Here is a 72,089-nt window from a genome sequence, read left to right on the forward strand (position 1 = left end):
GAATATATAATGCACAAATAGATTCCTTCTGTAAAACAGTTACAATGTTGTTGGTGTACAGCAGAAATCTTTACCCTTGCTGCCATGCAAGCCAGGTTACTTTCATTGCATATACTTATAAGTCTGCATTATTATACATGTATACGCTTCACGGCAGTGTATTAATGGCCGAGGAGTACACCTCTTTTGGAGTATAGAGGTGCTTTCCAAAGCTGGATAAAGAGACTTCATACATGTGTTAAATCTTAGGGTGATTCTTTTGAGGGAATGTGAATAAAATTTGAAAGAATAATGTGCTATTTTGGGTTATTCAAAAAGTCTCACTATTTCATGAATATCCCAGGCCTATGTCTTTTACAAATCTCTGCAGGATTTGAGCCCAGACTGTGAGTGAACTTTGTAATTGTCAGTCCTAAGATGTATGCATTATTTAGATTTGAGTCAAATGTCTACAGCAGAACGGCAAGATTATGGCAATTTATTGTGAGAATTTATGTTTAGTTTTGTTGGGACCCTTTGAAATTTTTCACGAGAATAAAGATTGACACTAGATGTGTTAGCACAACCACAGGCAATTGCATCGCTTGGGGTCGAATTTACTATATAAAGAGTACTTTTTTATATAGTAAATTCGACCCCAAGCGATGCAATTGCCTGTGGGCACAACATGAATGCCCGGGCCTGCCTGCAGTCAAGTCTAAAATAGGAAATTCATAGATTCATCAAGGCATTCAGATTGTATGTTACACACATGAACGACAATCCTTTATATGTTTTAACAGCAATAAAATAAATCTGGTGGTAACAGTAATTTTTTATGTTAAAAGAACACAACTCCATCAAAAATCAATGAACCGGAACAAAACTCAAACTTGATCTGTAAATCATTAATATACACCTGCCTACAAAAAAATCAATTCAATATCTCAAGGCGTTCAGAAAAGTCTGGGAAACTGGTCCTAACATTAATTTTTTATACTTTAAAGGGGCACAATTCCATCAAAAATCAAATTCAATATGTAACTCATCAATATACATCGGCATACAAAAAATCAGTTCAATATCTCAATTAAGGCGTTTAGGAATTTAATTAAGAGTCCGGAAAACTGGTCGTAACAGTAATTTTTTACGTTAAAGGAGCACAACTCCATTAAAAATCAATGAACTGAAACAAAACTCAAACTTGATCTGTTACTCATCCATATACACCTGCATACATGATTGATTGTATCATCTTTAACATCTCGAGAACTTTTCACTCATATGGAGACGTCACCAAGATCGGTGAAGGGCTTTAAATTTAGGTCTTTGCTCGGCGCTTATGCCCTAACAGAAAATAGGTACATTTCAGGTACAATGTGTGTAAACTTTGGGTACTTTACGGGTACACCTAAAAGTACCCGGAACGTACCCAAACGGTACCTGGAATGTACCTAAAGGGTGCCCGAAAGTCTACCCATTTTGGAACCGCACTTTAAAAATATTTCTAGCTGCAGGCGGGTACTTTTTCGGGTACATTGTTCTTTTCCCTGCAACTGTCTAAGTTACTATTTTTGGGGGTACCTTTTGGGTACCGCGGCCATTGAACAGTGAGGGTTCTAATGTGACACAGGATATCCGTTTTCAAGGTCATCTCTGAAGACCAGTGACATTCACACCTGATGCCGAGCAAACTGTCACTACCTGTTTTAATGACTTGGGTTCTGTCACGGCCAGGATTCGAATGCCGGCCTTCCACATGCAGGGCAAACACTCTTAACCTCAGCGGTCACCTCAATTCAATATCTCGGGGAGTTTAGAAAAAAGTCCAGAAAACTGGGTGTCGCGTAAGGACGAAGGGTAAAACTATATTGCCCCGACCACATTGTGACGGGGGACATAAAGAAATCTTTCGGAAAGCACAACAGCAGGGCCAAGGTGACTCGGGTGAGTGATGTGGCCATGGGCCTCATTTCAAATTACTGACATGACACATCCAGGTCTTGAGCAACATTTGTGTACAATATTAGGTAGATGTTCAGGAAAAGAATATTTTTTAAGATGGAATGCATTTCTATTTTGAGCTAGAGTCCCACGTACGTTGGCTAGCTACAGCTCTGGAAAATATTTGGACAGACCTGTTCCAATAAATTCTCAGAGCTACAGATCTGCAGTTACACGTGGGCCAGAACCACAAACCCAGGGGTCAGAAATTGCACAATTTTGGTAAAAGGCATCCATTGCTCAATATAACTATGCACCCAGATTAGGTGCTAGATGTTCTGGGTTGGAACATATATTAAAAAACTTTTTATTTTCAAAATGTGATCTCCTTTCTTAGGGTATATCCCCTCATCCATGGTTTACAACTTTTTGGTAGGTCTCGATGCTAAATATAACTGCACCTTATTTGGTTTTTTTAGATGGTCACAAGTACAGAAGATATCTTAACATTTAATAAGTTTTCCCTCCAATGATCCATATAGCCCCTGCCCTATGAGCCACAAAATAGTTTCCATGATCATTAAAATTATGCATCTTTGTTTCCAGGATGTTCAGGAATAGACATGATGCATTTTCACTGCATGATCCACCCTTGACCTTGAACCCCTAACCACGGGTCACAAGTTTCACATTTTTAGTAGAGGCTCTCGTGCAGAACCCCTACCCCAGGGATCATGAAATTTACAATTTTGGTAGAGGCCTTCCAGCTCTACATCACCATGCATTTAGTTTTTCTTACGTGTGTGTGGTTCTTGAGAAGATTTTTGAAAATTGGTCAATTTTGGGCAGTTTTTGCCCCACCCCTAGGGCCCCAGGTGTTCTGGAGTCCTGAAATTTACAATTTATGTCACCCTTGTCCCAATGATGCTTCATACCAAATTTGAAAAGAATTGGACTGTTAAAAAATGTTCAATTGTTAACGCACGACAGACGAAAACCAATTGCAATACGTCACCCCGAGTTTACTCAGGTGACCTAATAAAAGTTTTAAGCTTACATTTTTGTTCCCCTACTCTAAATGACCATCCATTCAAATTCTAAGTTAAAAATGCAATTTTGATGACCTACAAAATTCATTTTACAGTAAATTTTGCTTCAAATACCGAAATTTAAAGCATGTATCAGATCATAAATCATTATTAAGATGTTTAAAAATTTTGAACAGCAATTAAAGGGAGGCCAGTAAAAACGTTTGTAGGGTAGAATGAAAATCTCATGGTGTTCTTGAAAACCAGAAATTGCACATCTTTTTAATTTAACTTGCAGAAATGGTAGCATTTGCAGTAGATTTACGAAATTAAATACATGCAGCACATTGTTTGGATTTTATGTACTGTACATATGTATTGTATCCTTCTCAATCTGTATTAAATGATAGTAAAGGATTATAAAAGGTCAAAGTATTTCCTGTTTTCATGATCTAATAAATTTAAAGAGACATTCATAGTAACCCTTGAATGATTGTTCTCTAATGGTTCTCATGAAAGGCAATCAGAAATCCCCGTAGACAGAAGAAAAATCTTCAAAACATCTATTGTGAAATTACCAGTACATATAAAAGTTGATATATTTTGGAGTTCTTTCATTCAAAAGTCTGCAAGTGAAATAAGTGGAATTTTAAATAAAAAGCTAAAAAGACTGTCATTTTATTTCATCAATTTATTATGAGCACAATAGAAATTTACGTTACGCAAGTCTCCATTAATAATAAAAAAGCAAAATAAACTTGTACCATACTGAATGAGAAATGTACAATAATGTTATTTACAAGGATTTACGTGAGAAAAATGTTAAAAAATTTTACACATGCATACATATATTTATCTTTGAAATACACACTTGCACATAAAAGTATTTTACTTGTCTCACTTTAAACACCAAAGATCTGGTGACAATATTTGTTACACTAGCAAGAAATCTTGCACAGTGATTTGGTTTTAGAAAACATTCAATACAACCAATATTCAAACAATTGATCAGCTTATTCAGGACAAAACCTGTCCTCACATCTGAGCTATATACAAAATAATGATACCAACTAGAACATGTAAGTAACATTTTGGGGATGTTGTAAATGGATAAGAAACATACCACCTAAAACGTGGTTCGACTTAACTTTTGAAAGAAAACAAGGGGGGTTGGGTTCCAAGATTTCAACAGCATCAGAATTCTTAAATACTGAAGAACCAGTCATCTTGTGCACCAATCATATTTGTTTGTGCTGACTACTAAGGCACAAATACCCAATTCATTCTGTGAAAACAAAGACCAAGCCACAATAAATAGTATGAATTTACACCTTGTATAAAAATACCTCTAACTGCCATTTCTCTTACATCAGCAAGCACAATTCACCTACATTGGTTATATCCCCAATCAGCAAAAAGTTTTTTAAAACGCACAGCAATGCAACTACTGAATGTACAGCTTTGACCAATACAGAATGAATACAAAGAGAGAAAAAAAATATGTACAATCTCTTTCTGGAGGTTTTCTCCATATAGTATGTAAATAAACCCAGATATACGTGTTGGATAACCTGTTTTCGTTCTGCGTAATGCTTTTTTGCCTATGCCATTGTGAGCGACACACTAAAACACCCAGTTGTCTGCACGATTCCACACCCGTGTACGAGACTATACATCGTTACTAGAGAACAAGAGTACATCAAGAACGCCAGAAAAAAGACAATTTTTCGATTTTTTTGGTTTGATTTGGTGGGACAGCTGTCCTTCACCTAGTTGTTGTTCCAGTATCCTCCCACGCTGTAGGGCTTGGCTGCATTCCCCTTGGACTGGGACGTATTCTGTGGTTGGCTTCCTCTGGTTGTTCCAGGGCTAGTGTCCTATGAAATCAACATGAACAAAAAAATAAATCATTGATCATTTTATGTTTTCATCACCAAGATAAGCTATTTAATGCATTTAGATTTGGCATTTAAAATAACAGTGAATCCTTGAATTTTCTTGAAACAGAAGAGACCTTTGCTGAACATACAGTGGAACCCTGCTATTATGTTTCTCATTTTTTCATAAAATAACTTAAAACCGGGGATATCTGATAAAGGTTGCAAGTAAAATCCAATAAAAACATTACTTTGAAAACATGTTTTCTCCATAATAGAGAGGGAGGTTGAATATTTCTTTATTCTGTTTCCTTGTTTCAAAGACTTTGAAGCTCAAATTCATTGACAGCTTATTTCAAATGTCCAAATTTCTTTATGTCCTAATCATTATTTATCAGCAGGAAAACTCCTACTAATCACACAAGTTTACCAGAAATGCGACGTTCATTTAGAATGTCACCGAAGGGACTATAATTTATATTTTGTTTTATCTGTTACCCAAGCTGTTTGTTGAAGTAAATTTTACAGAGGTTTTGATATAAACACTATTCATGTATAATTGTTTATCAATAGCTTTGAAAAGAGGAACCCCACTAAATCTGTCAAGTGTCACTAATCTCCGAATAGACTAGGAAATGTACACTTTGACAGTTCTGGGCAGTCCAAGTGTGTGGATTGCTGATTATCTTAAACACCATTGACTGTGCTGGGGTTTAGTACGTTTTTCTCAGAATTTTTACATCATATCAAATCACGGCATCTTGGGACAAGGTAATAACCATGTCCATTTTATATAGGTTAGTTGAGATATTGTTTTGTGCTTTAAAATTCCAATGTAATACGCATTCCAGCTTAATAAACCATGAACGTAAAAACGAGGTTCCACTGTATCCCTAAACCATAACATGGAGACACACCTTTCATTCCGGGAATTATTCAGTTCCTCACATCACACAACACATCAAAATCCAATTTAATAAAATTACATCAACCACAAATATTCACCTGATGAAGTCCAGGGTGGAGAATCTGTGAGTGGGGCATCATAGGAACAAATGGTGCTGGAGTTCCATAAGGGTTTGCAGGGGCTCCCATGGGGCCAGCTTGTGTTCCAGCTGCTAGGGGCAGGCTGAATGGGGGAGGAGTACCAGCAGCGAAGCCTTGTTTGTCAAATGCCTGCAAAACAACAAGAATTCTCCTCATCATTCGGATCAACAAACACAGACAAACATCGCTCAGTGTGTAATTCCGTTAGTAAATTTTGTTAGAATCTGTTCACTAACATAAGAATCACAATACATGCTTATTACAAAGAGTTGCTCCCATTTTTAGTTTTAAAATCTTGCTCAAAGTTCATGTATGCAAAACCTTGGAATATTTACATAGCAAAAACAACTCAAAAAGACAAAAATTAGTTTCCAATCAGCTATCCACACTCATTATTTTCCCCATGACCACCAAATCAAAAACATGCTTTAGTGTCTTCACAGTATAAGGAAGGTATATATTTACATCATGCGTTCGTTGGTGTCTGGGAGGATAGGATTTTGTAACTCGATCACCCAAATTAAGCATCTGAAAAGCAAAACACTGTCTTTCATGCCCATTAGTTCATGATAACACCTATAACAATGTACAACTTGTAGTAATACAGCGTATTCTATCCGTATCACTCGCTCGTTATACAATGTCTATCCCCCTGACACAAAGATGTATTTTATCATTGCTTGAAACATTCATTTTCCTCATTTGAACTTTCATATCAGATTTACAATGTGTATTCATTCCTGTTGTAAGCATAGTTTTAACCTAGTTCCAAGCTATGATTGTTGAAGTGCCATGTCCTGGAGGACTGTAGATAGTGTGGACTGTCACATGGCTTTTCTGGGAATTAAAAAAAATCCCACTAAAACTGTGACTCGCTGAATAGTCTGGGATATTATAGGAATTTTAAAAATAATGAGATTTTTGGTACCAGTAACATATGTCATTCACAAGATCCAAGTTTCTTATGGATGATTTTCCATGTACCATCAAAGAATTGGAATATTAAATACTAGTAGTGTTATAGAGACAAACTCTTTCCTTACAATTAACATACAGGGTACATTATAATTAACATACAGGGTACATTACAATTAACATACAGGGTACATTACAATTAACATACAGGGTACTTTATAATTAACATACAGGGTAATATGTTTTCTATTACATGACTTCTATGCCATTATTTCGTCACATCATTAAATAAATATCTGTATCCTTAGGCATCATCATTGACTGCAAAGTGAAAACCAGCACCGATTGAAATCATTTGGTTGATTGATTGCATCTTGCTTAACGTCTCGTTCAAGAATTTTTCACTCATATGGAGACGTGACTACCAAGACCGGTGAAGGGTTTCAAATTTAGGCCTATGTTCGGCACTTATGGCCATTGAGCAGTGAGGGTTCTTTAGTGAGCCACACCTACTGTGACAAGGGACATCCGTTTTTAAGGTCATCTCCGAGGACCTGTGACACTCACACCTGATGCCAAGCGTTTGGCGATGGAACTGTCACTACCTGTTTTAACGACTTAGGTCTGTCGCGGCCGGAATTCGAACCCCGGCCTTCCGCATGCAAGGTGAACGCTCTAACCTCTCGGCCATGTTTGAACAATCGCACTCTGGTAAGTTGGGATATTTTGTTGAGATTAGACCTATATGTTTATTGCATCCAAGCTACAAGGGGTGTATTATCATGGACCTTGCTCCAGGTCACTAAAATCAGTTGATTGTCAACAACGCTGGGCATCCATTAATACAAACAATTCTTGTAGATAATAATGTTTGATGGAGTTAAATACTGCCAAATGACAGATTCCGTAATTTAGGGGGCTGCTAAGGTAGTTTAGACTGTATGCTAGGTATGTACCACAATTTTGAGGAGGCAAAAAAATTCAAAACATTTGTTAAATGCAATGTACCCAGCAACAATTCCTTTGACATCAAAGTACATGTATGACCTTGATCCGAGGTCACTAGCAGGTGAATTTTGTATGTCACCTTCACTAAAGGCATATGCATGACAAATGAAAATTCAGGTCTTTTCTAAAATTCAAAAGTTGAGCCAAAGTTAAAATTCTGGACTTGTGAAATCCAAGGTCAAAGGTACTTTTGACATCCAAGTTTTCTAGTTCTGGACTTATACAAGGTCAAAGTTCTGGATGTGAAGGAGAAATAAGACATAGTCAAAATGGCCGACTTCCTTTGGAACATGTATGAAATATTCGTATTTCCTATCAAATTTAATTACTTAGCTCATTCAGGGAACAAATCTGTCAACTACAGTCTACTAATCATTTGCTCAAGTCTAGCAGGGGTTTTAATTATTTTCCAGATTACTTTCTTCTAAAACTTGAATTTTTCAACTAAATAAAGTGAATTCTAAAGTTTTTAATTCCAAAACATTACTGAACACATCTTCCACTTTCCATCCCTATCAGGTTTCTCAGGTGTCTTATTCCTCCTTAGAGTTCTGGCCTTGTACAGCCCAAGATAAAAGTTCTGGCCTTGTACAGCCCAAGATAAAAGTTCTGGCCTTGTACAGCCCAATATGAAAGTTCTGGCCTTGTACAGCCTAAGATGAAAATTCTGGATACAATACTGGAATATCATTTACCACGGAGGATTGAATTCCAGCAAAGTTCATTTAAATTTGTTTTCTTGATTTAGTTAATGCTCTGTATAAAGTTTTGAAAGTAAAATTATCTCAAGATGTTATTTTTCTATACTCTGTACATACATGTATGTTTAACAGATACATCTAATATACATTGAATAATATGATTTCTGTATGCATATACCCACCACCTTTCTACAACTATACTACTACTGTGCTGTAAATTGCCTTCTGAAATAATGCTAACTTACTAGCAACACTAGTTTTTACCTTATTCCGTTTTAATTAATCAGAAGGTAATTTACATACCTAATAGCGACTGTGCTTTGTTTACTTGTGTATGAGATATGAACTATGTGCTTTGTTAACCTGTGCACGTTATTGGCTGTGTTTTGTTTACTTGTGCATTAGATAGACTGTACTTTGATTACAAATGTATGAGATATCAACTATGTGCTTACCTATGAATGAGATATTGACTGTATATTGTTAACTTGTGTATGAGATATTGATTTTGTGCTTTGTTTACCTGTGTATGGGATATTAACTTTGTGTTTACTTGTGTATGAGATATTATCTTTGTGCTTTGTTTACCTGTGTATGAGATATTGACTTTGTGCTTTGTTTACCTGTGTATGAGATATTGACTTTGTGCTTTGTTTACCTGTGTATGAGATATGACTTAGTGCTTTATTTACCTGTGTATGAAATACTGACTTTGTGCTTTATCTACCTGTGTATGAGATATTGACTTTGTGCTTTATTTACCTGTGTATGAAATACTGACTTTGTGCTTTATCTACCTGTGTATGAGATATTGACTTTGTGCTTTGTTTACCTGTGTATGAGATATCAACTTTGTGCTTTATTTACCTGTGTATGAAATACTGACTTTGTGCTTTGTTTACCTGTGTATGAGATTTGCCATATCCTGTACCAGGTAGATCGGCAGCTGTCACTGTTCCACCTGTCAGAAACAAACAGTCATTATACACATGAACTGAAAAAGAAAATGCCCACATTCCAGTGGGATATAAATCCTATTATTTCATTTTTTTGGCAATAACAATAACTTCACCAGACTCATCCAAAATGGGGCACTTTCAAAGAATACTTTATTTGAATGCTACATTAACACTTACTTCTACACTAGCCTTTCTATCAGTGCAAGCATTTTACCTTTGTTTAAAAGACAGTCAAGAAGTTAAACTTCTTCTCTCCAGCCCTTTGTGATGACACGACTGCAGTCATTCCTTGACACCCCTCAAACTTTGTTTCAGGGTATGCTACTCAGTAATTTCACTCACACTGGTTGTTACACTTCATCAGAATCATACACTACTACATGTATATCATGCTGTGCAACTAGAACAACAATTTTTACCCCAGTGCTGACTAATGACAGAACACAATGATTACCTGATACTGAGAACACTTTTATTTTTTCCTAGTGTGACTAATGACATAGAACATACTGAACAATGTATTTTTCCCAGCGCTGACTAATGACAGAACACAATGATTACCTGACACTGAAGACACTTTATTCTGGGACTGATTCAAATAGCTGGATTTGGAGAAATCGGCTGCCTGAGTCAAGTCTTCATACCCTGAAATGGAAATTCAGTCTTATCAGGTGCTGCTACATCTGCCTCAATCCCACTCTGGGAAGCACACTGGACACACCAATCAAGAGAAAAGACACCGAACGACAATTCACAAGAATCAGTTCAATACAAGCCTGTTCACTATTCTAACATGGCTCTGATGCTTTATTTCACTAAAACTCCAGAGACGATGGGTGACAGCATACCTTGTTTACTTCCATAGTGTGATCCGTACTTCTGGAACTGGGCGGAGGCTGCTGTACCTGCATGTGCTGTATTTGTTACAGGGGGGACCTGAAAAAAAAACCCACCATAATTCAAATTCGTCCGAAAAGAATTTTGTCACGGTCAATACCCACTGACTGACCACTACGATTAATGAAGGAACCCAATGTATAACCACTCGACATACTATGTTAATATCATGGTCACCTTCATAAATTTGAATATGCACAAAGGAAGGTTTCAACAAAAGATCCATCCTAAACTTTGAACATGCCTCCTAAATGCCATAACCTTAGTTTTCCTGTTCCTTCCCTTGTAAGGAAATCTGCCTCAGGTTAGCCAAATTCAAAATGTTAAGAAAGAATCATTTCTTTCATAAGGAATATTCTAATGCATTCAGCAGTACACATAAAAATAGAATTTTCAGAATAAATCTTACAGGAAACATTGGAGTTCCTGGGAACTGAAAGCCTGCAGCAGCAGCAGCATTAGGAAGTACTGAGGGGTAGTAGTAGCCGTACGGGAGATTAATGAAATGTTGCTGTTGTTGCTGGTGTGTTGACTGGGAGGAGGTCTGCGTCGTAGGAATGGGTGACTGGGCATCCACTCTCGTCAGCTTGTTGTCTGTCCCTGTAAAAGAGTTCCTTGTTTCAGTGAAATTCCACTATATATAGCACACATACCACACTTTAGTGAAGTTTTGAGAAGTACCGGTTCTCAGCATTACAAATTACTGTAATATTGTCAAGTTATATTTATCATTCCTACAGTTACATCTTTTTTTTTTTTTTTTACATTTATATTGCAGTGCATAGTTCCATAGTTTGAATACAAGGATAGAATTTTGATCCCATTGGCTTTCCAAAGGGTAGTTCCAAATATGGTATTGGGGTTATATAATTTTCACCAACTTGAATTTGTCACAACAAAACATGTGACCATTGCACTTACCCTGAATACAGCACATGTGACCATTGCAGTTAAGTAATATTAGCTCCAAATCAGAAATTTTATTTTTTGTTTCAAAAATGTGCTATTAGGCCAATTCAGCTTAATTAGTAGATTATCATCCAGAGTCAGCAAAAAGTATGGGGCGGGTGGGAGGATTTTATTTTTCCATTTTTATTTTCTGAGAAAAATATTAAAGACAAACGAGTTTTTTTTCAACAGATGCGCATCATTTAATGCCAGGTGGATATCAATCTATGCTATTTTCACAGACGAATTCTAGGTTAAGCTTTAATTTCAAACAGAAATATACCTATCTTCTTCAAGATTTACGCCTGTAAGAACGCGAGAAATTAAGAAAACCATATAGATCTATTTTCTTCACGTGGCTTTTCACGTTGCTATACCGGAAATGTAAACAAGAAGTATAAATACCGGAGTCGGACATGAAAATATTCCGGAAATCGCAAGTTTCGCAAAATAAAAAAATTCGGGGCGGGCGGGGATGATAATCTATCAATTAAACTTAGTTTTAATTTTATCAATAACTATGGTTAAAGTTACATACAAAACTATCATAAGGCCGCTGTATGGTCCGAATCACAACATTTTTTTCCATCTATTGAATCATCGCACGTATGTAGTTATGAGGCTGTATGGCATGTCATACATTATTTCACCTGTTTCAACCAAAATTATTCAATTCTAAATCGGTGTTTACAAACAACCGCGTCACTGCCATTTCAAGTGACAGTCACGTGACCAGTTCAAACTTTCAGATCATCGGTGGTTTTATCTGTGTAAAGCTGTGCATTTTGTTACAACAGTACTGTGCCATAAGTTTAATAGAAATAAAATCATCAAATACCTCTTAGTAATTCGTTGTTTTACGCTCTTTCAGCCTTAAAACTAGACAGTTACGTCTGAGTTGTTGGGATTCCCCTGACGCGCGTGGGCTATTTATAGACGTCTAACACTGTATAATTTATGCGTTATCTGGAACACCTCGGGCCTTTCACTGAATACACCGTGCTTTGGGTGAAAGGCCCGAGGTTTTCCGGATGATTTATATATGTACCACACTATATTTACTTTCTAAATAATATTCTCACTGTTTTCTTTTATATGCAGATGTTTTCAAGCATGTAATTAAGGGAAAGTTGATAACTTTGTAAAGTAATTAATCTGCTTTAAAGTAATTATGTACAAAAATAATTCATGAACATCGGGTCATACAGCTTTAAGATTTCATCAAAATAAAGATTTCGGTTCTACAATATACAGCATTATACATATACATGTATAGCAATCAATTTTTGTACGGGAAGACAATAAGTAATTTTGATTCCTTAAGAGCCTCTAGATAGATTTACAAAAGTTCAGTAACAAAAGTTCATAAACCCTTTTTTTTAACTGCTAATGAAATGGTTAATACCAATTTTGCAACAAAAATTTTCGACATCAAAAATGACAGCTAGTATTGTTTTAAGTCTAACCTACCTGAATACGGCACATTTGCCAGTGACTGTTGGTCTCGTCCCGTTAATGTCGTGGGAACTCCAAATCCAGAGAGATCGTAGTTGTAGCCCGCCTGGAAAAAGATGTTTGTAATGATTCATTATGGTCACCTGCACGTTTCATAAACGAGACTCCTCATCATGTAAGGTCTACACATTACAGTGTTTTTCTGGGAAACGGAATTTAATGCAAACATACATATAGTTAACATGGATAGCATTCTCTCTTTGAAAACATCAATAACATTTTAATATTCTACCAATTTTACAAAAATCACATCAAATTATTAATACTCCGAATTGCTAGTACAATACAGTGGAACCCCGTTATTACGTTCCCCCTTTATTACGTTAGTCCGCATATTACGTTAGAATTTCAAAGCACAAAACCATTTCTTAACGAACCTATATAAAATAAACCTTGTTATTACGTTGTCCTAAGATGCCGGGACTCAGTATTACGTTGTAAAAATTCTGACAAAAACGTAATAAACCCCTAATTATTCAATAGTGATTCTCAAAATAATAAGCCATTCACACCTTCACTGCCCCAGGCAATCACCACGTAAATTTCCTGGTCTCTTTGGGGATTAGAGACGCTTGACTGATCACGCTTCGATAGATCTAGCGACATCAATACAGGTGAATACCACGTATCGAAGCCAGTGATAAACAATTAAATAATGTTTGTTTAGAAATTGTACTCTATGAGATTTACTTCATTTTTCATAATCAAAGATATAATACTTTCTCAACCACATGCATTTTCTGCATCGTGTGATTACCTTAGCTATCACAGACAGCTTTGGTACCAAACATGAAGGACAAAATTTATCGTAGCAATATTAAAACAGTTTGGGTGACTGCTTGGACATAGGTGACTAAAGGTGTTCAATTAAAAAATTGTCCGTTGTTTGGACATGTTGGGTATTCGTAAATCTCGTCCATACATACACCGATCAAACTGTCCAGTGTTATCGGCCGATTCGTGCACGGCATTTACCTCAGTGAACATTCTAAAATCTTTTGATGTGCATGTGATTTTAGTGCCATCATTTAGTGTTATAAACGAAATCTCCGTGCATCATTTTATATTTTTTATGTGGATTGCGCTTAAATTGTTTATCGTTGGTGAGAAAAGTGTGTAAGTGTTGGGCATCGTGTGCGTTTTGTGTCTACAGTTTTGTAGTTTTTGGGTGGGATTTTTTTTTTATTGTGTTGTGTATTGTGTAATAAGAGAACTAATAAAAATGATGTTTTGTTATTTTTTTTATACGAATGTTGAATACGAACCGGAACGAGTAATTGAGAGAAATTTACATGAACGCATTATGCTAAAGTTGAACAAAATGGCGGTCGAAACGAATGCAGAAAAGCAATGTTTATCAAAACATCCTTATGTATCCTACACCAGAAATAAGGAAAAGGGATAAGAACAAGAATTACGGACATATAAGATGAGGAGTATCAACGGAAGATACACAATTTCCAAATGATATTTTTAACGGGTTTCACTGGGAACGTTTATTACGTTGCCCCTGGTATTACGTCATTTTATTGTGGAAAAATGAAAAACGTAATAACGGGGTTCCACTGTACTACTTTGGCATAGCTAACTTTTGTCCAACAGCAATTTTGACGGTACAGCAAGGGTGGCATTGCAATATCATTTTTCATATAAATTCTTCGAACGCGAAATAAAATAGAATACTGAATGATTTTAATTTTAAATTTCATTCACTGGCTTCCATTTGCTTAGTACTTTCCATTTCTCTTTGTACATATCAATTAAATTACAAATCTTAACATTATTCAAGGTTTTATGCAAACAATTTCAATTGATAATTACACCTGATTTAAAAGGTTTCCAACACATGAGATACAGAAAGACTTGGGATCACACTGTAATATTCTTTGTTGATTTCAATATGGTGTGCAATTACTATGACCAATATCAAAGAACCCAAGAGTAGAGTCTTTTACTCCTTCATAGACATTGTATCTAGATCATCTACGTTCATTGATATGCCAACACAACCATTAACTTCCCAAGCATCACAAGGTGGGCATACCCTATGCTGTTGAACACTTCATTGCAACATAAAGATTTTTTTTTTTCAATTGTAGGTAACACTCTACACCAAATGAGCTGACCCGACTATAAAAGTTCTGTTTTAATCTTGACAAGTTTTTAAGGGGTTTACTGTAAAAGTTCTGTTTTAAGCTTGACAAGTTTTTAAAGGGGTTTACTGTAAAAGTTCTGTTTTAATCTTGACAAGTTTTTAAAGGGGTTTACTGTAAAAGTTCTGTTTTAATCTTGACAAGTTTTAATGGTTTACTATAAAAGTTCTGTTTTAATCTTGACAAGTTTTAATGGTTTACTTACTAAAGGAAGCCTCTGCTGAAGTAACTGCAAATCTTCATATCCATAAAGAGGTTGTTGAAGACCCTGCAACCAGAAACACATTTTTTAAATTAAAATACCATAGCTCTAAATCTAATTCAGATGTCATCAACGATGCATGACCCACTGTTTTCATTACTGTTCACATGATTAAACACAAGACTTTGCATAAAATTCATTTTCCACACTTGATAGGAAGCTTGCTGTGTAGCTTTTCAGTGATGAACATAAATAAAATTTGAAGCCAGTTGACCCACTTTTACAAGAGTTCTGGCCCTTTGCATATAATTCCTTTTTCAGCAATTAGGGGTGGGGGATGGCTGGTTGAGGACATGCAATTCTTTCCGAATGCTTGTCTAAAAAATACCCGTAGCATCAACCAATGTTAATAATAGGACTGTGCCAAGAAATATCTGTTAACCACATTGAAGTCATAGACCTTGACAGACAGACAGAAAAACTGCATACAAACTGGAAACTTTTCTCTCACAGTCAAGTGCTCTGTCTAACAGTAAGACAGGTAAATGTGTAGATTTACAAAATATACATGTAGAAGAGTGTCTTGTCCCACAATAACACAAGTAGAAATTTGTGGACTTACAAAATATGGTAGAGTGCCTTGTCCAACTATGTACTGAGGATTTCCTAAGAGAACACCTGGGGGCAGGTTTGGAGGTGCTTTACCACTGGGAGCTGAAGCTGATCAGAAAATTAACACACATAATCAAAAGTTTGTTTTGGTATTGTTTGTTTACACTATACAAATGAAACAGGTTTACTGAGAAAAAATTATCAATAAATTCAGAGAAAACACTAAAAGCTGTTGTCGAAATACTTCAAGCATCAACATGTACATTGTATAATACATGCAATACAAGCACAATATATATATACACACACGAGTCAAAAGTGAAAACTGATGCTGCAAGAAGTCTGAAATTCAGTCTTACTACTACTGTTATTGATGATGGAGTTAGTTTTGGATACACTGTTACCGGCTGTAGAAGTCGTCATAGAGGGTGCGCTTGTCGATGTTGTGCTGGTTGTTCCTGTTAAACTGGCTGTTGTCGTGGAGGAGGAATCATACTGCAAAAACATAAATATCTTTCTAGGACTTCTTTCAAACAAGTGCAAGATCTAAATTATGCCTAAAGTAAAGGATAATGGCAAAGAATATCTCCATTACTGAATAGTAGTGAAGCCAAGTGGGGCTATCTCAGTCAGTAAAATCTTTCTACATGTATGCAGTGTCTTCATTGAAAAGTAGATCAATCACCTTAATAAAAGTGATCTGCTCAAAAAAACTGTATCAACATTTTTAGTGAAGAAAAAGGACAATATTCCTATCTGTAACTAAAACAGGTCATACTACTGGGTCCAATACAGGAAACAAGATCTCAATTCTGGCCTCATTAGCAATAGGACTGAGTATTGCTGGTACCTCAAGATACCAATCATGATAGAAACAAGTGATATACAGGGCTTGAAGCTAACTTTTTATGTCACCAGTCCAGCTGGACTGATGGGGTATAATTTCAACCAGTCCGCAGAAAAATTTACCAGTCCAACAGTTTTCCAGATATAATTAAACATATTTCGTTTATGTTATTAAAATGAAATTAAACTCAATATGCCTCAGACAATATTGTAACAGTTAAATGTCGGATTTATATTTACGAACCAGATTCGTCTAATATTTACAGATCGAAGCATGCTAAATGTGTGTATAAAATTTCATAAGTATATTTTCCAAAATGATGCTTTAGGAAATTAACTAGTTCCATCGGACTGACTAAAACAAATGTCAGTCAGTCCTCCAGACTTTTAACCAGTCACGGACTGACGGACATATGTTAATTTCGAGACCTGATATATGTATCACAACATACATGTACCATTATCATGAACAAAGATTTTAGTTTTCTGTTGTTGACTTTGTAGTGGTAGAACATGTATATTTAGTGTTATCAGATAAAAATCACAACACCTACTGTATCAACAAACAGTTCGTGAACTGTATAAAGAAACAAGAGAAAAATTAGTAGAAAATCAAGGATAATACCTTTAAACTTATGCCACACCTCCAGAACCACTCTGGATTAATAAAGAAATGTATACCTTGTAACTGTATCTGACTTGGCAATATACAGATCATAGAGACTTGTGATCAATACATTCGATATATATATATTATTACTACAGTAACTTGATCCGAAGAGTCGGATCACGTCGAGTTGACAGGCGTGGATCATCAGATCACACGAGACGCGTAGCATCGAGTTTGATCTGATGATCCGCGCCTGTCAACGAGACGTGATCCAACTCTTCGGATCAAGTTACTGTAGTAATGATAAATTTATTATATACCCCCTTCTGCATTTTAAATCCACATTTATAAGATGATAAATGTAATCCAAATTATCAAAAACAGACATACCATGAAATTATGTTTTGTGTACGTAGTTTTGTTTTGTGACGCGGTCAATATTTTCCACAAATAACGTTGCGTTGATGCATTGTGACGTCATTGTGACGGCATCAGTTTCAGAGGATACTGATACGGAATCAGAAAACCAGTGTGGTGATCCGGAAAACCGGATCACACGCTGTGAAATCCACAGTATCAACGAACGATACATTGATGGGTATATAATACTGTGTTGTTAACACCTGGCTGTAATTAGCAGTAATAACTTGTAACCGATCCATGAAGTAAAGATATAATGGAAGAAACTGTTTTTCTGATTCCACAAAAATTATCCTCAACAAAATATATGCAGGGGTTTAAATTTTCCCTAAACATTCACTGGTCCCAGGACTACTAAGCTTTTAACATTAAATCATTAGTCCATTGGTAAAAAAAAAAAAAAAAAAAAAAAACTGAAACAATGTTTAAACACCCTACCAATATTTTTATTTTATAAAATCGTTTTAAAACATTTTTTTTCTGCTTAATACTAACTACTGGTTCCATGAACTGTGATAAACATGATAAATAGCCAGTCATACCCATAAATTTCAGGTCCTGGACCTCCGACCAGCATGAACTATGATAAACATGATAAATAGCTAGTCATACCCATAAATTTCAGGTCCTGGACCTCTGACCAGTATATTTTTAAACCCTTGTATATGATTTTCAGTATTTTTTAGGTAATGTACCGAATCTTATAACAAAGACTGAAATGAAACAGACTTTTCTTCAAATCGGTACATGTAAATCATGGGAATCAGTATTTTAACAAACAAGTCAACGCAGCATTCATGGCATCATGCAAGAACAAATTCTAAATCTCCATGATGTACCGTATATACTCGCCTACAAGTTGGATTTTTGGGAGTCAATATTTGGTCCAAAACTCTATGTCCGACTTATAGGCACGTCCTAAGAAGATTGGTATTTTTCTAGGCGGCATAATGTAGAGTTTTTTAAACAACTTTGACGATTATCATGGACTACCACACAAATGATTATTGTTCACAAATATCTAGACATATTGTATTGTTTATGTACTTTAAAATTGTGTATAAAGTACAAGTATTTACATATTTTTATCTAGTTATGGTAACTAATACTTTCAATTCAACTAATCTATCATTTATCGGTAAAATTGAAATACGAACCCGATTTAATATTGAAATATTCATATGTATACCGGCTGAAATATATTTCATAAAAGATTGAATATTGTTAATGGATAATTTAGATCATCATTCTTGACTCTTAAAAACTTTAATACAATGAATTATACCAGAATATCCACAATAACAGTTTTCGCGACTAAGTACATGTATATTAGCTGGTAATTAGGAGACCACAATTGCTTAGGTAAACAAGGGATCATTGTCCATAATAGATCATGGGTTGCGTTTAAACCCCAACCAGATATGACTTGGATATTGAGCACCTCATAATTATTAATTTCTCTAAATATTTTTTGAAACAAAGGTAAAAACACTAGAGCATTGACTTGAAATTGTCAACCAATTCTGACAAAAATTTGTACCGACTTATAAGCAGGTCAATGGCAAATTCCTACAAAATAACCTTAAAAAATACAACCGACTTATCGGCGGACCGACTTATAGGCGAGCATATACGGTAGCAGTGAGAAATGTGTATTATCAAGTGTTAAACTGCTTCAGAGATATTCAAAACCATCAGACCTTTACTATGGAGCAGAATTTTCATCAGTCTGACACTATCAGTCCTAATGCTTAATGAAAATATTTAGGTTTAATAATTCAAACAAAAGTAACCTGATCAGACAGTATTGATTTAACCAAACTTCAGCAACGTTACATCTACTTTCTACATTCAATGTTATTTAATAGTAGGATATGATATACTATACTAGTAGGTAATATTACAAAAACCAGCAGGGGTACAGGAAACAAATCCTGCATAGCCGCCTTCAATTTCAACATCTCTGGTGATCTGACCTTCAAAATTACTTTTGCTGCACTACATTTATCAGGGATGTGACTGAACTTCCTCAGAAATAAAAAAAAAAACAGGTCAAAAAGGGAGAAAAACATCTCACACTGCCTGGAAAAATATTTTCTGTCACTTTAGATCAAACCAAGTGTTTCATTTTTTTTTTAAACAGAGCCAATCAGAGGATTTCCTCAGAAATGAGGAAAAAAAATCACACCCCTGACTTATCAGCAACACACAACTGATGACCCTGCCACTTCCTGAATCTCACTCCATGTAATTCACCATTTCTAATTTCTCAATTAATTAATAACAATGTGCATATGCAAATTTTAACAACTAATTAAATCCTACCTGAGGTGACTGCCTTGTGTCAATGGAAGAATCTTTCACAGACATCTTGGAAAGAGAATCTCCCAATTTGTTGGGATTTAAGGGTGATGTTTGTAAGTTGGATGGCAAGCTGTTTTGATGCTGGGACGACCCATACGACTGAGATGCATATCCCGCCTGGGTCTGTGACACAGTGGTGGAAAGGCCTGACTGACTACCATCTCTTTGGTATGAATTGGAGTTAGACTGAGAGACAGGGGTAGAGTAGGCACCGGGGGCCTGCGAGTCTCTGTGGTACGTCTGACTGTTCTGTTGGTAAGATGAGGGCGATGACTGATGGTAAAGGGAATTCTGGGCATTTTGAGAGGCAGGGTTCTGATTTGGGTATGTAGTGGGCACAGATTGATACAGAGAGCTCTGTGAGGATTGGGAATTGTAACTAGTTCCACTTCCATATGAATTTTGATTAGGGAATGAAGAGCCAGACTGTCCATAGTTCTGATGGTATTGATTTTGATACTGTGAAGCACCAGAATTGTACGAGCTTTGACCAGATTGATACTGGTTCTGACTAGCTGGGTAATGGCTTGATTGATATTGGCTCTGATAGGAGTTCTGTTGTGTTGTACTGAAGGCAGTGCTACCCATTCCACTGCTGTTTGACAGACCAGTGGAATTAGAAAGTCCTGAACTTTGGAGATTCCCTGTGTTCGTTAATCCAGATGAGTTACTCAGGCCTGGAGCACCTGTTAATGAGGATGGATCTCTAGAACTTGACAACCCTGATGAATTCACTAGTCCAGATGTAGTAGACATTCCAGTTGAGTTTGTTAATCCGGTTGAGTTTGAAAGACCACTTGACACTGACAATCCAGCTGCATCCATGGATGACAAGACTGAGGGATCGCGGGTTAGACCCGGGGCCTCCCGAGAGAGCCCTGGAACCTCCCTCGCTAGACCTGAGGAGTTACTGAGCCCGGAGGAATTGGTGAGCACAGACTGTGACTGGTGGTATGAAGACTGGTAACCACCGGGAGCAGTCTGAGAAAAATTCAGTGAGGAATCTGCTTTGCTTGTCTGCATGGAACCTTCAAAATAATGCAGTGAAAAGGTTGAATACCACGACTTGTTCAATGACCATAAACATTTTAAATCGCCTTTGTTTGTTTGCATAGAACCTTTACAATAATGCAGTGAAAAGGTTGAATACAATGAATTGTTAGAAGTTAAATGACCACAAACATTTTACACCTGCTTTGTTCGTTTGTGTAGAACCTTTAAAATAATGCAGTGAAAAGGTAGGCGTTTCCTATTGGACTTACTTTGATTTGATCCTGGTCTTTGTGATCCTATCATAGGACTGGATTTCCGGTCAGTCTGAGATTGAGGGAATGCTATGCTTTCATGTGGACTCCTCTGTAACATCAAATTACCACATTCTAAATCCTACTAAACAACTTATAACCAAAAAACAAAAAAAATAAAACAAAACAAAAAAAAAACAAGCAAACTAATTTCTCTGGCTATTGTTTCTTCCAGTTTCCCCAAAATCTGAAAACAGATGACATTTCCTGCTTTACCTGATTTTGGCTAAGAGCTGAAGTGTCTTTTTTGGTTGGAGTTGTGTAGGGTGAGTTATGAAACATGCTGGTTCTTGGAGATTCCTGATTTGCCATTGATGAGCTGCTGTTGGGAGGAGTTGAATTCCTCTCTGTCATCACAGATTCATTTTGTTGAGAAATATGATTGTTCATTGAAGTGTTTGTACTGAAAACAATAGGAAACATTACACAATTTGTCAACTTTAATCAATCTTAAGACAAGAATAAGAACTGGGGAAAAAACCAAAAAAACATCCAAAAACCATATTCTATAGCCTACGAATATTAGAATGCAGTTAAAACATGTATCGATACACTGAGATGTATGTATTGTAATATATACTGCCCAAAAATTAAAACTCCATCTACTGCAAATGTAATTGCAATATTTTCTTGTCTTACACTAGAAAATATTAAGGTACATGTACAATATACATAAACGATCTAACTTTTTAAAACCCAGATAAAATTTCATTTTGAATCACAACATACCAATGCAACACTGTACTGTGATGCACTTGATGATATCAAATGTGAACTTTTCCTATCTTTTAATTCATTTTGAAACATGTGGTGACCACATCATATCCTTTCCAAGTAAAATAAAATGAAGGGGGGAAATATTATATCTTAGCAATACTGCATCTATTTTTGAAATTGGCATGAGAAGCCGATTTCTAACTGCCACTTAGACCAGTTTTTCCATATCCTTGTCCTTTTACCTGCTAGGTAGTGTACTACTAGCCATGCTCTTGGCAACAGAGTCCACCGAGGATCCGAAACTGAAAAGTGAGGTCTCAGCAGAAGACTCCCAGTTCCCAAACTGGACATCCAGATTTCCCATCTGATGCTTCTGGTGTCCCGGCATTTCTACAGCTGAAGCAGGAATCTACAAAGTTGCATATAAAGTCATTAAAATTCTAATTGACTTGTAATCTTGTTTGTCAAATTTGTATCACACACACCCCCCTTGCAACACCACTTTCTCTTCAATAGACAATAGATAAATGTTCAACAGAGTACAGCACAATCAAACTCGCCTGGGTTACCTTTGAAGGTGGAGGAAGTTTTGACCGTTGAGGTTTTGGTCTCTGTTGTTGTAACACAGATTGCAGATTTCCTGTAGAAGAGGAGTCTGAACTGGAATTCTGAGATGGCAGTAAATTACCGCTATTGATTTGGTCCAGATTGGCGTTAGCTGCAATGTTCTGACCCTGCTGCGTAAATGTTGAAACCAGGGCATCAACTGCTGCTGTGGCCTGAGAATTTGACAGTGACGATGTTATGTCACTGGCCAAAGAGCTAGGAAGCTGGGAGGTCAAAGATGAGGACTGCAGATGATTGGTCAATGCCGAACTTGTCAGAGTACTGCCACTGAAAGTGGACCGACTAGACTCCTGACTAGAATACTGCGCTCGATTCCCAGAACCAATCTACAGGAAGAATTCACAGATGTTCAACACCTTATCAATCATAAACAAAATACATACATGTACATTTTTTATTCAAAATTATAGTCCCTTGTTAGGAATGTTTCAACTTGTTAGGCCACAAAAATTTTATTCTTGGTTTCTTAGGCACCACTTACTGAAAAGTCTACAATGCTTGAAAGTCTATGGATGGACAGACAGATGGATGCCGGAAAAAAGTGACGGCAAAGCTAACTTAACCTTTCAGCTCAGGTGAGCTAAATATAACTATTTAGAAATTAAAAGGATGATTCACTTACGCCAATGGAGTTTTTAATGGACTCGGTAGCTTGCTGGTTGAACTGGGATATGAAGGCTGATTCTGAATCACTGTTGGGCTTCTGTAGTAAAGCTCCAAGATCTAATCTGTAGAGAGAAAGGGAGTCAATATGAACTGCTCTCAATATAGATAACACATCTAATCTGTTGAGAGAGGGAGTCAATGTGAACTGCTCTCAATATAAATAGCACATCTTATCTGTTGAGAGAATGGGAGTCAATGTGAACTGCTCTCAATATAAATAGCACATCTAATTTGTAGAGAGAAAATAGAATCTATATGAACTGTTCTCAATATAAATAGCACATTAATCTGTAGAGAGAAAGGGAGTAAATATGAACAGCTCTCAATAGATATAGTACATCTATTAGAAATGCCAGGTTTTCACCATTTAAATCCTTTTATATACATGTATTTGTATGATACAAGAATTTTAATCAAAATGAGCAATATACACTGTACAACACACCTCTGACCAATTCCATTGGAGGAATCATTCAAGCTGCTGGAATTCTCGGATTTCTGAGTGTTCTGTGTTGAAGCCGTAAACACCTTGGATTCGGTGAGCTGCAAAATCCAGAGAGAAATTTCGAAGTCCAAGGTCAGTTTAATAAAACACAAGATCCATCCAATTGTAATTTCATTATAAAACACAACATTCATCAAAATGTAATTTCAGTATAAAACAATATTCATCAAACTGTAATTTCAGTTGCTGTGAGATTATTCAGATAGTTTATTGACATGTAATACCGTATAAGCAGAATTTTAGGTGAGGATTTAATTTTGGTATTATTAGCAAGAGTGATGAGATCGCTAAAATTAAACATTGCTAACAATTTATTCCATATTGGAGATAATAGTAATCTTTCCTGGTTTTATAAAGTCACTAAAATTAGCTCTTACTAAATACATGTATTCATACTCTTTTTTATGGAAAAATCAGTAAATTTTTATCATGCTAAAATAATCCACTTATACGATATCTCATTATAACAAATGTTTTAGCACGTGGTCTGCATTATATCAAAAGTTCATTTAATGAAATGCATACATTTCCAGTCCACTGATCTTCATTCCAATCTTCCATATCTCCCCAGCCACCTGCTAAAATTACCAGTAAATTAATTAGTCAATATTCAAAAATTTCGTGAAAGTATATTTACAAATGCACAAGGAAGAAATGATTTCGAAGATTACAGGAGATATGCTATAGATTATCACCACAGTAACTTGATCCAAATATTAGTTTCAATTGTATTTGGTTTCCCTTGCATAATAAAATATACAGGTTCATGTATTTATCAAAGACCTAAAGGGCCATAATAGTTTCCGGATTCGATATGGATGAAAAGTGTAACGGAAGACATTGCTGCATGTTCAAGACTGTGACTGATGAAAATGTATACCTTTTCTACTGTGTATTTACAAATGAAAGTGTACATTAAAACTATTAAATGTTCATTAAAATGTAATATCATTATGTGGTTTTAACAATCAATTGTCTTTTTTCTTTTTCTACTAAAGTGTAATCGATGTCGGATGATAGAAACTAACGGGAGATTTTATCCCCCTCCCTATAACTATTTGAATTTAGATTTTTATTCGACATCGATCTTTTGATCTCGCCCCTTATACCATATAGCAAATGATTTATTGGGAATAGACATTTCATCATACCACCAAACGAGATTTATCGGGAATGGACATTTCATCATACCATGAAGTGAGATTTATCGGGGATGGACATGTAACAAGAGAATTATTGAGAATAGACATTTCATCATACCATGATGAGCGACTATTGACTGTGCACATGTACATACTGAAATTCTCCTTCTCTGCATTCTCAGCTGTCTCATTGGTCCATGTGTCAATCTGAGGACCACCCTCAAATCTCTGTGGTCTGTTAAAACTTCTGCAATAAAACAGAAACCATGATATAGTTATACATATATCAAGATCAGTTTGTAAGTGATGATTTTAATTGGAAACAAAAACATCTGAAAAGATTGGGGGTATAAGGGGCCCCTATGAGGCTCCCTTCTGGGGGTGCAGGGACAGAGTCACTGAAGAAAATTCATAATTGGTTAATTCATTCATAATTGGTTATCATCAGACAGTAATAAAGTAAACCACTACAAGACCTTCCTCACTGTTTAAATTTCAAACTACTTTTACATCCATTTTCAATATAATTTGTTCTGTATTTGATCTTCAAATGTAATTGAGGTATCCTGTCTAAATAAAAGAATTTATCCTTATTATTATTCACTGATTTTTTTATTGTTGACTTCACGCTCAAGCCAGCACGAATTCCAATCGTTTTTCACATCTTTATCAACATATTTTACAATGTTGTCTGGAATCAATGATTTCCCCGCCATCATCCAAACTTATCAGTATCAAATTTACTTTTGAACATTATCTTCATTCATACCTACTAAACAAAGGGGACGGAGATGTAAATCGATGGAATATAATTTCATATCTGGATAAAAATGGGGAATCGTGATATGAAAAACATTGAATTAAATATTACAACCAGACAAAAAGCAGATTTTATAAAGGAACTGAAAACAGTTCAAAACATTTGATGTTCTATGAAATAATAGGATTTCTTTAACAAAATTATCAGATTTCCATTAATTAAGCACAGAAAATCATCATTGTAAAATGCATACTACTGCAGATCACGTTCCTTTCACAAGACCTTACTTTCGCGTGGATACAACGATGTATTTATTCATGAGGCATAACTTTTGCAAATCAGTCTTCTATATGTATAATTAGTTAATTCATGAGAACTAACTTTTAGCGATTGCCTTGTCTTGCAAAATTACATGTAATGTCCTCATGAATAAAATGTGATTTACTTCAGAACCACTAGTGATTTGTGTACATACACTGTACATGTAAACGCAAACTATCACTTTTCTGTTATTCATTATACAGGGAAAGATAAACCCTGCTTCAAATAAATGACAGAGTGTACTGCCACGACATACGATTCGCCCGTCAGATATTTATTGATCATAACCAGCCAAATAAATGACAGTGTACTGCTACGACATACGATACGCTCGTCAGATGTTTATTGATCATAAACACCCAAATAAATGACAGTGTACTGTCACCACATACGATACGCCCGTCAGATGTTTATTTATCATAACCAGCCAAATTAATGCTAACCTTGGTACAACTGACTTGTCAATATATCTCTTGTATTGTGCAAAATAACTACATTTCAAAACGTGTTTCATTTCATTACATGCATTTAGATTTTGTTCACAAGATATAATTACTGTCATTAATTGATCTTTAACTGGACAAATGGAATTTGGCTCTTATCAAAATTATCTTTGTATGTTCGACTGAACTCCTTACAAACACATGGCTTAGTTCATTATTCTCGTGAGACAAATGATGTAGAGTGCAACCCACCTTGTTCTTAAGATAGATTAACTCTGACTTACATGTAGTTTGATGATTCTAGACAAAATAATCACCATATTTGTCCGTATCATCTTAATCAAAGATCAGAGTGACAACTTTAAAGTGTGGCCACCCTCTACCCAAGATGTATCAACAAAGTTTGATGATTCTGGGTCTCATAGTATTTTAATCTATGAACCAGACATAAGAAAGCTAACGCAGATATGGACATGATCGCCGTATCATTTTATACATCCCGTCTGACATGAACGGTAAAAATATATCTGTTTTTGTTTCAATAGTTATTCAGAAGAGCTGTGAAAAGTACATGTATCAGTAGACCTCATCCATCTCCAATCAAAACCCTTGCTTGATAATCAAACAAAATTAAAAAGTCTCTGCATGTCACGGAGAATCACACAACTTTACCTTCCTCGGCCACTGCTGGTCCCTCCAGCACCCCGGCCCCGGCCACGACCCCTCCCTCGACCACGTCCACGACTCCCCTCACCATCACGTTCTTTGTTGAATGTTCCAAAATTAATGTCACTGAAATAAATGTGCACAAACCTATTACACAATTGTAATTTCCAGGGCTCTATAGTATATTAACTCTTTTCCTAATCCTCTCAATTCACAACCATTCTCTTGTCAGGAAAAATTTCCAGTTGCACTTAAAAACCACCAAGATTTTGTTTATATACAAAAGACCTTGGTCATGATGGTTTAGGTGTTGCAAAACGGAAAAACTCACATCTTTGTAAACAAATGTGTTGACCAAAAAACTTCAATACACATTCATTCTTTCTTTGAAATTTTTAAATTCCTGTGCACAGATGTATATTTGTTTTTTTAACAGTCTATGCGAAAGACATCGAACCGTCGGACCTGACCGATGTTAGGGCTGTGCGGTGCACCGAAAATTTCGGTGCACCGCGATTCATACCATTCGATTCGATGCACCGATTACAAATTCCGGATTTCGGTTCGGTTCGGTTTAGATTTTACTTACACCAAAACAACAAATATGGCGTCCGAGTGATGTTGAAAACATGTGGTTTTTTATGCAACGGAGATTTAAATCACTACTGTGTTAAGAGTTAGCATTTTCACCACTCAGATACCAACAGAATATGGTCCGTAAGATCATTGCAGTTTATCTTTACATGACATATATAGCATTTCTGTCAGTGGTGGAGTGAAATCAACATCGTAAGTAATGACACAGATTTGACAGTTAACATGAGAGAAGTAAATCAATAAAGGAGAGATTTTCAAAGACTCTCAATTGATAGAATTGTTGAATTTTTGCATATCAATGAAAACAATATCATATACATTTTAGATTCACTATAGATTTGTTTAATAATCCAAAACTTATGCAGCACATTAATATAACAAATTTTGATAGACTGTCAGTGTTTTCTTTTTTCTATCAAAGTTATAAAATGCCATTATGAATAGATATGATGTTTACAAATGACAACATATAGTTATATAACTTGAATTAAATCAAATCAAATATGCTACTCATTAAAATTGTCAATTTTTGTGGTGTCATTAGATAAATTGGATCTAACATGAACCGAATCGAAAATAACCGAACCGTGCTGTTCTGAATCGAAACCGAACCGAATCGAGCTAACCCTGAATCGTCCCAGCCCTAACCGATGTGCAGTGCCTCAGGTCCGATGTGTCATTTTTTACACCGGACCGGAATGTCCGATGTCTCAGTATTCAGTTTTAAGCTTTATTATTTTGACGCGGAGTCAATTAAATGTTATCACACAAATCCAAATACGTAAATGTATGTGATTAAACCGCATGGACCGTCTAAAGTATTATGCGGGAGGGATCCCTGGTATAGTATTACTAGTATAATAAATAAGATTTCCTTGGTTTTGCATTTTCACGTTTTTCTCTTTTTTACATTAGGTTTTTTGGTCTGACAAAATTTGGTTCGGTCCGGTGTGTTCATTGATTACACAGGACCGAATGTCCTGTGTGGTCCAAAAAACTTTCGTATAGACTGTTTTAACAGTACTACATAACATGTTACCTTCACATCCCGAAAATACACATATTTGCTATCAAATGTTTTTTGTCTGATACATAGATGTATTCTACTTCACAGAAAATACAACATGCAAGCTCTTCGTTTCTGAGGTGCATTTAGTGAAACTGAGTGAATGTCCGAGTGGGACAAAGTACGCCTACACTCACTGAGAAAGATGATGAGAATGTCAAAAAGCAGCTTCAATTTAAAGATTCAACCATAGCAAATAAACAACAACAAAAATAAATGCTAAACACTAAAAGAAAATGATTTTCGGAATTAGTATCACAGTTCCTTGACTCCCTGGATATTGATTTTCACCTAATTTGTGTTTCATCCAAATTAAATTGCATATGAGAAACTGAATTACACATTTACACATGTAATGGTAGTCATTAGTTGGGTGAATGAATTCTTTTCATACCTAACTAAGCACCAAGTTCTCAGCACAGAAATAACTCAAAATCATTTTTAAAACTTACTTCTCTGTATCACCATTCATCTTGTCAGTACGAAAGTAATCAGGCTTGTCTCGCCCCCTCCCCTTGTTAGCCAGACGAGGGGGGCGGGTATCAGGTCGTTTGTTTCGTCGACTGCTGCTCTCCGGTCGTTCCCGTCTTTCTGGTTTTTCTGTATCTGTGTTCTGTTCCACTTTAGGAGCTTCCTCTTCTATGTGATTACTGCTGGGGTCTGTTTTGTTGGAATTGGTGGAGGGTGCTGGTCTTTTCTTCTTCTTTGTCGTTTCCCTCCATTCACCCATTCCCTGAATAAGTGATTTTACAATAATCATTCATCTCTTGCCATACTAATCTCCCATATGCTGTGATCTTTTCAAGGAATTTCGACACTTTGTCTTCAAACTAACATAACATAAATCTCTTAATTTCCTTTACAATTCTTTCAAAATAGCAAGTTATAGATCTGTAAGTTTAAATCAAACAAGAGCAGGGCTCGAAATTAACATATGCCCGTCAGTCTGTGACTGGTTAAAAGTCTGGCGGACTGACTGACATTTATTTTAGTCAGTCCAACGGGACTGGGTAAATTTCTAAAGCATCATTTTGGAAAATATACTTATGAAATCTTATACACATATTTGGTATGCTTCGATCTGAAGATATCAGACGAATCTGATTCGTAAATATAAATCCCACATTTAAGTGTTACAATATTGTCTGACTCAGAGGCATTAACGAAATATGTTTAATTATAATTCTGGAAAACTCTGTTGGGCTGGTAAATTTTTCTGCGGACTGGTTAAAATTATACCCCATCAGTCCGACTGGACTGGTGACATAAAAAGTTAGCTTCAAGCCATGAAGAGGTACTGTGAGCAATGCTCACTAAGAATACCCCCCGCTTACCCCAATCTCCCAAAGGGTGTTGGTAATAGGTATAAACTACCTCTTTTCTGAGTGTAAAAAACAAATGGCATGACAAACCGAACCATATTGCTACTTCGATGTCCAGTGCGCGTGACCTTTGGACCCCAAAATCGATAGGGAACATCTTCATCCCATGGGTAGTCCATATGTATGATATGGTGACTGTAGGTGGAAAGGATAACGCTTTAGAGCCTGGAAACCATTGTGTCTACAGACGGACGGACGGACAACCCGATTCCAGTATACCCCCCCCCCCCCCCCCCCACAACTTGTTGCGGGGGGTATAAATATCAATCCGTATATTTACCTCTGCGAAATTATTTTCCAGTAGCATGTTAACAGCTCGATCTGTGTCATTTTTGCAGTCTTGTAAAGCTATTTCACACAAATTTTTGTCTCTCCCAGTAATTTCCATTACCTGAAAAAATTTCAATTACAACATAAGTTTCCAATAAAATATCCTGGAAATGATCATAAATTTTGCACCAACTGACAAGCTTTTACATAATACCAAGTAAAATCAATAAATTTCTCTCATAACCATGGGTTTTCCTACTGGGTCTTGAGTCCATAGAATTAGAAAAATGTTCAAATTTGGAAAATTTGAAAAGGACTACTTTGTGCTTAATAACATCAAACAAATATAAGAGAAGAAACAAGAGGCCCATGGGCCACATCGCTCACCTGAGTCACCTTGGCCCATATCTGAAGACTTTCCATATATATTTGCATGTAAAACCTTAGTCCCTATTATGGCCCAAACTACCCTTTGCAAACTTGAATCTCCACTATGTCAGAAAGCTTTCATGTAAATGTCAACTTCTTTGGCCCAATGGTTCTTGAGAAGAAGATTTTTAAAGCTTTTTCCTATATTTGTATGTAAATATATATCAACCCTCTCTTGAAAAAAAAAAAATGCATTGCATTTGAAATCTACATAAATGTTGAACACGCAAGTAACCATCTTATTAGACTATTTCAATTCTATTTATATTGACAGTTTCATTGACAGGTATAAATATTAGTTAAAATAAGTCCATTTTAAATAAAAAATCTATTTTAATATACATGTATATTTTGCCTGTGTTTTAATTTAACAAACATGATTACTGAGAGAGTGAAACTTCTGGAGATGATTTTCCTAGATACGCTTTACAGAAGACCGCTTAACCACTTGTGAAGGAATCTGAGCAGTTTATCTGCTTTACAGAAGACCGCTTAACCACTTGTGAAGGAATTTGAGCAGTTTATCCTTGCATTATAAGATCTGCTTCTTGAAGATTTTTTTTTGGGGGGGGGATATAATATTTGTAATGATGTGATATAATTACAATTAAACTTATTCACCAAGTAAACCATCTACATGCTCTGAACTAGGCCTACTCAGCTATCCAGACACAATTCAAATATGGTCATAAGATTCTACGAGGTCACAGTGAATTATTCTTGGTTTGTGTTGCACATTCACCCCAACTGACCAGGTTTGATAAGACTGGAACATTAAAAGACACGAAATTAAATATACAGTATTTGTGACTTTCATCCCTCAGTCAAAACATTTTACATCACAATGCAATGGGCGGATACTAACTCAAATTGGACTCCCTTGAAAACATTGAATTACTAGCTCTACTGCCGCATGAACAGGAAAATTTTTTTAGCACGGACAATTTGAAAACATAGAATTGAAACTGTAGTTTTTAGAAGTCCATTTCAATCCACTCTGCAATTACATGTATCATAATCTAATGGGTATCAGATACCATGCAATGTCCTATGAAATGCATTGATGATCATTAAATACTTGTAGTAAATTTTAAGACGTATATTTGAATATCATAACCATCGTAAAGAATGATTGCATGTCACTTCACAAAAAGGGAAAAAAATATAACGGGGGTTTATGTCACTTCACAAAAAGGGAAAAAAATATAACAGGGGTTTATGAAGAGATCATTGTTATCTTTTTTGTGCATTAACTTTTCATAGATAATTTGCAATGAACAGGTATTGCATTTACCAATCCACAATTTTCTGTTGTCTTTACAGAATACAATTTATTGATATATTTTGAAAGGAAATCAGATCACTATATACCTATGTTCCCCCTTGCTTTTTCTAGGTATAGTAATTAGGTGGTATAGGACACCCCTGTTATGCAATTATGTGATGTACTTCATTTTGAAATAAAATTACCCCCATCATTTCCTTCCTTAAAATTAACTTTGTCCATCTTATTCATAACCATGGAAACATTAATTGACAAGATTGGTAAAAATACTACAATTATGATTGTCAACTGTTACAGTCAAAGCATTTGACGTCACAATAGTAAGATACAATTCAGGGCAGACAAGTGTAAAAACATTGGATTGAAATTGTAGTATTTTAAGACAATATCTTTATACTCTTAAACTGATTTACAGTGTAGAGAAATAAGTGAATCTCAATCCAATTTGCAATTACATGTATCATGACAAATAAAATTGTTTCAACCTTTCAATTTACATCACTGGAATCGTAAGATTAAATTTCCTTTTGACAAGGGCTGTTCCAGAAATGATCAAATGGGGGGGTCGGGCGGCAAATGATATTTTTTTGTGTGGGTGGTCGTATTTTTTCATATTTTAATTGGTCCGTGGTGGGATTGTTAATAAAATATTTATTATGGGTAGTGGGTAGTTTCTATTGTTTTATTTTGTGCCACGTGGGTGTTGAGTTTTCAGAATATTTTTATTGTCGCTCTTGTCGTGTTGGTTACAAAACGTCGGAGGGAAAATTGAAAACGTGCTTTCGAAATCGAAAGTAACATAGAACTATTCGAGTTGTCGCTCTTTGCAGCGCATAACTTTCCATTACGGCACTCTTCAAATTAGAGGCGCGTTTAATATGGTCCCTTTGGACGTGATGGCGGCGAGCTCTGTTCTGTAGATTATTACAGTTTACAGTGCATCGATTTTGGCAATGGGAATATTTTGAAACCAATAGGTATTCCGTTTTCTTATAAAAATAGGCAAACCTTAGTTGATTTATACGAGGGTACCGATGCGTTATATTTATCAGTCGGTGTGATGGTGATATAGAGGCCTCCGGGCGCGGGCTCTATTAGAAGACGAACGATTCGTGGAAAAACATATCCATACCCATTTCATGATAATAGCATCGTTTGGACTCCCAATCTTTCCAACATTCCCGCCATAGATGCCTTTGATTGTTGATGTGACATCGTTTCTTCAGAACAACTGTGATACAATGTCGCACAGGCATTACCGCGTCATTGACTAGAATGTTTGTCCCGAAAACCTCGCGAGGTTTGTACCGTTTTCATTTTTAAAAATATTTTTGTGGTGGGTCTGGTTAGTTTTTTTTTTTATTAGATGGGTCATTGTAAAATGAGTTTATTAATTTGATGGGTCATGGGGTAATTTTTTATTTTTTTTTATGGGTGCTTGGTATATACAAAAGGTGCCTCCCGACCCCCCCATGTATTTATTTCTGGAATAGCCCTAAGTGAATTCTAATAATTGTTCCATTTTTATTTTTTCTCATTTCAATTTCTCTTCAACCAGTAGTTCATGGCATTTACCAATAACCAGCAAGTAACAATATTGCCAATTATTTTCAATTCAGGGTTGAAAATATGAGTGATCAGGGACTGACACTAACGGCTGTCCGATTGTCCGGGACAACTTAAAACGGTGGTCGGACAACTAAGTTCTGTAGTTTACCTGTCCGATGGGACAACCAAAAATAAATGAAGGGTATCCGTGAAATTTTAATAAATTCTACGTGAAAAGAGTCCTTAAAGTTTTTGAAGTACATCTCGTCGATAGAAATAATCTGATAATCAATATGGCGTTTTTCTGGTTTTCCCTGATCTAAATTTAGATTGTTCATTAATATCGACCAATCAGCTTCACGGTGTATTTTAATCGCGCCAATCAGATGTCTCTATTGTCGCGTGATTCTTGGAAGTGAACAAACAGATATAGAACACTTTTTCCGAAGTTAAAATTCAATAATTTTTACGAAAAACATGTCCAAAATGAAAAATTATCAATAGGTTATCAAATAATAATTTATTAAAAAGAATTTAAGGGGAATATTCTCTGATTATTTGATCCATTATAGTCTTAAATAAAACATATTACGACGTAAGAAATGACATGTCAGCTTGATGCCAGAAATGAGTGTCATTCAGATCGGGCATCATTTCTACATCATAATCTTTATTAGTTTATAAGTTGAAGACCGTCTGACAGCAGACATGGCCCAACAATTATCGTTGGCAAAGTATTTGTGGGGTAAAAGATCGTGAAAAGCGACAAGTTTCGGACAAGTACATTTTCCATTCGGACAACCTAAATTTCATGTTAACTTGTCCGAAGGGACAGGTTGGTATTAAAATTAGTGTCAGTCCCTGGTGATGCAAAATATGTAAACTGCTGAATGACAATTCATGTTTATTACTATTATTAGTTAATTGGTTATTTTGTATGCCTACAGCCTGAAGCTTTCTGATATTTCCAGGTGTTCTCTCTACAATGACACTGTATCGCTTAGAGGTGCGCGGTATTACCGGTATACCGGTATTTTTCTGGTACCGGTATGTACCGCGGTACACGAGGCGAAATACCGGTATATTCAAGTCTGATAACTCTTAACAAAAATAGAAAATTGAAACAAGAAAAAATAATTAAAGAAATTTGTGTACGCAGTGACTCACTTTATTTACATCGTTCCCTCGTTGTGATGCAATGAAAGGTAAGTCTAATAACTGTACACAATCGGTAAAACATACGAAGTATAAATTGCGATGATTTGATTATTAATGATATGAAAACAAATCAAAATTAAAGAAAAAAATAATAGAAAACATTTCATTAAGTTATTATTTTAATATATAAGGTAGATTATAAAAATTGTTTTTATGTTGTTTGGTTTATGCTGGTCGAATACCATTTCCGCCTCTTAGGCAAACCCCAAGTAAAAAATAAAATAAAATGGCAGATGCAGACTTGTGCGTTCGAAACCACCGTTCGTCGCGCGAGTACAAATTCCTGCCGATTCTGAACGCCGAGTTAATGGGTTTGAGGTGCAAGAATGTAGGAATTGTGGTCGAAGAACAAGAACACGTTCGTGCGCACATGTTCTCGTTATTCTCTTTAGAGAAGTGGACAGGCGTATTCTACATGTAGAAGTTCTCGTCATTCGCGACTCTAAGAACTTCTAGACTTTGAGATCGTGTCAAATAAAATCCACAGGTTTCCCCCTATTAATTATTTTAATAGTCGTTCCAGTCAGTAGTCTAGTCACAGTCGATTCTAGTCATGATACAGAAACACTGCTATATTGTATGTACGGTATACTTTTATGTTTGGATTAAACTTTTGTTCTGTTAACTGGTTTAAGATTTAAATAAGATATTTTCCTTATCATTTATATTTGAATAAATTAAATGCAATTTACAATCAATAAACTAATAACAGCTCATTATATACAATAAATCACAACTAAAATCCACTAAAACTGAATCATACAATTAAAAGATTAAATCTGCGGTATGTACTGCGGTATTTTGCAAATACCACGGTATACCGCGGTACCTTTATTTTCTGCGGTACCCAACTCTAGTATCGCTGATATTAAACCATAATATAAATGCCACCTTCACACAATGCAATTCACTTCATTACCTGACTGACTTTCCTTTCAAATTCTGCATCCTCTTTCGAGTGAACAGATGTAAGCTGTGCTAGTCTCATTTGCTCTGGAGTGGCCTGTCAAAATAAGATTCTAATGAGCTTCAAAATGCATAGATCTATAATTTGAGAGACTAATAACTCACTTTGTCTCTCTTTCTCTAAATAGCTACTGTTTAATTTTATTGTAGTGAAATATTGCAATTTCTCCTCTGAAGAAAAAGTTATTGATTTTCTGGACACAGTTTTACTTAAGGTCACAAATTCAAAAGTAAACATAATTGTATATGTAATTTAGGAGTCTTTGCGTTCCACTAAGTCATCACATTTACGTGCAAAATTACGAGAAAGTCTATGGGTGCTTTGAAACTGGCATAGATCTACAGGTACTAGTAACTTTTAAAACTGCATGAAAATAACAGATAATTTGATGATTGACTTGGGAATTGTAAGAAATCTACAAATTTATGGTCACTGATTAATCATTATTAATCAAGACAGTAATCTAATCAAATGACATGTACACTCTCTTGAAATGTTTTCAAAATCAGGAAAGCATTTATTTCCTGAAAATAATTTTTAGAATGATGTACTGGTATGAAAAAGATGAGACTCATGTTCATGCTATACAAAATAATAAAATAAACTGTATGCATTTTTATCAGTGCAAAATACTCATTTCAGTTTCACATAAAAAAAAAACACACACACAACAAATAAAGATTTTCTGACGTCATACTACCACTTAATTGCATCACTTTGCTGTGACACCATATTCTCTGTGCATTTTGTGTGTGTTCAAAGCTAACATACAAAATCATTTTCTACCAAATGATCAAGTGATTACAGCAACTTCTATTATATAGTGTAAACTACATTTCAAAATACTGTAATGAAGTGGATTGTTATTCTTCAATGTACACTATGTATTTCATCAGTATCCTGTGGGGATCCAGGTTAGAATAGGTCCTCAGTACCCCTTGCTTGTCACAACAGGCAAATAAATGGGGCGGTCCTTTGTATGAGACCGCAAAATCAGCAGGTGTGGCACAATAAAGATCCCTTCCTGCTCAATGGCCATAAGCATCAAGCACAAGCCTAAATTTTTGCAGCCCTTCACCGGCAATGGTATATGAGTGAAAGATTCTGGAGAGGGACATCCAACAAAATACAATCAAACAAACATCAGTATCAGAATAACCGATTCGTATATTATCAGGCTCTTAGTATGAAACATATGGAAATGTAATTGGAAATATATGAAACATACTCGTTTTCTAATATTCCAAATGCTGACCCCTCCCTCTCCAACCAAAGAGCATATTTTGATTATCTTAAAACAAAGTGCAGAATGGCATACCACACAAAAACAGAAAACAATACATTTTCTAATTAGCATTTGGGCAACTACAAGTTTGCGTAGAAAAACAGTGTAATCATTTTCAGGGTACAAGTCATATTAACACACCAAAATATAGCAATCATAAGATACAACAAAACCTATATTTATGAGTGAACTTACACCCTTTCATAAAACACAGCTTCTGTACATGTAAAATCAGTCCTAACTCCTAAAAGTCTATGTTTGACCTTTAGTCAAACTGAGTCCAAAGAAATAATTTTTGTGTATCCTCTGTAAGAAGAGTTATTTTCCTTCACTGCAATTCTATCTTGATCTGCCATTGTTTGTCTTAGTCAAAGGAAACCACGAAAAATTCAGAAGAATTACAGAATCATGAAAGTAATCAAGACAACCATCCATATAAAATAATGTTTTGATACAATAGGGACATCAAAAAGAGCCAACTTTGAATAGACCAAGTCAACAGACAAAATTAGAAGCCAAGGTTTATGGTTCACATGGGGATTCAATAAATGCTTGAATGTATGATTGGACACAAATGTAGTAGGAAAACATGCAAGAATTTTTTTAGTATTTACTCTTTGAGACAGCGATGCGCGGGAATACAGCGATACAAGACGTCAACCATACACAAAAAAAACTGCCGCAATTCTAAGGTTTTTATAAGGGATGGATTCGTAGCTCTGGTGACAGGTCAGTCCCTATTATTTCCCAGAGAGTTACAGTTCTACAGCCAGTCTAGTTTCATGTTAATTGAGAACATCATGTGAAAGAGGGATGGGAGTAATTGGCTACAAATATTTCATCACTTTGTTATGGATACAATATATTCCATTCATGCAGTGGTTATTCTCAAGAAAGTGGTCAACAAACCTTGGCCTTTTCTGATGGTCCCTCTGTTCTGGACTGTGTTGTGTCTTTGGCAGCTTTGACATGTTTTTCCTTATTCTGCCGGTTGCTGGCACGACTTGTGCTCAGTGTAGTACTCATACTATACAGTATTTACACACTCTATATACAATGAATATATCTGAAATATAAATAAATAAGCTTATAAATATCTGAAATGAAACCACTCCTTGTCAACATTTCAAATCATTAAGCATTCATAAGAATTGATTCATCTGAATTAAGAGAAAAAACTTTAAAAAGACAATTCCTTAGACACTCCTTGCATACCAATGTTATCAAATTACTCTCATTATTTCGAAAATGAAAGTAAAAGGCAAGGTTTCTTGAAACGTCAACACTACTTGCTTCCTGTTACTATGCTAAATTAGCAAATAGGATAAAGCCTAGTGCATTCTGAAAGTTTTCTGGAGAGAATATTCCTAAGACTATACGAGTTTAGTATAAAACATTATCTTTGATGCACTTCATTAAACGTTTCAAATTACAAAGAGATCTTGGTAAGGCACGTTGATGAAAATGTATGTCAAAAGGTTGCAACAACGAAAAAGAACGGGAAGTGATTTCTACGATGGCAACGGATATATCATTCCACATTCATCTGATTTGCATATTGAAATTATCAAAGATTTATTACACACCCACAAATATGCCTCTAAAAGACTACACGTTCTGACATATCCCGCATTTACTGAATAACAAAACACGGAGTACGAACATGTGACGCCATGCTCGATATTCTTTTACGTTTCAACTTTCTTTCCTAGTCCAAAATACCGATAGAGGACTCTAAGATCCAATAAAATCACCAACCCTAGATTCTATTTTCTAAAATTTAACCCTAGAATTTCAATATAAGGACATATAATTGAAATATTCTCTCCTCGAATTCAGTCATTCATTACCTGGGTCTCTTCGCTCACAATGGCATCGGGTCACGTGATGAAACCTAGAATTCGCGCCGCCATATATAAAATTTTCGGAGTATGACGTCAGATTGGATTTCCCTCTGGCTTCGTTTACAGCAACGTTTATCTATAATTTTGAGTGGCAATATATAATGCTGAAAATGTATTTGATAAGTAAATCACAATTGTAATTCTGGTTAAACTCGAATTTTGCGAGAATATCGCTGGAAAAAAACACTTCCGGTTTATTTTCCGAATCTTCCCGAATGTTAATTTACATCATGGGGAAGTAACTCCTGGGCAACAAGTGTGTACTTGTTAGCAATGAATGCAAGAACAAAGACATTAAATTTCATGTATCAGATTGGATAGAAATGATAATGACATAAAAAAAAACCCATATGTTTATTTATTATTTAGCTATTATATATCTCTAAATTATCAGAATTCATATGTACGTATTACAATTCAATTAGTTAGGACTCGTAATATCATTCATATATATATATATATATATATATATAAAGCACTAAATATGACCAACGACATGAACAACAGTGAAATGTCAAATTTTCGGGACGACCTGTCCCTTTTTCAGGACTATAGATTATTAACATAGAAATATATAAATATAAGTAGACCTAATTAAGTAAGAAAGTAAATTTTATTTAAAGTCGGCACTGTATACAATATAGTAACAAATAACATGAGCTCTACAGAGCTCTTAAACCGACTATCACAGACAAAATAAAATATCACAAGATAAGCATGCAAACAAACAAAAACATATATACATATTTACACGCATACTGTATAGCTATAGACAGTTTCAGAAGTTAAGAATTAAAAACAAATCAAACAAAAGTTTTTCACTATAAAATTTAAACATTAAATTCAAACAAGATCGATATACAAACAAAAAAGGTTTAAGAAGATGAAATAAAATGAATCTTTCAAAAGACAGAACAAAACATAAAAATTAAAGAAAAAGCAAAAATTGGTAGTGATGCAGATGAAAGGCTGCAAAATTTGCATATAAAAAGAAACAGCAAACTAAAACAGTATATAATATATTGAGAAAAAAAAGATTTTCATTCAGCCATGCACATCCACACCGTGTACTCGACAGGAGCTGCATCTGCATCTGTGAGGGAGACAGTCAAAAGCCTTAGATAAGTCCATAAGGATAGTGCTCAGCGGCATACTTATTTTCATCAAGTGCTCTCTTCCAGTCCTCAGTAATCCTTAAAAGGGTGGACTGGCATCCAAAGCCTGATCTAAAAGCTGCTAGAAAGGGATGGAAAATTTCATTAAAATAGGCTGATAATTGACTGTTGATAGCATTTTCAAATATCTTAGATATAGCTGGTAATACGCTAACTGGTCTATAATTACCCTTATCTAGTACACTGTTTTTCTTGTGTATGGGGACTACCTGAGCAATTTTCAATGGGTCTGGAAAGACAGAAGACGTCAGGGACATATTTATAAGTTTTGTAAGTGGTTTGGCAATGATAGGTTTTGTAAGATGCAATACCTTGGGGGTAAACCTGTAGCCTCCTTAATGCTTATCTTATTTATATGTCTGTTTACAAAAGTTTCATCTATAGGTTTAAACTGGAATGATCTGTCTCCGAGTTGTGGAAGTTTTCATTAATAACCTTTACACTTGGGTGGTTATTGCCAATATTTACATTTGTGTTTCCAATGTTTTTGGCCACATTTACAAAAAAAAGTCATTAAATGTTTCAGCGACTTTAGACTGATCAGTAAACAAGACATCTTTTTCTGACAAGACTGTCTCTTTCTGAAAACAACTGCCTTTGTTCGTCAAGAAAGGTTTAATAGTTGACCAAAAGTCCTTAGATTTAGCCCCCCCCCCCCTCCCCCTGTACATCTTTCGAGAAAGTAAGCTTTTACTGATTGTTTCTTAGGCTTGGTAACATAATTTCTTTGGGCTCTATAGGCCTCCCAGTTATTGTTAGAACTACACCTAGACTGCTACTTATTATGCAGCATTTTCTCCCCTTGTAAATGGCTTTACGTAGTGTTTTATTCATGTAAGAGACTTGGTTTGGAAGTATTTTTCTCCTTTTCATTGAAGCATGTTTGTCAATGGCAGCCACAAAATTGTTTGTAAAATTAGAGAAAGCTAGGTTTATGCCACTGTGGCTCTCGTATAAAAAATCCACCTGTCCTAGATCATGTATAAAAGATTCTTGATCAAAATTTCTAAAACTACGACAACTCTTCCATCTGCACTCTGGGTTTTTATATTTCATTTAAACTGAATGGCTGTACAATTATTAAAGTTATTCAATTTTAATGAGACTTCGATTCAAAATTATATGATACTTATATGTAATTGCATATTCAATTTTATCAACACCAGTAGACCTATACCATTTAATTCTAGGATAGATAAGACGATTCTAGGGTAAATAAGACTATAAGACTCTCTTATGAGTAGCCATGAAATATAAGGTGATTCCACCCGAGGGTTGCAAAAAAGCTGTGAAACCCGAGGCTTTGCCGAGGGTTTTACCGCTTTTTTGCAACCCCGAGGGTGGAATCACCTTAATATTTCATGGCAACTCATAAGAGAGTATTTTTCTCTCATATTTCTAGAGTTTTCCGTTTTCCTTGTGCCAAGCGACGCCATTTTGAGAATTTTCCAATTAATTAATTTTTCGCTGTACATCAAAAATAACACCAGAATTGAATTCTACGACCTTAATTTTGGCAACTACGTTGCCGACAAAAACTCGGCGACGAGTGTATAAGTGAATGATATTAGAGTTATTCCTCTTTGAATAAATCAATAATCAGGGTGATGCGTGACGTAACTCGACAGTCCATCAGCGCGAAACATTTTGACAGACCTAATCAGAATATGAATCCACAACTGCACATTTTTTTTCTTAGAGGAGCATTAATATTGATATTAATTGAGCAGTTATTTAATGACGAGTGTGTGAAGAGAGATTCCAAGTGGTTTTTGTTGGTGAATATGGGCATGGCTAGACTTTCGTTTTCCACGCGTGCAAGGACTCGAGTCTCATAGACATTGGAGGCACTTATTTCACCTGAGACACATATAGGGACAGTAGACGTTGACAGAGTGAATGTGGAGGTAGGCCTAGTACTAATAGACCGTGTGGGCTGGGTTTCTGTGAACTGGCATAATGCACCGAATGACATAGGTGTATGAGGAATTTGTGACTGTTGTTGAGTGTGCGGTAGTTGTTCAAGGAATGTGTAATTTTGTGTCCGGTCACATACACCTGGAGATTATCAGGGACATTACAATCTGTCATTTTTTGTAGAAGAGCTTTGCAGACGCTAGTGTTCGTCAATCGAGGCGAGGCAAGTTACAAGCTAGTTGTGTATTGATTATGACGTCACGGGATATGTAAGATAAACGTCACGTGATATGAAAGATAGAAATATCTTACATACCTTTCTTTCATAGAATATCTGTATCTTACATACGTAGATATGAGAGAAAAACCACTGCCACTCAGAATCCAGGATCTTGCACCATTTACCGCAGAGATTGAACTGGGACGCCCAGACCCCCAGTATCCTCAGTCTAATTAAAATTAGCCCCTACGTTTTATTATTTGTTGTGCCGTGCGGCCATGATCTGAACAAATTTGAATCTGCTCTATATCAGACTGCTTTCAGATAAATATCCACTTTTCTGGCCCAGTGATTCTTGAGAAGATCTTTAAAGGGACATGGACACAATTTGAGCTGAATTTTTTCAAATTTTATTTTTCCATTTTTATTGTTAATACAATGCTTAACTAAAGTATTTCTAATGGTCAACCAAAAATTGAATATCAGTTGTTGAGTTACAAGTGAGGTACATCACTCACAATGCTTTGTAATGTAAACAAGGCTCGTGCTATGTACTTGTTTACATATAGATTGGTAATAGAAAATAGTATATTTAAAACAAAATGAGATGTGCCAAATACTAGAAAGTATTTAATTATGTTCAGAATTAATAGTAAATAAATAATAATAATACAATATTTATATAGCACCCTTTTCATACACCATGTACGCTCAAAGGTGCTTTACAATGCATATATACCTTACAACAGAATGTTACACACATAATATATAGAAAATAAATAAAACATTAAAAAGCAATGATATAAAAGACGTTATCATATGTAAACAGTCCGTAGCTGTACCTATCCTGATTGCACATATAAAACATAAAAACACAAGATACCATAAATATGCTAGATAAGAATAAACATAAGTTTCAGGGCGTATTAAAATAATGATAATAATGAAATACACACACACACAGCATAGTTATAATGTTTCAGATTTTATTTTATTTTTTTTTTTTTTTTGATTTTTTTTTATGAAACATCACAAAATGGTACTCTAAAACTAAAACACACAGTCAAAACAGACAAGATAATCTTAATGCACTGAAACAGCAAACACGAATGACTGAAATGATAGAAACTAGTCCTGGAAAATTTGATGGGGAAAATGTGTTTTCAGTGACTTCTTGAACGCAGTGGCGTAGCTTCCATTGAGGCAACCGAGGCAGCTGCCTCGGTAAAAAAAAAAACAAAAAAAAAAACACCTTTTACGTTGTTAAAATGTCGATAGCTTCTGGGGGGCGCAGCCCCCAGACCCCCTGCCTCGGTAATATTCGAACCCAAGCTACGCCTATGGAACGCACACAGTGTTCTACAGTACCTTACATGTTCTGGAAGGGCATTCCACAGTTTGGGAGCTATTGTGCTGAAACACAGATCCCCGTACGTAACGGTTCGACATTTTGGAACAACTAGAGTGACTGATTGTTTTATAGACCTAAGATTTCGGGTAGGCTTATATACCTCTAGTAATCGTTTGATATAAATTGGACACTCATCATGTAAGGCTTTGTAAGTATAAGTATCTTATATTGTGTCCTATACTGCACAGGTAACCAGTGTAGTTCTCTTAGTATTGGAGTGATATGGTTGTAACGAGAGGTCCTGGATATGAGACGTGCGGCAGTGTTCTAGATATGTTGGAGCTTGCTCAGGACTGTCTTTGGAACACCAACCAGGGGAGCGTTATAGTAATCTAACCTTGATGTAACTCGGGAGTTCACAAGAGATTTAGTTGCTTCTGTTGTTAAATATTTTCTTATGTGGCCTATTTGCCGCAACTGTGCATAACAAGATCTGCTGACAGAGTACACTTGTTTCTCCATATCCATCTTGGAGTCAAACATGACACCAATATAGTTGAAGGATGAATTTGTGAGTCGCCTACTGTCACTGAAACATGCACGGATCTAGAGGGGGGGGGGGGGGGGGGGGTCCGGATTGGATGTGTTTTACTTATCACAACTTGTGAGGCCTTTTCTTGATTAAAACGCATCAAGAGTTACATGCGCAGTACTATGCAAGAGGACAGATTGACTGGGTTTGCACTAATGCATCTTCACCATTCACTAGAAATTGACCAAAAGGAAATTGAACAATCACTTATCAGACAAGTAAAAAAAAGGTCGCCCGCGTGGTGTAGTGGTTATATAGAGTTTCCTTCGAGAGTTGGAAAATAAAGGGTTGAACATTATTATATCACGGGTTCGATTTTGTGAAAAGGTTCGACCCCCCCCCCCCCTCCCTGGAAAAAATTTCTGGATCTGTGCCTGTGAAATGTTTCTAATGAGAGATTTGCATTACGACCAGATGCAAACACAATGATCTCGGTCTTATCCGTGTTGAGTTTCAGCATATTTCCATGCATCCAAAATACGATGTCGTATAGACAACGCTCAATACGATGTAATGTATCTGCCTGTGTAGCTATGCCCGTAAGCTTAAAAGACAGATAAAACTGAGAGTCATCAGCGTAAAAATGGTGATCAAGTCCATGATATCTACAGATTGAATCAACTGGTTTTGTGTACATTGCATAGAATTTGGGACCCAGCACTGATCCTTGCGGCACACTGAAATTCATTTTTACTGGCCTTGACTTGGCACCATCTATGCAGACCGTTTGGTGACGGTCACTGAGGTACAATGATATCCAGCCTAGTGATTTGCCCGTTATTCCGAACAAATGTTCAAGTCGGTGCAACAGGGTAGTGTCAAATGCAGCGGAAAGATCCAGCATCACAAGTATAGTGACATCATTTTGGTCTAAAGATTGTACTATATCAGTCTGTACCTTCAGTAGTGCAGATTCCGTGGAATGGAACTGCCTATATGCTGACTGGTGTTCTTCATGAAGGTTATTTAATGTCAAATGGTCTTCAATACGGGAGTTCACTACCTTTTCCAGAACCTTTGGAACAAAAGGCAAATTGGACACAGGTCTATGGTGCTATTTTGAATGCTGCTGGTACACTTGCAAATTTAAGCGATAGGTTTATAATGTTTGTCAGAATTGGTAGAAGTTCTTGCAAACAAGATTTTAAAAGCCATGTTGGTATTGGGTCTAGCTCACACGATTTATTAGGTGAATGCTTGATTATTCTCTGTACCTCCTCCTCTGTAACAGAGGTGAACTCCTCCAGGAGAGTCATGGTCGTGTCTACTTCTGCCTCAAGATTTTCCGTACATATTTCAGGCTGAGACTTTGAATTTATATTATTTCTTATACACTCTATTTTATTTATGAAAAAGTCACTGAAGTCTTGGGCAAGCTCACATGATGCTTTGCCAGATGGTAGTACAACCTCACTGGGACCTTCCAACAAATACTTTGTCACTTTAAATAGAGTCTTTGGGTCTTGCTGACCTGATGATAGTTTTTTTGTGTAGTAATTTAGTCTAGCCTGTCTGAGCAATTTGTTCACATTACCTATTTCTATAAATGTTATGATCGATTGTGAGTCTTGTCCTGTGCCATTTGCGACGTTCCAATTTACGCCTCAGATGTTTTGCCTCAAGGAGTTCTTCAGTGTACCAGGGGCAGGTAGGTTTAATTAACTTGTAAATTGAAGAAATCTGCCTTAAACGAAACTTTTACTAGTATATTTAACACGTATCTTCCTTCCAATGTAGCTTGACAACTGACATTCAAATTTTTTGCTGACCTTTAGAAATACCTTAGTTAAGAATTCTAAACATTAAAATGGAAAAATAAAATTTGAATTTTTTAAAGCTCAAATCGTGCCCTTGCCCCTTTAAAGATTTTCTTTATATATTCGTATGTAAAACATTGATTCTATATTGTGACCCGAACATTCTAACGGAGATCATGATTAGGAAGCTTTCTTGTAAATTTCAGCTTTTCTTTCCCAGTGCTTCTTCATTTGAACATACTTGAATTTTCTTCACTCATGGATGCTTTGTGTCAAATTTGGTTGAAATTGGCCCAGTGGTTCTGGAGAAGACGTTGAAAATGTGAAAAGTTTACGCCGACACTGACAGACAACGGACAAATTTTGATCAGAAAAGCTCTTGACCATTCGGCTCAGGTGAGTTGAAAAATGCACTGCTTTGGATCCACCAAAGCGTGTCCACCTCTTTACTCTCATTTTTGCTATTTCAGGGTGGTTTATAGAAAACGAAAGTAGGTTTTTAATTAATTTCATGATAATTACTAATCAAGTAAAATTCAATTATAACTTACGGACTTCACTTCATACATATGAAAGGCGGAAATTACGAACAGTGATCAGTCTCATAACTCCCAAAAGGAATACAAAAGAAAGAGTTGGGTAAACACGGACCCCTGGACATACCAGAGGTGGGGTCAGGTGCCTATGGAGGAGTGAACATCCCCTGTCGACCGGTCACACCCGCCGTGAACCCTATGTCTTGATCAGGTAAACGGAGTAATCCGAAGTCAAAATCAGTGTGCCAAGAACGGCCTAACAATATGTATGAAACACGTCAATTAAACACCATTTGACCGAATGATAGGTTATATGGGCAGACTAGATCGATATAACGACCATCGAATTTGCGAAAGCTGAATTTTATTAAACGAGACTGTTGAAACCCTTTAACACAATTTAACTTGTTTGTCAGTAGCCTGCCTCAATTTAAAAACTGAACATTCGCAGACCAAGCTTTTGCGTATCGAATCATTTGAGAGATATGAACACAATATGCAGGTGATAATGAATATTGCTACATAAAAATGTAAAGTTTTTTTTTGTTTTTTTTTTTTTTAATATATTATTCATTTATTTCCCAGAGCCTACTCTATAACAATTTTAAAATAACTAACTAATATAATAGGGCAGCTGCCAGGGATGGGGCCCTGACTAAGCTCCCTCAATATATAACAAAGTTTTTACTACAGTACCACGCAGGGTACATATTAACTAATTTAGATGTACATTCATTGAATACATAAATTTCATTGCACGTCAGAGTAATATTGTCATAGTTGACATTTAAATATATAGGTTATACAGTATTCATATTGTATGATGATCAATGTAACAATGAGTTAGTAAATTACAACAATGCCATAATGTTAAATATAATAAAGCTAGGGATTTTCATAATACCACTCATGCTGCCTCAGGGTCCACACACACACACAAACTAGAGTCCAGAGATGACCCTAGGGCAGCCTAGCCGGGAGACCATTTTCTCCCAGTAGAGGTGGATTTATATCATGCGTAAAACTACATTTACATAATTAAATACATGTTGTACATGAACATATCGATTACAAATAAATACAGACATATGAATAGTAAGAAATATATGTATATTAATTAAAAGTATGTTACAATACTGATAATGTCTCACACATTGATTTAATTTTATTAAAGTTTATCCGAAATTCCTAATACAATGTCTATATAATTCGAGTTATGAGTGTTACATTTCTTAAGTACTTTATGATATGTTAACAATTCATATTTTATATGTTGTTTAACTCTTTCTTGTGTTTCATTTTTGCTATTGAGTCTACATAACATTTTGAATTTGTATATAATACGATAAGCAATGAAAGAAATTAAAATATTAAGAACTGATATTTTGTCATTTGTTTCCTGATAGAAGCCAATAACAATATGTTTCCAGCTAATTTCAAATTTTAATGAGGAACTTATCAAATTCCAAATATCTTTGACATTTGAACAATCAAATATTAAATGTTTACAATTTTCTGTTTCATTTGGACATGAGTTGCATTTACTGCTTATATCTTGGCAGCATTTACTTAAGAATAAATTATTGCTGAGCAATTAAAAATGTAAAGTTGACGATGGAAAACTGAAATCATCCCATTTGTTACAAAGTTGAGTTGATAGTTTGCCGTTAATATCCATTTTCAATGAAATATATAAGTACGAAGCAGATATAGTGGACTTCGTGGTGTCTTTTATCTCGAGTTCACAGGAATTCTCGAGTGGGACGTTGAACAATATACAACTATTCAATCGAATCGACATATCATGATATGAATGAAAATGATAATTGTTAATAGATAAAGGTATCTAAATGTCGAGTTGATGACCACAGCAAGATATCTTTTCTTCTCATGTAGAAGCTTTTGAATAAGCCCTGCTAACAAAGGAGCACAATTCGTGCCCATGGAAATTCCAACAGACTGTTGGAAGACCTGATCACCAAAGACTGCGAAGATATTGTCAATGAGTAACTCCAGTATATTCATACTTTTTATTTCAACTTTAGAGTAATTGTGCGTGGAATCAGAGTAGTGTTTAACAACGAAATGTTTTGGATGGCTGAACACTATCTAGATACGAATATTTCCTTTTTCAATTTTTGTTGAAGAAGCAACTGTCTATGATGTCAACAAGTCTAGTCTTTAATTATCTTGAGGATTGGTCGTGTAAAGTGTTGAAAAGCCTTACGTTTTGATGTTGTTGATTTGAGAAAAGTTTTGCGATTTCAAATTTACTAAATGTTCTTTAGAATTTTTTAGAATCCACATTTGATTTACACAACTTCTAATATAAGTTTTTCCCTTCACAGCTGTTAATGTTTTCGTGAGGAGCAAGGATAGGGGCTTGGTAGAAGATTTACTGGGTCCAGCAATGTATCTTTCTTTGTAATGGTTTTTTGTGAAATTTAGGAATCCAGTATAGGTAATATATATGATAATTCTTATTCATCCATCCCATTGAGTGGGATATTATATGTGTCTAAAACTGAAGCTTGATTCTGAAGAATTTCATCATTTGAAAGGACAGTTGGAGTATAAGTACTATTACCAAATGTGAAATTAATGCAGAGTTCATTTAAAATACATTTGTAATAATCAACCTTACAAACAAAGACAATGTTGTTACAAGCTTTGTCAGCTGGAACCAAAACATATTCCTCGACGTGTAACCTACCTGATTCTTTTATCACTTCTTGTTTACTAAACACAGAAGGATAGATGGTGCGTACTTTTGTTTTGATGTGTCTAATACGGGAATATTCCTCTTATACCTTTAACCCATTCTCACAAGGCATCAAGTTCTTCTTTTTCATATTTAGCCACAATCATATAAGTCATATTTTATTGGGAGCTGGCATACAAGTAATCTTCGACAGAATTCATTATCGAGACGACGTTCTATCGCCAATTGAAAGACCGAGGTTCCTGAATTTAGGGCCTTTTACAATAAGTAATTTCAGGTCCTCATTTTCAACTATATAAACGTCACCAGTAATAACATGTCCAACTGGACTATTGTTGAAAGAAGATGGGGAACAAGAACACGTAGGTGTATTAAGTATAAGATGGTCTATATCTCGTGTGTTTTAAGTTTACTAACAAGCAATTTTAGAAGACATTTCAAATTCACCAAAAGGTTATATATTAGCATTTGTTTGATAACTTTTGTTTACAGTTTCACTTAACAAAACCCATTGATTCTGTTTACAAATCTTTTATTACTCGCCTTAGAACTTCATGAAAAGTGAAGATAACGAACAGTGATCAATCTCATATCTCTTATAAACAATACAAAATAGGGAGTTGGGCAACACAGACCCCTGGACACACCAGAGGTGGAATCAGGTGTCTAGGAGGAATAAACAACCCCTGTCGATCGGCCACACCCGCATTCCGATCAGGCAAACGCAGTTATCCGTAGTCAAAATCAGTGTGCCAAGAACGGTCTAACAATCGGTATGAAACACATCAGACAGCATTTGACCCAATGGCAGGGTGTATTGGCTAACTAGATCGTTATTACGACCATAGAATTTGCGAAATGCTGACTTTAAACCCCTGCATCATCAGCTTGTTTGTCTTATCTAAAAACTGACCATACACAGAACAAGCTCTTGCGTATCGAATCAGTTGAGAGATATAAATATGAACATAAATTGAATGTTGAAGTTGGAAGACATAATAATATAGTCAACGAACGACGGTTATTTACTGTTTGTGAGCTAAACGATGTAGAGGATGAGTTCCACTTTATCTTGAAATGCCCTCTATATGTTGACTTGAAATAAAAACATGTTAAGAAATCTTATTATACAAGACCCAGTGTTTTCAAACTGATTAAACTACATAGTGTTAAAACTACTAAAGAACTGATTAAGTTTGGAATTCTTTCACGGAATGCAACTAAGCTACTGTGATAGCATTTGTTTAAAATTGTACATCGTTGTAACAATGTTGTCTACTCACTTTCCACAATGTCATTTTTGTTTGTATAATTGTATTTATGTATATCCAATGAGTCTGTGGCTCACGGAAATAAAGAATTAATCTCAGCATTGCAAAGATTTTAATTACAAAGTTTGGATGCAATAGTAGAAGTATATTTGTAGGAAACTCGAAGTAAGTTGTAATACAAGACTGAAGTTATCTATGACAAAGAATGTTGCAGATGTTGACAGTATCTATTCTTTGTAAATTTGAGTTTAAGAAACTGGCGGCATGAATCGGAAGGAATACCATCCATAACCCGCGGTGGTTTAAGGAGCATGTGATGGACAATATCCATAATCATAGAGTTCAGTCTTTATTCTGGTGTTGAAAAATCCCAGTATGGACAAGCTTTGGCTTGTTCAAATAATGTATACAAAACTCTTAGTGGAATAGAGTAAAGTAATGTGCGAATATGATGTGGACCTAATGTCAATTGACGTAAGATAAAAGTGAATAAAGCGTGACATCGTGTATATATTCTTGTATTTTATATAAACACTGTCCATCACTGCGTTTACATTTTTGTGTATTTGGAAAAAGTCCCATCACATTCACGTTATTTCCTTGTGGACTAGTCAAATTTTCTACATTGTATACATTATCATAGCATCCGTTGGGTGTCCGGGTAATGTAGTGGTTAACACACTCGCCTCTCACCGCTGCGACCCGAGTTCGATCCCCGTTATCGGCAGTGGTTGTATATGAGAGGGTATGGTGGTCGCCCACTCGGACACGTGGGTTTCCTCCGGGTACTCCGGTTTCCTCCCACTCAAGCCCCCCCCCCCCCCCCCCCCCCCAGAGCAAACATCCCTGCAAGTCGGTAAAATAGCTAGGATATAGTTAATGTTATTTGTTGACTATGCGTATCGAACATTAAAATATCCACATATGTAACATGTATATGGAAGACTCTGTGATGTCTTTTATCTCGAGTTCACTGGGATATATCGAATCGGCATTTGAATGAAAATGAATATTGCTAAGGTGGCTCACTACACCTAGAAATAGTTTCTCAAATCAGTACTAATTGATTTAATCATTAAAGATATGATGATATATTATAATTATATATATATATATATATATATATATATATATATATAATTATATTAACGCATATGAACAAAAGACTTTGGCGGATTTGAACTCGAGATCTATGGTTCACCAGCCCAATGCTTTAACCACTGATCTACGATGTTAGACGATCGATACAAATACTTTCACAAAACATTTAAATCGCCATCTTGTGACGTTTTGTCATAAAGAGTATAGTGAACTACCTTAAAAAATAGACAAAACGTCGTCGATATATTTAAATTTCGAGTTGAGGGTCAAAGCAAGAGATTTTCCTTCACATGTAGAAACTATTGAATAAAGAATACAAAACCAGGTCAACTACTAATGGAGCACAATTTGTGCCTCCGGGAATTTCAACACATTGTTGGAAGACCTGGTCACCAAAGACTACGAAGGTATTGTCAATCAGGAACTCCATTATCATTTTAAAATGTCAACTTCAGAGTACTTGTGCGTAGAATCAGTAAATTTTGGATGACTATCTTAATCTACATGTACAGAGAGGGAGGTTTCGTTTCTAGGATGCCTTTTGTCTGTAGGGTGTGTTCTTCATCTCGAGGATGTCTTTCGTCTTTAGGATGTCTGTTCTCTAGGGTGCCTTGCCGATGTTCTCCATAATGATGTCAATGTATGTATAAGAGTAGCAACACTAAGATATCACTTTGTCCGTCGTCTGTGTGTTCGTCCGTTCGTGTGTCACAACCTAAAACTTTGAAACCCGGATAGAACTTTGATTGCAAGCATGTTTGTTCCCTGTGTGAAGGGCATTTTATATCTACAATATTTAAATAGAATAATGAAATATGCTAATGCCTTTACGGGATACACGCGTGTTCCTTGGAACTCTATGGTTCAACTTTAATCATATGGAAACGTTTTGGGGGCAAGTTTTCTAATTTCATGTAAATGTCGCTAAAAAAAATCTCGATGATTGGAAGGGTACCAGCCTATTTCCTAAAGATAAGAAAATGCCCATTGAGATTTTTTTTTTATTTCCCCTTAAAAACAATGATACAGTTCATCATGTTAATCAAGCTTTTTCGCGTGGTGTAGTTTCATTTTGTTTATACCGTGTTTATTTGTCCCAGAGTAGGGCTGCGATAGGATTGAAATACTGGTGCATTATATGATTTTATTTTGTTTAAGCTCAACATTTTCAACAACCTGGAGTGTACAGTTTTTCAAATCAGTATGCAGTCATTCTTGTAGATTCCAGTTGAAACCAACTTGGAGGAATCAGACAGCTTAGTGTTTGGTGAGGATATTACATGCAGTTAAGACTTGTGACAAAATGATTGCATGCCCAGTCACCAATATCATTATCACCCCAATCACTACACACGGGTTCCCATGGGCACAAATTGTGCTCCTTTGTTGGTTGGCCTGTTTTGTTGGTTTGTTTGGTTTGGGTTTTTTTGGTATTTTTTTATATGCTTACGAGGCATCAGAAGAGGCGAGTCTCTTGCTATGACCTTCGGCTCGACATTTAGATACTAGTATATCGACGAGGTATTTTATTAAAAATAGATATTAGCGGGGTACTGACAGCTCGGTTTTGTGGCAGGCGGGATGGCGTTGGCTTCTCCATCCCGTATTTGTGTTGGTGTTCCATTGTTACCTGCATATCGTATTTATGTCTCTCAACTGATTCGATACGCAAGAACTTGTTCTGCGTATGATCAGTTTTTAAATCGTGACAGGCTGTTGACAGGTAGGTTGATGTTGCGGGAGTTTCGACAGTCCCTTAAGGGGGTCGGTGTTTCGCGATTGATGTGGTCGTTAATGATCCGATTTGTCGATACAACCTGTCATTGGGTCAAATGCTGTCCGACGTGTTTCATGCCGATTATTAAGCCGTTCTTTGCACACTGATTTTGATTGTCTATCTGATCAAGATATAGGGCTCACAGCGGGTGTGACGGATTGACAAAGGATAGTTACTCCACCTAGGCACCTGACCCCACCTCTGAATTTTGTATTCTTTACAGGAATTATGAGATTGATCACTATTCGTTAACTTCACCTTTTCATTGTATAATGACCCCCTTGATATAAAAGAATCGTAATCAGAGAAGTTACACTTAAAACTAGCAGCAGAACTGTAGCTCTCTCAAAGAATATTGTGACGAAACAGAGAGTTCCTTCACAATATTTTTTTCCAGAGAGGTACAGTTCTGCAGCTAGCTTAAAACATGGATGCTGAAACTTGTTTTGTACCTTTTAGCTCTCCTGAGTAAAGGTTATCGTAAGGTTGGCTTAACATTGCAGTCATCACCTATATATCATCGTCATTAAATATTTCGAGTCATCATACTGGGCAGTTTCTTGTAACAGGGTTTCTGTCGAATTAAACAACAAAGTCCTGTATGGGTTCTTAGATGTCGATCACCTCCATTTTATTGCCAGAATCTAAGCTTTAGATATATATGCATGTGTATGACACTCTGAAACATATCAAACAAATAATTATATTTACAATCATATACATCAAAGTATTACTTATTTACACAAATTACTTATTTGAAATATATGTTACCATGATATTATAAAAGCTTAAAAACACTGATACTCTATATTTATGATTTTCTATAATGACTATACAGACATTCATTATAATCATAGAATATATCATGAACACCATCATACCATTCTATGGGAATAAGTGATGTGGCAATAATCCCTCATTTAACAAAAATGTCCATGGAGATTGGCTGTAAATTATGAAGTTTACATAAATAAACTTGCATCATAAAAATATCAAGCATGTATTTAAAAATATACCAAATCTGTGAAACACATAAATTTAACTTATTTCAAGCTAACTGATTTATGCCTCACAAAATATCTTTCTCACTGTGCAAGTGCTATGGAATTAAATCCACCAAATTATTACGTTTACTGCAAATTAGAAATAATATAAAAGTTATAAAATAAGCTTACCTTGTTAAAGAAATGATCAGTCAACAGTCAAATATCTGTCATATAGTTTCACCAACTTCTCTATCAACCAACTAGACAAAGAATGACTGAACACCACCAAGAACTTTTGGAGGGAAAAAGAACTGACCAATAAAACACCAGCTAACAACACTAAAACCAATAGGAACTTCGAACACTTTCAAACCTATTTACAAAAGTTTAATTATAATGACCTAAGGCAAAATTCAATAAATCAGAACAGGTACTGCCTGTTCTACTTGGATGAGCATAAAACACATCTCAATGTAGTGGTTATTCAGATAATGTTTAATTTGAAATCTATATACAAATTTGTGTAGATTTATTAATTTAAATCAATTAATAAACACTATTACATTCTGATAGTTCTGAATATCTAATAAAGCCACTGTAGCTTAAATGTCCAGCTAAGACGAAATCAAATTCTTCTCCAGAATGGCTGTACGTCAAGACAGCTATACCAATGTTCTTCAACTAGCGGTCCCGTAATATTGTTACACTACTAATTTCAATTTGGCAACCGTAGCTTTTGATTGGCTGAGATAACAAATAATTTTCTTATTAACGAGTCCATGCCAAGACTTCCCTCATTTAATGGCAATCAGTTTATCTCAAATGATTGAAGTTCATTATTAATTAATCTCATCATTTATCCACCACCTCGTTCTCTAGTTAACGTTCTAGTCTTACGTGTAATCACAGTTTCTCAGAACCCTCCAAGGAAAGCCTCCCTACCAAGACACCTCCAGAGGCTCTATAGAACTTTATTTTACTCTACTAGTTACTACTCTGTGGACCCAGGTGAACAATGCAGGCTCTTCAGAAACTCTGGTTTGAAGAGCTCGTGTAATAGGTGTGGAAAAGAGCGAGTAAAAGATTGCAAAAACTTAAAAACGAAAACGAAGAAGACAGGTCTGCCTTGACTATTATCTCTCAAGAACAGATCTGTTGTGGCCTGCCATGACTATCTCTAAAACACAGACCTGTCGATATAAATGTACCACGACTATCTATGAAAGTTCTGCCTTGATGACTGTCTCTGTAGAACAGATCTGCCTTGATCATTTCTGAATACATTTTCCTTTCGTCGTGATTACCCACAAAGAAAGTTTGATTAGCGACATCGTAAGCAGATATAAGTATATGTACTTTACCTCATTTTCCGTACAACCAATCACTTGAATGATTCTAATATTGGTGTATAAGGTTATACTCTCGTAACAATGTTAATTAGCGTTTTGCTGTAGCAACAGAATACATGGTGTACATAAAGTTCACGGTTAATGCGTTTTCAGTATTGAACATAATGCAAGGTACGGACAGGAAGTGTGTAATTTGAAAGGTTTCGCTCTACAATCTAAGGACTAGTTCTGTTATAGTCTATACTCAAAAGTAAAACTGAGGTTATTTTATGCTTTTCAAAATTTATCATTAGTAAGGTTAAAGTAGAAATCGTGCTAAAAGATACGCTATTTTATCCGGTGTGACCGGTCGACAGGGGATGCTCACTTCTCTTAGGCACCTGATCCCACCTCTGGTCTGTCCATAAGCCCTTGTTTGCCTTACTCTTATTTATATATTTATAGAAATTATGAGATTGATCACTATTCGTTATCTTCATCTTTTCATAATTAAAGTTCGTTATCAAAGGAGGCCACAAAACATCTGTCGGGAGAGTTCTGACTTTCAATTAATTGACATTATTTCAATGATCGAACAATCACGGTACATTAAAATCACTTTTTAAAAAAAAGTGTTTCACCTCCGAAGATAAGAATTGATTCTGCAATAATTGTAAAAAGATTAAACAGTGTACGAGGAGTGCGAGAATGTGACAGTCTACTGACAAACAAGTTGATGTTACAGGGGTATCAACAGTCTCGTTTAGAGTCAGCATTTCGCAAATTCTATGATCTTTATAACGATCTAGTTTGCCAACCTATCATTGGGTCAAATGATGTCTGACGTGTTCAATACCGATTGTTAGGCCTTTCTTGGCAGACAGATTTTAACTGCGGATTACTCCGTTTATCTTATCAAGATACATGTATAGGGCTCACGGCGGGCGTGACCGGTCGACAGGGGATGTTTACTCCTCCTAGGCACCTCATCCCACCTGGTATATCCAGGAGTCCGTATTTGCCCAACTCTCTATTTTGTATTCCTTATAAGAGTTATGAGATTAAACACTGTTCGTTATCTTCGCCATTCATTATCAAAAGGCGAGCAAATAGTATGGAAAAGAAGTGGTGGATCTATGGGGTTATGGAGGCTGCACCCTCCCCATTGGTTAAAATGGTAATATGGGGGGGGGGGTCTTCGCTAACTTGGATTGCAACCCCCTCTTTGAAAATGTTCTGCATACGCCACTGCAAATCAATTTACTATTTATTCCCAAGTTAGCTACTGAGCTGTAATTCTCTGAGAAAATATTGGGACAGATCAGAGAGCTACCCTTTTTAAGAAACCTTCGATTTACAACACACAAATATACTGTCTTTTATCTCATAACATTCTGGTCCCGTGTGGATCCGGGTTAGAATAGGTCCTCAGTACCCCTTACTTGTCGCAAGAGGCGACTAAATGAAGCGGTCCTTCGGATGAGACCGCAAAAACCGAGGCCCCGTGTCAAAACAGGTGTGGCACGATAAAGATCCCTCCCTGCTCAAAGGCCGTAAGCGCCTAGCATAGGTCTAAATTTCGCAGCCCTTCACCGGCAATGGTGACGCCTCCATATGAATGAAAAAAATTCTCGAGAGGGACGTTAAACAATATACAATCAATCAATCATATCATTCTGAACAGATACCTATAGCATTTCGCAAATTCCATGGTCTTTATAATGTTCTAATTTGCAAATACAAGCTATCATTGGATTGAATGCTGTCTGACGTCTTTTATACGCATTGTTAGGCCGTTCTTTAAAAACTGATTTTGACTACATATTTCTGCTCCTGTTGATGAACACATCGAAATAATGGTGGGTGTGTCCAGGGATCCGTGTTTGCCCTTCTCTTAATTTTGTATTCTGAAAATGATTTACGAGATCAACCACTGTTCGTTATCTTTACTTGTTTATCCCTTCCTATCTTTAATTCTGATACCCAGCTTTCAAATTAATTTCCTCTCAACCGGGTATATTAATTCCTCCTCCAACCCACCAAAGTCGACGGAATTTCAGATAGCCTAAGTAAACAGTGAGAATGGTTATTTTATTCGACTTAAATAAAATGCTTTCTCTTGGTTTGCTAAACGGGATGTGAAGGTCGCAACATTGCAGAAAAATGCATAGCACACGTTAGAGGGACAAATGCAAATTTTCTGCAGTATTTGCAACCTTCATCTCTCGTTGAACAAACCAAAGAAAGACATCTTATTTTTTATATTTTTCTGTATTTTTTGAAATATGAATAATCTCAAGTACGTAAAATATAGATATTATTGACCTGTAAGTTATCTAACAGCTGAAAATCACCTGGCTTTGACACTATATTTGGTAAAGATTTCCATATTTGAACAATGATAAAGGGAAATTGTCCAAGGACAAACTCTAAACTCGTAAAATAAACCATTGTACGATATAACTATTCAAAATTCAAATATTTTCAAGTTCTTGGAATGTGTATATTCACACGCGGACAGACAGCACTAAAAACTGGATCTAACTAGATCAAAACAAAATGTGACTTCATTGTTGAAAATGACAGGTATTGGATTTCACTAGAAATTAAGCAGAACACACACAGTGAATGTTAATATAAACGAAAAATTACATTCCCAACTGGTTCCTCTGTGATAACCTTTTGGCACTCCAAATTGTGTAATTTCCCCACATACTTGACCAGCATGTAAATTTTGCACTTGCATGCAAATCAGCGACTTATCCTGACGTCAGTAAGCGGGAACTATGGAAATTAACATGAAATGTCATGCCCATTTCAATTGTTATTTGGCAATAATTTTAATTTGCTGATTTTATATTCTTATTTTCATTATAAATGAGGACCCAGTGTTTAGTTTGCTGGGTGTGTGAGGTGATTAATTACTATGGAAAACGTGATAAATGCATAACGGCATAAAGGAAAGAATTGATAGGACTTTGTAGGATTCCAGAGAGATGGGGATTCCAAGCATTAATTCCTTGATGCTGAAAGATAAACTGAGCATAAAATAATAGATATATATGTGGTCCACTCGCTGATAATGTCTGTAATGATTCAAACCGGTACTGTACACCAAACACAAACGACGTTTAACACCTTTATTCAAATTATATGCTATATAATATGGCATGTCAGACGTTGCAATATTTTATCCTTTTCATTTTTATTGTATAATTTTCCTTTTGTATTCTATATTTTTTCATATGATTTGTATACATGTATTTTTCCATTTGTATTCTATATTTTCGATTTGTATTGCATAATTTTCCATTTGCATTCTATATTTTCCATTTGTATTGCATAAATTTTCATTTGTATTGTATAATTTCCATTTGTATTGTATAATTTTTCATTTGTATTCTATATTTTCCATTTATATTGTATAATTTTTGTATTGTATCCCAAGGATTGTTTATTTTGATTTGTTACGAAGGATTTCATTAGTTAACGTTGCTTTGAGAATTGTTCACTGATGTAGCACAAATGTAGACGTGCTTTAATAAAGTGCCAACACCTGCCGCAACACAGGATATACATTAAGATGGCTCACTACACCCAGAATCGGTACGAATTGATTTAATCATAAAAGATATGATGAAAGCAATCTCTACCCAGAGTTGTCGTTCCTTGCTTTCACTTACACTTAGAACTGTTAACGTCTCAAAATAAGCAATGTTATTCCACATGTAAATCCACTTTTTTACGGCTAATAAAACTAAGAACTATTTTATAAAATATCTGGAAAATGTAGGACAAGCAACTATTTGTATATTTTTTTTCCATTACTATATATTCTTCATGTACCTATCTATAGGCCTGGTGCAATAGAACTACCCAATATCTACGTTTCAACCCAAACCAATGCTTCTTGTGTCACAAATAGACTTGACATCTGCTCAATATTTATTTATTTACGTATATTTTTGTAACTGAAGTCAAAACCATACTTTATTTGAGCATACGTGCCATTTTACAAAAATCTTGTAAAACCCTTGAGACGTTTACAAAGGTGTAAGTGAGTGTAAGGAACGATAACTCTGGGTAGAGATTGATGATGAAAGGTGAAGATAACGAACAGTGATCAATCTCATAACTCCTATAAGCAATACCAAATACATAGTTGGGCAAACACGGATCGACCCCTGGATACACCAGAGGTGGAATCAGGTGCCTAGGAGGAGTAAGCATCCCCTGTTGACCGGTCACACCCGCCGTGAGCCCTATATCCTGATCAGGTAAACGGAGTTATCCGTAGTCAAAACCAGTGTGCCAAGAACGGTCTAACAATATACAATAAGTATATATGCCAAAAAGGCAAAAAATATACAAATTTGGGTAAAAACATGATTTTCAAAAAAATTATTTCAACACATCTGAACAAAAGACTGGGGGATTTGAACTCGAGATCTGCGGTTCACCAGCCCAATGCTTTAACCACTGAGGTACGATGATATACAAACAAATCGATCGATACAAATAATTTCACAAAACATCTAAATCGCCATCTTGTGACGTGGTGTCATACGGAGTATAAGCTTTAGTGTAGTGAGCTACCTTAAATGCAGAGTGTTTGGCAAAGGAGCAATCACTACCTATGTTTATTTTTTAGATTAGATGTGGCAATGACAGGAGCGGGACTCGAACTCACGACCTCCCGCTCACAAACCAAGCGATATATCACTGAGCTACTGCAACCAGGTCCATACTGGACTAGTCATTTTTAAAAATACGTAGCTAGCTCTAGATAGCATAGCAAATCCACACACACACACACACCCCACACCCCCCACACACTATAAGTGGAACCTAAACTAATGAAATCCTTCGTAACAAATCAAAATAAACAATCCCTCGGATACAATACAAATGAAAGATTTTGCAATGCATGGAAATTATACAATGCAAACGAATAAATTATGTAATACAAATGGAAAATATAGAACACAAATGGAAAATTATACAACATGAATAGAAAATATAGAATACAAATAAAACAAATTTACAATGCAAATGGAAATTATACAACGCAAATGAAAAACTCTACAATGCAAATGGAAAATATAAAATACAAATGGAAAATTATACAATACAAATGGGAAAGATCAAATATTGCAACATTTGACATGCCATAATATAAGAGAATCTACATCATTTTATCACAGTATTTTGAATACGTGCAATTCAAATACCCACCTTCCACGAAATGTCTAATGTATTTATCATTGTTTACGATCTTCATTAGTTTCTCATTTCCTACGAAGAACAGTGATCAATCTCATACCTTCATCTCTATTGCATTATAATAATAATAATGATGATGATGATAATAATAATAAAAACAACAATAATAATAACAATGCTTTATTTAAATAATATAGCTAGTCTTCCTCGAGGCCCTGTATAGTAATTCATACAAACTAAAGGTAAATCAATTAAACAAGCCTAAGATAAATTGCACAAAATGAAAATCATAACGTGGAGACATGTTATACCAGACATCGGATATTTGAGAATAAACATGCAATTCATAATGTAAAATCATTTATTTCGCGGAGCACAGGTCTTAAAGGGTATCTATTTCGTGCATGGTTGAGACATTGTCGGATGAATTTGCGGGTATTTATACACCCCACAAAAAACAACAAAGACCCCTATATGAAGATTGGTGATTTTACTGCAAGTGCGTGTATTAATCTTGTACAATCAATAGACTACGCTGTATAACATGAATGGTAAAATTAACATAATACACTGTAATAATAAAATTTATATAGCGCTTTATATACAAAACAAATTACTCTAAGGCGTAAGAAGAGGAATGCAATGATAAAACACAATTATATGAAATTAAATTGTATCACATAAAATCTTATATCTGTAAGATCATTAAAATAAAACACTATAATTAATATCAATAGCTAAAAGGGTTTTTTTTAACGGGAAGCGTGACACGTATAAATCACGAATACTCAAATAACAAAATAAAAAGATATTTGATTGGTTCATGCCAGATTTATGTATTTTTATTACTCATAATAAATAAATTATATGAAAATATAATAAAAATAAATACACAAGTTTTGACAGCATTGATATTCCATTCCATCAATATCTACGAAAGGTTCTAAATCATGCCACCGAATGTTGATGACATCATTGTTGAGAATATATCCACTGAACAAGATATGATGCCATCTTTTTAAAAGTTCGAAATATGATGAAATTATAATTTCATTTGAGTCTTTCACCAGCCCCCCCCCCACCCCCCACCCCCTCTTACAATATTACATATCATATGGAAATCAACTAGAGATTTTCGTTTTTGAAAATACGCGTTAGCGCATATGAAAGTATACCGTAGTGCAATGTATTCACGAAGAAATGGTTACAATATGTAAAGATATCAAAAACCAAAACTTTGAAATTGTGAGTATAATTTGATATCTTTTATGAGCTTTTTGTGAAAGTTCATTGATGAATCTTAATGGTAATTAAATTTTGATATAGCCGGATTACATAAACTTAAACTTTAAACTTTTGATATGAAAACAATAAAAGCATAATTATAAGAGACTACATGTACATTTGAAGTTACATTGTTAAAGCTCAAATACGGTCTGAAATATCATCGAGAAACCATTTCTTACCATTTGACATGTTGACAAGATGAAAGAGATGTCATATTTAGGTTAAAGGATCTCCTCGTGTGAAGTAACTAAATAGTATTGAAGATTTCATCCGATAAGCAAAGTGTTACTTAAAGACAGACCAAAACTAAGACCCTCCCCACCCCTACTTTCGTTGAAGCGGGGGACAAAAAAGAAGCCATATTTTGAGAAAATGTCGGTCGTGCAGCCATGGCGAAAACAAAGTTGTATCTACAGTTCTTGGGGTTGTCTATGACGTCATATTTCTCTGTCGCACGTCCGATTCTTTCTGTTCACTCGGTCGTCTTCTGTGAAGTTGAAAGTGAATACGTTTTGTAAAGTAAATTGAAAGATAAGTATGGCAACATATATTATATTCAAGCAACGAACAAAATTATCTTAGAATGTCTAGGAAATTATAGAAAACATGATATAGAAGGGTGTTCTGTATGGAGCGCCAAATTAACATGAAGATATCTTCAATTATTTGAAGATATCATCAATTCATTTGATGCGCGCAACAATTTAATTAAAGATCTCTTCAAATGATTAATGATATCTTCAATTCTGAATTATTGCGCGCATTAATTGAATTTATGATATCATTAATTCTTCAGCTCAATTGATGCGCGCTTTAATTGAATTAATGATCTCTTCAAATGAATTAATGATATCAACAATTGAATTGATGCGCGCGACAATTCAATTGAAGAGACCAATAATTGATATAATGCGCGCATTAAATCAATTGATGAGAGCAATAATTGAATTGATGCGTGCATTAATTCATTTGATGAGAGCAATAATCGATTTAATGCGCGCATTAATTCAATTATTGCTCTCTTCAATTGAATTAATGATATCTTTAATTCATTTGAAGAGAGCAATAATTCATTTAGAGAGAGTAACTATATAATTAAAGATATCTTCCAATCAACATATCCACAATTGAATTAATGATCTCTTTAATTGAATTGCTGAATCTTTATAAAAATTGATGCGCGCATTAATTCCTTATACAAAAGCATTGTAAATAATTAAAGATATCTTCAATTGAATTAAAGATATCATCAAATTATTTATACCGAGCTCTAAATTAATTATTGCGAACAATATTTCTACGAAATTGATGCTCTCATCAATTGAATTGAAGAGAGCAATAATTGAATTAATGCGCGCGTCAAATCTATTATTGTTCTCATTAATTCAATTGATGCTCTCATCAATTGAATTGAAGAGAGCAATAATTGAATCAATACGCGCATTAAACAATTATTGCTCTCATTAATTCAATTGATGCGCGCATTAATTCAATTGATGAGAGCAATAATTGAATTGAAGCGCGAACTAATTCATTTGATGAGAGCAATAATTGATTTAATGTGCGCATTAATTCAATTAAAGAGAACAATAATTGAATTGATGATATCTTCAAATAATGGAAGATATCTTCAATTATTTGAGTTTATGTTAATTTGGCGCTCCATAGTTCTGTGTGTTCTATTTAATATTGGATGAAAGTTTGCCATGATATTGAACTTGAGAAAATGTTGAAGAAAAATCAAATTGCATAGCTATGTGGATATAGAATACTTGATTGCGTACTAAAACCTATACGCAAGTTACATGATTTTTTAAATAATGTAAGGTATATACTTGTAGTTTTAATTAGTGGTACGCAAATGGAAAAGAAACGTCATGGGGCAATTGGGGTAAGTGGACACATTAAAGGGTTAATTATACTACGTAGGCTTCTAATTCAGATTAAAATTTTCATAATTATATGTCACTCTTATCCCTCTGTAATATAAAATATTTTTTATCTTACTTTGAATGGTTTTAAAAATGTGACCTTTGAAGATGAATAAGAAAAAATCAATGTATGCACCCAGGGGTGCATAAGCCGAGTTGCATGGGATACATTGTAAAGTCAGGAATGATGTGGCATATTTATAATTGTGAAGAACTAATTTCAGTTTTAAACTTTTCAAGTTACTGTCCAGAAACCATATTTGTCTGAAGTTTTCAATCTATTTTTGGTCACTGTGACCTTGACCTTTGACCTTTTTTCTCCAAAATCAATAGGAGCCTTGCTTTGCTGGTATCCAACAATATAACTAAGTTTAATTTGATTCAAATTAAAATATTTCAAGTTATTCTCCGGAAACTTTTTTTTGGAATTTTAAATCTATTTTCGGTCACTGTGACCTTGACCTTTGACCCATTTTCTCCAAAATCAATAGGGGTCTTCCTTACCTGGTACATAACAATATCTTTAAGTATCATTTGATTCAGATTTAAACTTTCTGAGTTATCATCCGGAAACCAAATATTTCTGAAATTTTCATTCTATATTCGGTCACTGCGACCTTGACCTTTGACCTTTTTTCTCCCAGATCAATAGGGATCTTTCTTACTTGGTACCCAACAATATATCAAAGTTTCATTTGATTCGGATTTAAACTTTCTGAGTTATCATCCGGAAACCAAATATTTCTGAAATTTTCATTCTATTTTCGGTCACTGTGACCTTGACCTTTGACAATTTTTCTCCAAAATCAATAGGGATCTTCCTTACCTGGTACCCAACAATATATCAAAGTTTCATTTGATTAGATTGTAAACTTTTTGAGTTATCATCCGGAAACCAATTGTTGACGCCCGCCCGCCGGCCCGCCCGCATCACCAAACCAATATCCGAGTTCAACTTCGTTGCAACTCGGCTAAAAAGTGTCCAGCATTTTGGGATTTGTCCTTTTAAGTATTTTAAAGAAAAAAGTTTTCAAGCTACATGTAATTCTAAAGTACCACTTTAGACCTACACTTAACGTAGCAGTGAGGATTCTTTAACGTGCCAACGCCTGCAGCGACACGGGGCCTCCGTTTTTAATATTTTTTTCATGCTAATTTTATTGATTGATTGATTGTTTTATGTCCCGTCGAGAATTTTTCACTCATATTAAGACGTCACCAGCTGTAGGTGAAGTACCACAAATTTAGACCTACAGTAATATGAGTATATTTAGTGTAGCAGTGAGGGTTCTTTAACGTGCCAACGCCTGCAGCGACACGGGGGCTTCGTTTTTAATTTTATGGACTATCAATCATTGCATAGATTGACTCACACTGACGGATCATCTGATGCCGGGGTGTCCTCCTCGGTGTCTGCTTCCACACGCCGCTTCCTTTTCTCGTAGAAGAATATGATAATGGCTAACACAATGACCTCTAGAACTATTCCAATAAAGGGCCACACAGCGGCATATTTGTCTACAAGAATGAAATCATACTATGACAATACAACACATAATGACAAATTTCTTCCACATTTCTATGTCACGATTTAAATATTTGTAATTACACTCCCAAAAACAATGATGCACTCATGAAAAAAAAAATCAACGCCAGTTATTTATTTTCTCTGCGTACTGTCGTGTGTTGTACAGCAAAATTAATAATTTGAAGATATTATCAATTGATTTGATGCAAGTAACATTAATTCAATTAAAGATCTCTTCAAATAATCAATTATATTTTCAATTCTGAATAATGCGCGCATTCACATGTAACTGAATTGGTGATAGCATTTAATTATTTTGCTGAATTGTTGCGCGCAATGATTGGATTATCAAAATTGCTCTCTTGAATTAAATTGATGATGCGCGCAATAATTCTTTTAGAGAGAGCAACTATCTAATAAAGATATATTCAATTCAACATAACCACAATTGAATTAATGATTTTTTTAATTGAATTGTTGCTCTCTTTAAATTAATACAATGTATCGGAACTGAACAATTTTGGAACTCTTCAGAATAAGAAGTTACGAAAATTATGCAACTCTTATTATACAAAGTAGTTATGACTAAAGACTATTCATTTCCGATACAAAAATATCTGTCTGATTTGAAGATTATTTTCAGAATGTTGCAAGCGAATATCCTAGTACAAAAAACATGAGTTACTAGATTACGTACATTTCTGATGTTTGGTAGCGAAAGGCAACTAAAAAAATCACAGTACTATGAATTTCCTCTACCGTGTGTGAGTATTTACTCAGTTTGTTTGATTTTTCGAGTCATTGCGTATAACAACCGACCGCTATGCAATGATGTATAGTAAATAATCACATTTTGTGCGTCATTCTTCAGGCACGTAGCATAGGGAGGGGTGGGTGGGTAGAGAGCTTCACATTCCTTTTATTATCACTTACAAAGTTCATAATTTCTACATCAATTTATTATCTAATCACTTTTTATTGTACTTGATACATGTAATTGGTTGTGTAAACACAAGGTTGGACCGATGAATATTGAATTCACGTACTACAGTAAAGCACGCTTATAACGAATTCAGTCTTGTTGTGAGTGACATTCATTTCCTCGTGAGAAAAAATAACGAAAATTCCATTGGATATAATGAAGTTTGGTTATAACGAATTGTTTATCGTTGGCCCTAAAAGTTCGTTATAACCATGTATGTTTATCGAGATTCATACGCGCATCGTTCACTTTCATGAGGATATCGAAGGTAAAAAAAAAAAAAAAAAATCAAACATCGGAGTCGTAAATATAAAGTGATGTCCGAAACACATCGTGGCTTATACTTCTGATGCTAGCCGCTGGGTGAAGGAATATTCAATGGGACCTATTTCAAACGCTACGACAGGACCAAGAAGATCCTGGTTGCGTAGCGAGCCCCTTAACCACCAAGCTTCCGCGACTGAATCGTAAATATTCCTTATTACAACATTTATACATGTATTCCATGTATTTTATTTAAAAAAAAATTAAAATACTTTTTTATATGAAAGGGACTGGTTCACGATTTTTGATTAACATCGGGGGGGAAAAAATTCATTTTCGATGTTAAACATTAAAAATATAACTCATTTAATGTTAACAGCCAAAATCTTAACCTTCTGAATGCAAGAATAAAACCAATATTTTAGCCTTAAATCTGTGTTATGTAAACAAAGACTCGAGTCTTTTTATGTATACAAACAAACAAGTGAATTTTCAAAAAGTCATCCATGTGTTTCATTCTGTTCATTTTGTTGACTAAGAAGTATGTATACGTGCGTAACAACAATGAACGTTTAGACAAATTGAATAACGTGCGTTGTGAGATTGATGAGATCTTTACAGTGACGTCACTTATGAAGAAGTATGAATTATTTGTATCGATAGTAGATCACAAGAATTTATATTATTCGTGTGTGTGTATCCGTGAGGCGTGTGTAAGCTAGGCTTTACACAAGGAAAGGGGACCCGGAAGCTCCTGTGATTACCATTTCAATGATAGATTTTTATGAACAATAAATTTAAGTTATAAGAACCTACATTACCAACCTTTGACCCTTACAGTGATCGATGATGACGTCACTGTATTCATTTCTGAAATTCCTGTGCACGTGTATTCTCCTCGGTCTTCAAACTGCACATTATTTACGTTTAATACAGCATTATCATATTTTCCTTCTGCATCTGGTGATACGGTTCGTCTGCTATCAGGCATAACATCCACCCCATTCATCTGCCAAGTGACAACCGGATATGGGTATCCTGATATCGGGCAAGCTAGTTCCAGATCTTCGCCTTGTATAAGGTTAACAGAGGAACCCAATGAACCAATTTCAGGCATTCCTGCGCAACAAAAAATTTAAATTACATTATTTACATAACAATGCAAAGATGATTTTCTCTGACGATGAAATAAGTCTATGAAAAGATTTGCTGCATTTTGGGTGTTGATTGATTGATTGAATATTGTTTGACGTCCCTCTCGGGAATCGTTCACTCATATGGAGACAACACCATTGCCGGTGAAGGGCTGCGAAATTGCAATCTAATTGAAATTACATCTTATGATCCGATCATCTATGTGTAGCGATAGTAGATGAGCGGATCATAGGATCTAATTTTAATTAGAATGGCAAAATTGAGGCCTACATGTATGCTCGGCGCTTGTAACGGCCTTTGAGCAGGGAGGGATCTTTATCGTGCCACACCCATTGTGACACTGAACCTTGGTTTTTGCAGTCTCATCCCAAGTTAATAGTCTTGTTTTAGTTCAAGAGAGCTTTTGTGATTGCCCGTCTGTCTGTCTGTAAAATTTTCACATTTTTGATTTCTTCTCCAGAACCACTAGGCCATGCAGGCAATTTCAACCAAACCAAACTTGGCAAAAAGTATCTTTGGGTGAAGAGCTTTCAGGTGTGTTAAAATGTAGGACTAGGCCCGCTTCAAAGGGGAGATAATCACAAAAATGTAAAAATAGGGTGGGGTCATTTAAAGATCTTCTTCACAATCACTAGGCCAGAAGAGCTGAAATTTACATAAAAGTTTCTTGATATAGTGCAGATTCAAGGTTGTTAGAATTATGCCCCCAGGGGTTAGGATGGGGCCACAATAGGGGATCAAAGTTTCACATACAGATATGCAGGGAAAATCTTTTAAAAAAATCTTCTCAAGAACCATTGGGCCAGAAAAGTTTACATTTACAAGAAAGCTTCCTGACATAGTGTAGATTCAAGGTTGTTAAAATAATGCTGTATTTTATGGTTAATAAATATGTATATAGTATAACAAGAGGCCCATGTGCCACATCCCTCACCTGAGTAGTTATAATGTTTAATTGTTAAAATTGTATATGCCCCCTGAGGGCCCTTGATTGGTGAATAAATAAATAAATGTATAAGACTCGGGAATTTATCAACATCCATTGAAGTGTTTGCCATGGTGAATGAATTAGGCCCCTAAAAGCTAAGTTTTTAAAAAGATCTGCACTACTCTCACAATACGTTGAGAACTAACTATTAGAATTAATTACTAGATGTATAAACATAAGAAAAACAAAATGCATATGATTTTGTATACTTTGGAAACATGCGATATGTCCTTAAATATATGTTAAAATCATGGCCCCCGGAGGTTGGATGGGGCCACAGTAGGGGATCAAAGTTTTACATACAAATATCTAGGTAAAATCTTTAAAAATCTTCTTCTAAAGAACCACTAAGCCAGAAAAGCTGAAATTTACATAAAAGCTTTCTGACATTGTGCAGATTCAAGTTTTTAAAAATCATGGCCCCCGGGGGTTGAATGGGGCCACAATAGGGGATCAAAGTTTTACATACAAATATATAGGGAAAATATTTAAAAATCTTGTCAAGAACCACTGTGCCAGAAAAGCTGATTTTTACATAAAAGCTTTCTGACATAGTGCAGATTCAAGTTTGTTCAAAGTATGTCCCCCAGGGATAGGATGGGGCCACAATAGGGATCAAAGTTTTACATACAAATATATAGGGAAAATCTTTAAAAATCTTCTTCTTAAGAACCACTGAGCCAGAAAAGCTGATATTTACATGAAAGCTTTCTGACATAGTGCAGATTTAAGTTTGTTCAAATCATGTCCCCCGGGGGTAGGATGGGACCACAAGGGGGGATCAAAGTTTTGCATACAAATATATAGGGAAAATCTTTAAAAATCTTCTTCTCAAGAACCAATGGGCCAAAGAAGTTGACATTTACATGATTTCAAGCTTTCTGACATAGTGTAGATTCAAGTTTGCAAAAATCATGGCCTCCAGGGGTAGGTTGGGGCCATAATAGGGACTAAGGTTTTACATGCAAATATATATGGAAAGTTTTCAGATATGGGCCAAGGTGACTCAGGTGAGCGATGTGGCCCGTGGGCCTCTTGTTTTTTACTTGATCCCTAGCTAAGTTATGAAAACCACAGCAATTTTTTAGAACCTCTGTAATTTTTTTATTGTTATATAGCAAATTTGAGAAACACTATAATTTTTATTTTCCCCTTGCTAAGCTTTGAGAACCACTGTAATTTTTTTGATTGTTTCTTAATCAGTCTTTGAGATCCATTGTAATTTTAATCTTCCCCTAGCTAACCTAGCTAGTCTTTAAAATCCGTTGCAATTTTCAGTCTTCCCTAGCTAACCTAGCTAAGTTTTGATCTTGAATTTTCTGTTCTCTTTGTGTTTAATAACCTTTGAGAACCGCTTTCTATTTAGGTTACTGAGTTCTAACATTTTTAAAAGTGCTAAGTACTACACTTTTTGTATTGTACTGAACTATTGTATCACATGGATTGTCTCTAACCCTTGACAATCATGAGGATTTAGCTAAAGTGCTCTAACCTTTGGATTGTGCTCGAACTTTTGAAAGACATTTGAGCCGAGTTCTGACGGTTGGGAGCGATATTGCGCTTTTTGGATTTGGATTTCATCTTGCAGAACAACCGTACTTCTGAAATTGTATTCTAACCTTTGAAAGCCACTGTATTCTGTATTACAGTAGTACTGTCTGTGCCCCAACCCACGCTGTAATCACAGCTGTACATTCCAATATCTGACCATACTGTAAAAAAAAAAACCATCAATTGAAACTTACTCCGATTACAAATATACGAAACCCACTGTCAAATAATCATCGACTACTCCGATTAAAAAAAAAATTAAGAGGACTATTGTAAGATAAACGACTCCGTGACTGAATTTACGAGTACTACCCTTTTATGATAATTTGTTAGATATGTAACAGTAATATTTTTCTACAATTTCAAATTGATTTATATTTGCAGCTTAGAATGAAATCATTTCATCGTTTATACTAATATAAAACTATCAGATATCTTCAATTGTTTGAGAATGAACATCTAGCATGGTTCTCGGTGATCTGTTAAAATCCACTAACATCCACATCTAAATCACCTTCCACATAATTATAACAGAGAATATTCACATCTGTCAACATGACCGCATTCAATTTAAAAAAAAAAGTAAAAACAAAATATAATATTCCAGATGATTGCTAACGCCTATAGAACTTGCCTGCTTTGTTGATTGTCAGTTTGTTTCCATTGACTAGATGCCTGGTGGAGATTTGGCCTGCTGGTATGCCGTCTCTGTACCACAGTACTTCCTCTGACCGAATCATACCCCTCGTCTCCTTGTCCACGACGGCAGTAAAGTCACAGGACAAGTTATAGTCCAGCTGGTTCACCATCGATAGATTGTAAATCTGGGGTGTTGTTTGGACTTTCAAAAACAAAAACATTAAGGAGGTATACTACATTGTCATAATGGCTGACTTCCTTTTAAAACATGACAGAAAATATAAATACCAGCAACATTTGCACATTCCTTTTTAAATTTATTAGCCTATCTGGGTATTTATAAGTAGGTTAGCGTGTCGACTGGTGAACTGTAGATTGCGAATTCGAGTCCAGTAGTGGTTGAATTTGTTTCAAATTACTTTCTACTAAAACTGCATTTTTTGACTAAATGAAATTAAGTAAAGTTGAAAGTTTTCAATTTCAAAATTTTGTTGTACATATCCTCTACTTTTGATCCATATCAAATTTCTCTGGTGTAGTATTAATTCCCATATAACTCGGACCCTCTATCTACATACGGAAGTGTTATTATACGGGCACGTAGCATCGGGGTCCCCCCCCCCCCTCTTCTTTTCAAAGTGAGGGGTGGGTGTGTGTCACAAACAAACTTCTCAAACAAAA

General features: G+C 35.5%; 2 protein-coding genes across 11 annotated transcripts in view; both read right to left on the bottom strand.

The window, feature by feature from the left end:
* Positions 1-3,627: 3,627 nt before the first annotated feature.
* On the bottom strand, positions 3,628-39,339 carry LOC130055142 (ubiquitin-associated protein 2-like). Of its 10 annotated transcripts, none has more exons than XM_056166723.1 (26): positions 39,074-39,339; positions 38,133-38,289; positions 35,891-35,974; positions 30,502-30,612; positions 29,292-29,572; positions 27,183-27,302; positions 25,142-25,233; positions 24,370-24,422; positions 23,785-23,882; positions 23,296-23,401; positions 22,616-22,999; positions 22,289-22,455; positions 21,546-21,732; positions 21,288-21,381; positions 19,987-21,053; positions 16,190-16,280; positions 15,796-15,893; positions 15,177-15,239; positions 12,774-12,864; positions 10,765-10,955; positions 10,307-10,394; positions 10,020-10,103; positions 9,402-9,460; positions 6,341-6,403; positions 5,834-6,004; positions 3,628-4,828 (listed from the first exon to the last, which is right to left on the bottom strand). In XM_056166723.1, the coding sequence occupies exons 2-26, from the start codon at positions 38,247-38,249 to the stop codon at positions 4,721-4,723; spliced, it is 4,068 nt and encodes a 1,355-aa protein (XP_056022698.1). In that variant the 5' UTR covers positions 38,250-38,289; positions 39,074-39,339; the 3' UTR covers positions 3,628-4,720. The 10 variants fall into 10 exon arrangements, with proteins under 10 accessions (XP_056022698.1, XP_056022694.1, XP_056022697.1 ...); XM_056166719.1 differs by having other exon boundaries at positions 16,145-16,280; XM_056166722.1 differs by having other exon boundaries at positions 22,607-22,999.
* A 21,908-nt stretch (positions 39,340-61,247) lies between these two features.
* Positions 61,248-72,089, bottom strand: part of LOC130054529 (hemicentin-1-like) — a 42,316-nt gene continuing 31,474 nt past the window's right edge. The window contains exons 11-15 of the mRNA XM_056164499.1: positions 71,404-71,610; positions 70,838-70,930; positions 67,901-68,194; positions 65,675-65,819; positions 61,248-62,857 (exon numbers count right to left, since the gene is read on the bottom strand). Coding sequence (XP_056020474.1) covers positions 62,800-62,857; positions 65,675-65,819; positions 67,901-68,194; positions 70,838-70,930; positions 71,404-71,610 — 797 coding nt within the window. The 3' untranslated portion in view covers positions 61,248-62,799. The remainder of the gene's footprint in view (positions 62,858-65,674; positions 65,820-67,900; positions 68,195-70,837; positions 70,931-71,403; positions 71,611-72,089) is intronic.

Source organism: Ostrea edulis, chromosome 5 (genome assembly GCF_947568905.1).
Source record: "Ostrea edulis chromosome 5, xbOstEdul1.1, whole genome shotgun sequence".
NCBI classification, from domain to species: domain Eukaryota; kingdom Metazoa; phylum Mollusca; class Bivalvia; order Ostreida; family Ostreidae; genus Ostrea; species Ostrea edulis.

Bases quoted from the DNA above. Each gene is read 5' to 3' on its own strand.
- LOC130055142 (XM_056166717.1), bottom strand. From the start codon at position 38,249: ATGAGTACTACACTGAGCACAAGTCGTGCCAGCAACCGGCAGAATAAG. The intron at 15,894-16,144 runs GTAAGACTGAAT...TTTTCTGATCAG, and splicing joins CATCATCAATAACAGTAGTA to CTTCAGCTCCCAGTGGTAAA. The intron at 10,395-10,764 runs GTAAGATTTATT...TTTTTTTTTCAG, and splicing joins CAGGAACTCCAATGTTTCCT to GTCCCCCCTGTAACAAATAC.